This window comes from Lathyrus oleraceus, chromosome 4 (genome assembly GCF_024323335.1).
Source record: "Lathyrus oleraceus cultivar Zhongwan6 chromosome 4, CAAS_Psat_ZW6_1.0, whole genome shotgun sequence".
Taxonomy (NCBI): Eukaryota; Viridiplantae; Streptophyta; class Magnoliopsida; order Fabales; family Fabaceae; genus Lathyrus; species Lathyrus oleraceus.
This window is the reverse complement of record NC_066582.1, coordinates 425,172,651-425,244,739: the sequence shown is the minus strand read 5'-3', so window position 1 is coordinate 425,244,739 and position 72,089 is coordinate 425,172,651. Positions and strand designations below refer to the sequence as shown.

General features: G+C 37.3%; 1 non-coding gene across 1 annotated transcript; it reads right to left on the bottom strand.

Moving 5' to 3' along the window:
- Positions 1-51,761: 51,761 nt before the first annotated feature.
- LOC127077933 (small nucleolar RNA R71) lies at positions 51,762-51,868 on the bottom strand. The gene has a single exon (XR_007787692.1). It is a non-coding gene; the product is annotated as a small nucleolar RNA R71 (small nucleolar RNA).
- Between the last annotated feature and the right edge of the window lie 20,221 nt (positions 51,869-72,089).

Genomic DNA, 72,089 nt, shown 5'->3' with positions numbered 1-72,089 from the left:
ATTTAAACAATTAAAAATCAATTTTTAAAAATGAAATAAAATGCATTTTAAAAAGGGAAAACCCTCAAATCCCTTCAAATCACAAAATAAATGACCAAGGGATTTATCCTAGGTCAAAGGACCTTAGACAAAAAATTTGGGAATTTTTAGAACGTCAGAAGTATTCAAAAATATTTAAAAACAAGTCAAAAATTATTAAATCTAATCCAAAAAATGATTTTAATTTAACATATGGAAGAGAGAATTATTTAAAGAATTTTAGTGAAAGTCCCATATTTTTTGGATTAAAAATGAAATTATTATGAATTTAACAAAAATAAGCTATTTAAAATATAAGTACGAAAATAAAATAAAATAGGAAAAACAAGGGCCATCAGATCTCCCTCATCAATTGAGGTGGCGGATCTGATGGCCACGCGTGTGCAATCCATGGTGCAACCAAGTCAATGCATGACAAATGTGGTAATTGAAACCAAGAGTCAAGATTATAACGTGGAAAGGGATCAGATGGTCTGGGTTGATGCCAGCACACCACCAGAGCCCTAGCTCCGGTGATCTTCTCTAGTGGCATCCACCGGACTGGTCCAACAAAAACATTCACAAAAATGGAAGATCTATACACTATTTTGAAGAGAAAATCAAGGGGAACTTGAATCCGACCTCCATTTCTTCCAATTCTCACTATACAAAGAGATATGTGGAACTGAAAAATGAGGTGGATGAACTGAGTTGCTTCGATTTGACCTCAAAGCAACTCAATCTTGTTTCCTACATTGGTAGGATTCCAACCAACCAAAAATTAAGAGAAATGATTGAGAATTGAGGGAGAATCGAATAAGGAAAGTTTGTGAAAGTTCACCTTTTGTTTGCAGTGATAAAGCTTGATCTCAATTCCAATTCACTTGGCCTTGCTTCTACTAGCTTGCAGAAGATGATTTGGATGCAAAAAGGCTATGAATCCTTGGAGTTTCAATTCCAAAACAGAATGGGAATTAAAAAATAATTTCCAAAGAAACCTTCAAGGTATTCTATCAATGGAGGTTGGGAGAGTTTGTAGTTCAAAGCATGGGCCAAGGGTCCTCAATTCTGAGGTAAAGGACATGTATTTATAGCCTTGTGAATTCATTTCCGCACACTTTCAATTTTTTTTCAAAAATAGTAACTTGGTGTGCATGGTTGCATGAGCATGAATTAAGGCCCAAATGATGATTGAAATAAGTCGAAATTCGTGCACACTTGATGTTGAACTCTCTTCATAAAGCCATTCAAGTTGGTTGATAATTGAACACAAAAGTTTCCAAATAGCGCCATGCAATGCACCCATACGCAAGTCCCTAAAACTTAATATAAATGCCATGATATTGGATTCTTTGGAAATCTAATATGAAGGGGAACAACTTTGATGTTGAAGCTTTTTCCATTTGGAGCTTTGATCATGATGAATTTTGGCGTGGAAGTCAGAGGAATCAAACATAGTTGAAATTTTTCTAAGTTAAAAGTCAAATGACCACTTTTTCCACCTTGAATAACTTTTGCTATGAGCTTCAAATGACTTTGGTTCCTTCTTCAAAGTTGTACCTATTTCAATCCTATTATATTTGGTCAAAAATTTGACACCATTTTAATCTTTCATGATGGAGTTATCGATTTTAGAAGTTGAAGAAAATTTCTTGTTCAATGATGATGGCCCAAAATGACCTATAATGTTTCTTCTTGGTACATGCCTTTACAAGTGAAATATGAACTTTCTCCAAGAAAAATTTGGAGACAACATCTTGAAATTGATCATGAAACTTGGATAGTTTTCATATCGTAAAAATTAAGAAAGTTATGGTTCTTGGTATTTAACCTTCTATCTAGGGCACAGACAAAATGACCTAAAATCGTTCACCATAAAAAAGGACTTTCCAAGCAAAATTAGCTCTTGATGCCAACATGAAAGTTATTTTTAATGTTATAACGAGTAACTTGGATCTTAGAATCAGTTTCATATGACAACAATTGTAGGAGATAGGGTCTAGGGAACCCTAGATTAGGACAATTAACTTCTCTGGTCACCCTTCTTGTACCAACTTGAAAACTTGAAGTTCTTTTTCTCTTAGAGGCTAAAGGAGGATCATATATACTTAAGGGTAAGTTAAATGGAGTATCCCTTGATATATTTGACCAATTGGTTAAAGAAAACTTGTTAAGGAAGACACGCAAGATGATTAGAGTCATTATGAACATAGGGATCCATATATGATGATTAGAGTCATTATGAACCTTTGATGACTTGATCCCTTGCCCTGAGGGTCTTAAACCCTATATGTGAGCTTGATAAGGCACATGTGGGTGCACACACTACCTATAAAAGAAATAACACTAACCTAAACATATTTTTTGTATTTTGGTTAGTAAACAAAGGAAAATAAAGTATGATACAATCAAATATGCTTAGTAATCTCTCCCAATGCAAACCCAATGAATAAGGGGTGAGGAGGATACCAAGGTGTGATCCCAAAGCCATTGCAAATGATGAGATGATATGAGGGATCCTAGGGTCAAAATTGGGGTCTTACAGCTGCCCCTATTTAAGAAAATTCTAGTCGAGGATGTGAAGGTTAAAATCTTCGAATCAACTCGGTAGAATGGACTTAAATAACAACATCAAGAAAAAAATTTGGTCCCTAACAGACCTCATGATGCTTATGATATGAATGCAAAAATAATCTTTGTGGGGAATATATTGCCACAATGGAAAAGAATCTGGAGAGACTGAAAGTCCACAGGAGCATAATGCATTCCATAAGGAAAACTCACTAGGGAGATAAATACTCTGAGGATAAAAGCTAGGCGTAGGCCAGGCTACAAATTAAAAATTGCTGGAGATGGGAGGGGATTTCCATGAAAATAAATCAATGGAAAGACTCGATTGTGGGGGAAAGAAATCTGCATGTATCGGGATAACACCAACACAACAAAAGACATCCGTATGGGAAAAGAATAGATCAAAACAAAGCTAAAATACTCAAGCAAACAAAAGTAAATTGGATTCCACAAAGAAATATGAACACAAACTCAACTGGGGAAGAAAAACATCGACACGGGACTAAAAGAGATATATTATCTACCACCGGTTACTTGGGTAGGAAAATAATATACTCGGACAAAGGGACATCCATTACCGGTTAGGGTAAACACATCAAGGATGACTCATTGAGAAAAAGGAGGAATATTCATTACCGGTTGCTCGGTAAGAATAACCTATTGGGAAAAAGAAACAAATAGGATAAACTAAAAGGTTAAGAACTACCGGTTTACTGAGTAGAAGATCAAAGAGAGAGTATCCATCACCGGTTAAAGTAAACATGTCAAGGATAAACTAAAAGGGAAGAATATCCATCACCGGTTAAGATGAACATATCGAGGATAAACTATCGGGGAAAATATGATTTACAACTACCTCTTTATTGGGTAGAAGACCGCAAATAGGATTTATAACTACCTTTTTACTGGGTAGAAGAATGAAGAGAGAGTATCTGTCACCGGTTAAAGTGAACATATCAAGGATAAACTCAATAGGGGAGGATAGGATTTATATCTACCATTTACTGGGTAGAATACCGAAAAAAGGATTTACAACTACCTTTTTACTAGGGAGAAGACCAAACAGGAAGAATATTTGTCACCTGTTAAGATGAGCATATTGAGGATAAACTTGTTGGGGAAATGAACAAACGAATTCGCTGGAGAAATCAAAGAAGTAAATTACCTTTTACCGGTTAATAGGTAAATCATAGGTAAAGTACTCAGCCATCAAGAAAAATATTATCGATTACTGGCTAATAAACTATTAGAGACCAAAAGATCTATCTAGGTAAGAATTAGAAAGAAACAGTCAAACAAGACTCAACCCAATTAGGATACAACTCAAGAGGAGTGGTTCCATCCAGATAATGAACTGGGGAGGAAACAGAAACAATAATCATCCACAAGGAAATAACTCAGTGGGGAAGAAAAAGGATAAGTTTTTTCTGCTTAAGGGGTTGACTCTCTATATTGAAGGAGGACAAAACTTGCCAAATCTGCATGGGGAAATGATATCACTAGAGCAGGGGATCAGAAAAAAGGTCAAATGCGTAAAATGCGCAATGAAATATCTGATGCTATGTTTATGCATGTGTTTGCATGAGTATGTATATGATCATTCTGACAAAATGAGCACAAAGGATACAAACATGAAGATCTGAATCATCACAACTAGATACTCGACTAATCTCAACAAGATGGGAGCGTCCACTGGAGAACCTGCTAGGGATGAAAATAAATCAATGATGATATAAATCCTAATTGCAAAGTAAATTCAATTCCCTGGGATGGCGCACAACCACATGCTCAAGGAAGACCGGGGATATAATAATCAAAGCCTAACTCTAGTTGGGAAAAGGCATGAAGAACATACATTTGAGTGGAGAAACTGCTAGGGATGAAAATAAATCAACAAGGATATAAATCCTAACTGCAAAACAAATTCAGTTCCCTAGGATGGCGCACAACCACGTGCTCAAAGAAGATCGGGGATATAATAATCAAAGCTCAACTTTGGTTGGGAAAAGGCATGAAGGACATGCATCTGACCTAAAAACTGCGGAAGACTCAACTCTCAGAGGATATGAAGAATATATATATATATATATATATATATATATATATATATATATATATATATATATATATATATATATATATATATATATATATGCGTGTATGTGTGTAGCAATCACGGGATCAGAACAAATCCAACTCAAAACACAATCAAAACATATCCACCTCAAAACATAACTTTTAAAAGAGGAGGATATACTGCAAGGGGATAAGCCAAGATTGACAAAGATCTTTGTTAAAACTCAAACTCTCTGAGAAAGAATTCAGCTTGGCAACCTCACGAGGGACAAAAGTAGTGTTGAGAATATCAACCAATATGCTGAGGATACGAGAGATCTGCTGAGGATACACATCTTCAAACTGAGGGATATATACATATACTTCAAAACAACAAGTCAACACTATGGGGAATTTTAGGTCAAAACCATATTAAATGGGAGACAAACTCTACCGGGGATGACTATATTAATACTGCTCAGAATCAAAAACTGTCTGAATGAAGAAATCTTCTATCAAAAGATGGAACTCCGTTGGGTATCCACGTCACAACAAGAGGCAAACTCTGTGTGAGGAACCAGAAAACCTACTAGGGATTCAACAATCTACCAGGACAAATTAAAGGCCACACGAGGACGTAAATGAACAACCAATTTCTTAAAAGGGAAACAACAATCATCAGACTCTTCTTGGAGGTTTGAGAAATAAACCAATTCCAAGGTACCAAATATATCAATCGGATTTGCAGACTCACATAGGGGAGAAACTTTCATGGCTATGCAACAATCAAATAAAGGTGTTGGGGATATGAAAACCAAATAAAGGTTCCACGGAGATCTAGGGTTCATTCACACATACAAACTGAGGATGCCAAAAACATGAAAGTATCAACTGGGGAAGGATGAATTGGAAAGAGATCAACACATCAGCTCTACCGGGGATGACGAATTTCTTGGGGAGCAACTCATCAATAATACTGGGATGAATGATGAACTATTGGGGAGAATAAATCACCAACAACTTCTTGGGGAAGACAACTATACTTCACACATCAAGATTTTATTGTTCTTAGATTGATGTTGACATTCCTTTTTGAATTCGATGTTTTTAATGTAAATGCCTTATTATTTAAGAAAAAATGTTTGTTCATTGATCTATTTATTTCAAAATTATCATCATAAAATTCAATTTTAAAACAGAAACAATAACAAATGATTGGATAAAAGCTTAACTTTCTTTAATAGAATGGTAGTCTGCAAATGGTGGGACTCCATGGATCTTTACAAAGTTTGAAAATGGTAATTTACATGAAAAAAGGGGCTACATTGAATACACTGACCACTACTATCCCTACCAACTTTGAGATCCACTGTACTCTTGTCTTCGGTTGAGAATGATGAATCAGAACCAAATGACTGTTCAAAACTACTTCAAAGGTCAGGACCATCCGAATGCAGTTACTTCATATAATCCATTTTTCCTAGATTGCCCCAAGGTGGGGTACTTAATCTACCGGGATAATTTTTTGTTTTATGTCTCTAACTTTTGCCTGGATCTCCCTTTCAGGTTTTCAATCCACCGATACGTTCATTTTTGCCTAAGATGCCCTTTCGGGTTTTCAACATAGCGAGTCGTTCTTTTCTTTTTTAGGCGAAGTATTTCTTGACTATATCGACATTCATAGGACGCGTGAACCATTCATCATCCAGAGTTGTAAGAATCAATGCATCGCCTGAAAAGGCTCTCTTAACAACATATGAGCCTTCATAATTAGGAGTCCATTTTCCCCTAGCAACAGGTTTAAAAGATAATATCCTCTTCAGCACGAGGTCACCTTCCCTGAACACACAAGGCTTAACCTTCTTAACAAAAGCTTTCTTCATTTTCTGTTGATATAACTGACAATGACACATGGCAGTCAATCTCTTCTCTTCAATCAGATTGAGCTGGTCAATTCTGGTCTGACACCATTCAACTTCAGTCAACTTGGCTTCCATCAACACATGCAATTATGGGACCTCAAGCTCCACGGGGAGCACAAATTCCATGCCATAAATAAGAGAGAAATGGGTTTCCCCTATTCAAGTGCAGACGGATATATGGTACCCATAAAAGAAAATGTGAGCATCTCATGCCAATCCTTGTGTGTTACAACCATTCTTTGAATAATCTTCTTGATATTCTTGTTCGCTTCTTCGACAACCCCATTCATCTTGGGTCTATAGGGAGAAGAATTATGATGTGCAATCTTAAAGTATTTACAAAGAGCGTTCACCATATTGTTATTCAAGTTCGATCCATTATCAGTAATGATCTTACTTGGTGTAAGACCCCAATTTTGAACTTAAGATCCCTCATGCTATCTCATCATTTGCATTGGCTTTGGGACCACACCTTGACATCCTCCTTACCCCTCATTCATTGGGTTTGCATTGGGAGATATCACCAAGAACATTTGATTGTATCATACTTTATTTTTCTCTGTTTACTAACCAAAATACCAAAAATATGTCTATGCATAACTTCGTTTCTTTTGTAGGTAGTGTGTGTATCCACCAATACCTCATCAAGCTCACAATTAGGGTTAGAGACCCTCAGTGCAAGGATATCAATCAATAGATGATTCAAATTGGTTATAGACATCATATATGGATCTCCATTATCTTCATAATCATTTTGAACAAGAGATCATCAAGAGTTTGAAGCTTGTTTGCCTTGGAAACTCTAATTCATATGGGTATCTTGTGTGACTTCCTTAACAAGTTTCTTCGACATTTGATCAAATATTTCAAGGGATACTTCATTTTACATCATCTTATACATATATGATCCTCCATGAGTCCCAAAGATTAAGATAACTTCAATTTTGCAAGTTGGTTTAAAGAGGTTGACCAGAGAAAGTCAACTGGTCAAAACCAGGGTTCCTTAGACCCTATCTCCTACAATGTTTGTCATATGAAAATGATTCCAAGAGAAAAATTACTTCTTATATCATTCCAGACAACTTGCATGTTGACATCAAGAGTTATGTTTGCTTGGAAAGTCATTTTTTATGGTGAAAAATTGTAGGTCTTTTTGTTTGTGCCCTAGTTAAGAGGTCAACTTCCAAAGACCATAACTTGCTCAATATTTATGATATGAAGGCCATCAAAGTTTCATTATCAATTTCAAGATGTCTTATCAAACTTTTATTCTTTTATAAACTTTAAATTAAACTTGGAAGGGTATGTTCCAAGAGGAAACATTATAGGTCATTTTGGGCCATTACCATTGAACAAGCAATTTTTCTCAACTTCTAAAATGCATATCTCCCTCATGACAAATCCAAATGAGGTCAATTTTTTTACCAAATTGAATATTATTCAAAGATATATAACTTTTAATAAGAAACGATTTTCATTTGGAGCTCATAGAAAAAGTTATTCAAGGTGGAAGAAGTGGTCATTTGACTTGGTACTTAGAAAAAATTCAATTATGTTTGATTTCTCAAACTTCCACCTCAAAATTCATCATGATCCAAGCTTCAAATGGAAAAGTGTTAAACATAAAAGTTATTCCTCTTGATGCCACCTTTCTAAAAAGTCCAAGATCACTTCATTTGGGTAAGATTTGAGGGACTTGCACATGGTTCCTTTCATAGGTTTGTTTTAGCAAGATTTGAATTCATTTGTCCATTTCCTTTTGCATGCTTACATGTTAATGATTCAGGCTCAATTGTGCATGAATTGGAGCAAGATTACATCATGAATTGGGCCCAAATTATTGCCCATGCATCCATGCACCAAAGTTGCTAAAATTGACAAAGATTCAAAGTGTGTGAAAAGCAACTTGCTAAGCTATATATACATGACCATGGTGATCAGAATGGAGATCCCTGCTTGCTCAAGCTTTGAACCATTGCTTCCCTAACCTCCATTAAAGGATAAACTTGAATATTTCACTTGAAATCGAGTTTCAAATCTCCTTCTGTTTTGAGATTGAAACTCCAAGAATCCAAGCCCCTCTCTGATCCATTTCACTTCCTGCAAGCTTTTAGAGTCGAGCCAAGGCCAATTGGAAGCAAGATCAAGCTGAATTGAAGCTACCCGAAAGTGATTTTCCTCAAACTTCTCTTCTTAGATTCTCCCTCATTTCTCAACTATTTTTCTTGATTATTGGTTGTCTGAAGTCCTACCAATGTAGGCAACAATATTGAGTTGCTTTAAGGTCAAATCGAAGCAACTCAGATCATGAACCTCAAATTTCAAATCCATGTATCTTCAATATACATGGAATTGGATGAATTGGAGGTCAGATTCGAGCTCCTGAGCATTTTTCCTTTAAAATCACGTCCTTGGTTTTCATTTTTGTGTTGGTTTGTGGTGGACCAGTCTGATGAGGTCCACTGGAGAAGATGACCGGAGCTAGGGCTCCGGTGGTGCATTGGCACCTTTCAAACCATCTGATCCTTTCAAATTATTTTAATCTTGGCCCTTGGTTCTGATTACCACGTGTGTGATGCATTGACTCAGGTTCCCCATGGAATATGTGCACTTGGCCATCAGATATGCCACCTCAATTAATGAGGGAGATCTGATGGCCCTTATTTTTTTGTATTTTCTGAATTTCCATTTAATCCACTTATTTTATTTAATTAATAGAAATTTCATTTTTAATCCAAAAAATATGGGACTTTCACCAAATATCTTTAAATATTGTTCTCTTCGATATTCTGAACTAAAATTATTTTTTGGATTAATTTTGGTATTTTTCATGAATTAAATGTTTTTGTACATATTTTTAATTGTTTTAAAATATTTCTGACTTTCTAAAAATTGTGAATTTTTTTGTCTAAGGTCCTTTGACCTTGTTTGACCTATGAAAAATCCCTTGGCCATTTATTTGGTGTTTTGAAGGGATTTGAGATTTCGACCAAATTAAAATGCATTTTACTTCATTTTTAAATTGATTTTTTTATTGATTAAATGCTTGAAAGTTATTTTGAGCCATTTTTATGGTCTTCTGATGTTTGACTTTCTGTTTGGGCCTTGGTCATGGTTTATTTGACTTTGGTTTGGTCAAAACCATTGGATTTAGGGGATTCATGAAATGTACATTTCATTTCCCGAAATGAATGGATGGTATTGATCAGATGAAATTCCTATCATGATCAATTTGTGTTTCTATTCCCCCATCCCCCTTCATCTTTATCCCTATTCTTCCTCATTCCCTCATTTGACCAATGAAATCTCTAATGTCTAAATACTAATTGATTCATCAATGACCTTGTGTCAGATGAAGTAATATGAGTCTAACTGAGATAGGTCCCTCCCATTTTCTTTTAGTGTGTGGTATGTTTTAGGAGTTTGGTTCTTTGTAACAAATCTCTAACATCAATTAACACCTATATTTTTATTGCTCGGCCTCATATAGTTGTGACTTCTACATAGGTCTAATTACGATTTCTTAACATAGAGCTAAATTTGACCCTCAATACATAGAATTCTAGTAAGTGAGATTGTAAGTCTCCCATTCTTCCTGGCATTGTGTGGAAACTTGACGTTTTTTCCTTTCATGAGAGCTAGTGGCATACTTGTTGAATTATCCAAGTTGGAGCCCTTCTCATGGAAGATATCTTAGTTTAATGATTCATACTTGTGAATGTATCGTTGAGTGTTCTCCAAAGAATGACTTAATCAATTAAAACACAACACTAACATTTGACTAACCATTAACTAACTCTTATTCATTATGCTTTTACTTTCAAGTCATTTACTTTATGCAATTTAAATTTCAGTCATTTACTATTCATCTGCCATTTACATTTCATATAACTTGTTTATGTTTCAAGTCCTTTTCACTCTGCTCATTTGAGCCATATCTTGTGATTGTACATATTTGTTTGTGTGTTTTAATTTTGTTTATGGTCTTAGGACTCTAAAACACCTAATAACAACAAAAACCCTAAAAAACATTTGGTGGACTGTTGGGACTTGATCTGAGTTTCTGGACTTAGAATTAGGCAACATTCTCTATGCTAAAGGACTTGGCCAATGCCAACATCTTAGACTGAGTTATCTTTGACAATGACTTTCATTTGATGCAAGACCTTGGATCTCTTTGATTCATCTGATACTTTGTCTCTATGTTTAATTGTTATTTTGTTACTACCCGTGTCTGATGTTTTATTCTGAGTCGATCAAGGAATATTTCATCTGATACATTGGAAGATACTAAAAACTGCTAGCTATTGGAATGCTTGCTCGGATATGTTTATCTTTATTTGATGCCTTGATCTTCATGATGTATGGATATTGCTCATTACTTATTTCTTATTGCTTGATCAAAGTCCAAAGGAAAATGGGTTTCTATATGACATTCTTTTCTGCTGGATTGCATCCCATTGGTTAGATCTTTTCAACTTTTAACTTTTAAATTTTTGCTTAGGGTAGTCTCTTCATCTCCTCCCACTTCTTTAATTTCAATATCTTTCCCTCTTTTCAAAAACTTTCTTTGCTTGTGATTTCAAATTTTGGCCTTATGACATTGAATTTTTAAAACTTCTTTTCTTAAATCAAATTTGTAAATAAACTTAACCATGTTGACTTAAATTTCAAAAGACAAAAAGAACTAACAACCCCATTCAAAACTTTGGCCTTTTGTGTCCTCTTCTTAAATTTTTGTTAAAATCAATTCACCAACTTTCTTTGAAATTTTTACCACGAACTACGGGGTTTTGATCGCTCATTTTTATGTTGGTACGTAGGCATAAGACTGAAGGTCTTGTCAAACACAAAAATATAATAAATGAATTATTTTTTCATCCCCTCATTCTATATTTTATCAAACATCATTTATACCCAAAAACATGTACACACAAAAAAGGGCTCCCTAGGAGTACCTAGGACACTTCTTATCTTTGGGTTTTGTTTGTACTTTTCCTTTTTCCTTTGGAAACAATAAAAGCGCGATGGCGACTCTGGTTTTATTGACGTCAAGTTTATCCATAGCTTGATGGTCAAGAATTTACCGCTACACTTGGCACACCATACAGACATATAATTTGATTCTTGATAAACCTCACAACAACTTGCTTGGTCACATTTGCATACGATGCCGCTTCAACCCACTTTGTGAAGTAATCAATAGCCACTAAAATGAAACGATGTTCGTTCGATGCTTTGGGCTCAATCATGCCAATCATAACAATTCCCCACATGCAGAAAGGCCATGGATAGGAAATGACATTCAATAGTATCGGAGGAACATGAATCTTATCCGCATAAATTTGACACTTGTGGCATTTCTTCACAAACTTGCAACAGTCAGATTCAATTGTTAGCCAATAGTAACCTGCTCTCAATATCTTCTTTTCCATAGCATATCCATTGGAATGAGTACCAAAGGAACATTCATGGACTTCCTTCATCAATAGGTTTTCTTCGTGTCTATACACGTATCTGAGCAAAACCATATAAAAAATCCTCTTATAAATCACATAACTATTCAGGTAAATTTGCCAGTTAGTCATCTCAAAGTCTTCTTATCTTCCAGAGACGCACCAAGCAGGTAAATCTGACTTTGGAGGAAACATTCGAGATCATAATACCATGGCTTATCATCATTGACCTCTTCAACAACAAACACATGAGCTAGCCTATCAAGACGCGTCACAGTCATATTGGGAACTTCATTCCAAAACTTCACCATGATCATGGAAGCCAAAGTTGCAAGAGCATCTACCATCCGATTTTCATCTCGAGGAATAAGATGAAACTCAACCTTTGTGAATAAAGTTGATACCCTCCTTGCATAATCTCTATATCCTACCAAACCGGGTTGATTCATCTCTCATTCACCTTTGATTTGATTAACTACCAAAATTGAATCTCCATAGACATCAAGATATTTAATTCTGAGATCAATGGCTTCTTCGAGCCCCATAATACAAGCTTCATACTCAGCCATATTATTTGTACATTTGAAGGTCAATTTAGCTGTAAACGGAAAATGAGTTCCTTGAGGAGTAATAGTCATTGCCCCAATTCCATTACCATACGAATTAACAACTCCATCAAATACCATGCCCAAATGGGAACCAGGTTCTGGCCCTTCTTCAAGAAATGGTTCATCACAATAGTTCATCTTCAAATACACAATTTCTTCATCAGGGAAATCATACTGCACTGACTAATAATCTTCAATAGGTTGGTGAGCCAAATGGTCAGCCAAGACATTACCTTTAATATTCTTTTGAGCTCGGTATTCAATATCATACTTAGATAACAACATATGCCAACGGGAAATCCTCCAAGTTAAAGCAGGCTTCTCAAAAATGTACTTGATCGGATCCATCTTAGATATCAACCAAGTAGTATGATTTAACATATATTGGCGCAGATGCTTAGCAGCCCAAGCCAAAGCATAACATGTCTTCTCAAGCATAGAATACCGAGTCTCACAATCGGTGAACTTCTTACTAAGGTAGTAAATAGCATATTCTTTCTTACCAAATTCGTCTTGCTGACCAAGAACTCAACCCATACTCTCACCGAGCACAGTCAAATACATGATCAACGGTCTTCCTTCAACAGGCGGAGACAGAATCAGAGGCTCAAGCAAATATTCTTTGATACTGTTAAAAGCTTTCTGAAAATCATTGGTCCAATCACAAGACTGATATTTCTGAAGGAACTTGAATATAGGCGCACATGTGGCTGTCATATGTGATATAAATCTTGAGATATAGCTCAAGTGGCCAAGAAAACCTCTGACTTACTTATCAGTTTTACGCGTAGGCATCTCTTGTGTTGCTTTGACCTTGGCATGATCTACTTCAATATCCTTCTCGCTGACAATAAAGCCCAAGAACTTACCAGATCGAACACCAAAAGTACACTTATTGGGATTCAAGTGGAGTTTATATCTCCTCAAACGCTGGAATAACTTCAATAAATGCTCAACATGCTCGTCTTCAGTCCTGGATTTAGCAATCATATCATCAACGTAGACCTTAATTTCTTTATGCATCATATCATGGAAAAGAGTGGTCATGGCTCTGTGGTACGTTGCACACGCATTCTTTAAACTGAAAGGCATCACTCGATAACAGAAAATTCCCCAAGGCGTAACGTATGTAGTCTTCTCCATATCTTAGGGTCCCATCTTAATCTGATTATAACCGGGAAAATTCATCCATAAAAGAAAAGACTTTGAATTTAGTTGTATTGTCTACCAACATATCAATGTGTGGTAGAGGAAAATCATCTTCCAGACTGGCTTTATTCAAATCTCTATAATCAACACACATGCAGACTTTTCCATCTTTCTTAGGAACAAGCACAATATTGGCCACTAGTTGTGGATACTCGGAGGTAACATGCAAAACAACATCAATCTGCTTCTATACTTTCTCCTTAATCTTCACTGCCATATTAGGATGAGTCCTTCTCAACTTCTGCTAGACCTCCGGGCACTCTGGCTTCAAAGGCAATCTATGCTCCACAATATCAGTAAAATTCTGGTATCAGATATGAGATGTCGAAGGTAATGTCATGACACTAATATCTGAACAACAAGTGAAGTATAAACAGGATAAAAACAGAGAAACAATTTAAACAGCGACACAAGCAATTGTTAACCCAGTTCGATGCAAACACACCAACGTCTAGGGGCTACCAAGCCGGGAAGGAAATCCACTAAACAAAATTAGTTCAAAGACTCTCAGTAAACAACTTCAAGTTACAGTATTTTCACCTAATCTCTACCCGTGTGACTTCTATCTAAGAACTCTTAGATATGAGACCCTACTCACTCCTCTTCAATCACATCAGTGATACTAGAATAAATACTACAAAGAAAGAAGACACACTTCAAGGGCACATATTTGATCTTGCTTAAAAGCTTCAATCAAGTAATCAAATACACTCGTACTTCAAAGCTTAGAGTGGACAAATTATAACACAAAACTCAGTCCAATTCATACATCAACAAGATGAATGAATGGCTCACAATTCACAAGTTCACACAAGACTAAAACCCTAAAACTCTCTCACTTCATCATTCGTATCTTGTGTGTCTAAAACAGGTTTTATATGGCCTTTAAATAGAAGCTTTTTGAATGGGCCTGGGCAGCATGAAGCCCTAATTCTATTTTAATTGCGTATCTTCTAAGAAACAACAGCTAATCATTCCTTTTTGGAAAATATAACATTTTGGTTTTAAATAGAATTACTCCTTGAATAACGCATGGAATCTCCACATAAGCACACAAAGATTTGCATTAAAAGCGCAACAACAAAACACATAACATTCATACTGAATGTTTCGTATGTACATGTCTTAACATCGGCTCTGACATCTTGGCTAACTTCTACACAACCATATTTAAACAACCTGCAGGAAGCTGATATCACATGTCAAGACAACACGCGTGACATCTTGTGATAACACTAAGTTTTACCAAAATTGATGCCAACACATAGAACCAACAAACTCCCCCTTTGGCAAATTTTGGATAAAACATACATCAGATCATACGTTAACAAGAAATCAATCAAAGTATCAGTTCAACAACAGAAGTAAACATACACACATTACTAGCAAAAAATAGCAACTAGTAAACACACATGCGCTTGTGCTCAAAACACACCATCTCCCCCTTCAACTTCAGCTAGTCCACACCAAGCAACAATCTGCTTCACACGTATACACACCAAAAAGTTATTCTCCCCCTTTGTATGAGACAAACATGATCAATAGCTATATCATTAATAGCTATAGTTACTTCTCCCCCTTATTAGCCAAAAGAGACCAAAGAGACAAAATAAATGTCTATTTAGTCATTAACTGAAATATCAAAAGTTAAAGGGTTACAAAACCAAGTACATAACCAGCTATAAGCAAGCTGAGATACAAACCAGCAAAACAGCAAAACAGCAAAACAGCAAAACAGAATTGCCAAAATCAAGAAAATCCATCACAACAAAAAAAACCATCACATCAATAGGGACCAAAGTCAAAGCAACTAATCAGTAGAGCTTAAGCTTGCATCTTCATCAGCACCAGAAACAGAATAACCACTTGTCTCATCATTGTTTGCAGACCTTTCACTAGAGGTGTGAGCTTCAGCTTCCTTAGCATGTTTAATATTTTCACGTTCAGCCTGCTCCAAGCTTGCAATCAAGGCTTCCAACGATTGTTTCCTAGCTGTTGCTACCCTTATCCCTTCACCCAGCTCTTTGCAAGTCTCCTTAAGCTCAACAATTGTTCCAACTTTTGAGGCTGGCTTTTTCATGGAAGATGTCATAACAATATCCTCGACATGACTGCCTTCAAACAGTTTATAGTGCACAGACAAAGCAGGTTTTCTTCTACTAGGTAAGTCATTAGAGAATATAATACCAGGGTGTTGATTCAGGATAATCCCTCATATCATAGAGGGATAGGCAATAGGCAGCTTAACTGCATTAGTAGATGCATGCTTGATGATTTGTTCAAACATAAATCTAGCATAGTCAAAATTCACTTTGGTTCCAACAGCAAAAATAAACATTCCAAGGGTATTAGCAATGGTGCAAATATGGTTGGTAAAAACCCAATTTGCAGCTCCTATTTTATGCAATATAGCATACTTTACAGTCAACTTCCCAGCAGGAAGATGCTTTTTAATAGGCCAACCTTTCACCTGCCTAGCTGTAATCTCTCTACAGACCTCATTGTCTGTAGCTTCCAATTCACCTGTACCCTGAACTTTTCTTCCTAGAAAATTATTAATAACAGTGGGAGAGAATGTGACACACTTACCCCTTACAAACACCTTACAGAACTCCTTGATGTTCTTATCAGCAATATCCTCAGGAATGTTGACAATGAATTCCTTAACTAAACCCTCATAGCATTGAGAGAGCCCAGACACAATCTTTAACAACCCAACAGCCTTTATCAGGTCCATGACCTCCTTGACATCAACAACATCTTTTCCCAACTCCCTTTCCACAACCACCCTTCTTTGAATCACAAATTTCCAGTTGGCAGCTGCATCCTCAAGATGGAAAGAGATATTATCCAAAGGAACAACAGGAACTTTAACAGGAGACTTCCTAGCAGTGGTTTTCTTCACAGGAGAGATGTTAGGGACATCTTCCTCAACATCCTCTTCAGACTCAGAATCTTCTCTGACCTTCCTCTTCTTCACTTCAACCTTGCTCCATGATTTGGAGGGACCAATACCAGCAGTCTTCTTAGCTTTTCTAGCTGACATAAGTTCAGCCACAGATCTTCCTTTTCGAGTCTTCATGCGTTTAGCCACACTTGGGTTTAAGTGATGAAGTAAGCTATCCTCTTGATCATCAAACCTATCATCCACTAGGTCAATCACATCGTTTGTATCATCATGCTTCTCAGAGTGGGAAGCATTGATAATTTTAGATGCCACAACTTTTCCTTTTTCAGACACGGTTTTCCCTAGAGAGCACAACCCTTCAGCAACCATGTCTTTTTCAGAATAGGAGGAATCGTCATCCTTCTCACTATGTTGTTCAACCTCAGGAGAGGGGTACATTTTAGACAGGGGAGTAGAAACTCCCTTCACAGAATGTCATTCATTAAGGATTCTAGTGACTAGGTTTCTTATAACACGATCAGTGTGGTGTATATCTTCCTTAGAATTAGTGGCAGGAGTTGAGCCTGAAGGAATACTAGAGATGTTACCTTGATTGGGGCATGCAGAAGATGAGGCATCCATGGGTTGGTTCATATCAATGGCCTCGCAGGGAATAACAGAGAGAGGAACAACATCCAGAATCTCATCATCGGGAATGTCCATGGGAGGAGCACTGCCCTTTTGAGTAGACTTAGTATTTTTTGAAGCAGAAGTACATTGATGTTGTGACATCTTGGAGTTTTTCTGGAAAAAGTGCAGTTGCCCTAGTAGAGGTGTGTGAAGAAGGAGCAGGAAGATGGAAGAGTTGGAGTAAGTAGTGAGGCTATGGGGGTAGCGTGTGAAGACGTAATAGATGGTATTTCCAAAACTAGGTGATGATTTACCATAATGGGGGCATTTCATTTTAGCCACATAGACACTAATTTGATTACTTTTTCCACTCCATATTAATTGCTACAAGTCTTCATAAATACAAATCCCTAATTTTCCTCTCAAGTCTTCAAACTGATTTGCATCCAAGGCCTTTGTAAAAATATCAGCTAACTGCATCTCATTAGCAACATGCTCTAAGGCTACAATCTTATCCTCCACGAGTTCTCTAATAAAATGGTAACGGATATCAATATGTTTAGTCCTGCTGTGCTGAATAGGATTCTTTGAGATGTTTATAGAACTCAGGTTGTCACAGTACAATTTCATGACATCTTGCGTGACATTGTATTCAGTCAGTATTTGTTTTATCCACACCAGTTGAGAACAACTACTTCCAGATGCTATGTATTCAGCTTCAGAAGTAGACAGAGAAACACAATTTTTCTTCTTACTGAACCATGATATTAAATTCTTCCCCAAGAAGAAGTATCTTTCTGATGTGCTTTTCCTATTATCAGCACTTCCAACCCAATCAACATCACAATATCCAGACAACACAAATTCAGATCCATGAGTGTATAGCATCCCATAGTCACAAGTGCCATTGACATATTTCCGGATCCTTTTCACTTGATTTATATGGCTCACCTTTGGTTCAACTTGATATCTAGCACATACACCTCCAGCAAAAGCAATGTCAGGTCTGTTTGCTGTGAGATATATCAGACTCCCTATCATGCTTCTGTAGAGACTTTGATCCATACTGACACCATTTTCATCTTTAGACACTTTCAGATGAGTAGGAGCAGGTGTCCTCTTGTGGCTTTCATTCTCCATGCCAAACTTCTTAACAATATTCTTGACATATTTACTTTGAGATAGAAATATAGAATCTTCCATCAGCTTGACAGGTATGCCAAGAAAGTAGGTCAGATCTCCAACAAGGCTCATTTCAAATTCAGATTGTATTTGCTCAACAAAATGTTGAACCATCTTACTTGACATCCCACCAAACACAATATCATCCACATAGATCTGAGCAACCATGAGCTTTCTGAAGGAGAAGAGCGATCCAAATCGCAGCGGAATTTAAAATTTCTGCTTTAGTGATCCATACGAATGGGCATGATCAGTGATAGAATCGTTACCTCTTGTGGCGATTGTAACCTTTGATGCAGATCTACGGAGTGATCACGAACGTTGAACGATGACAATGCCCCTACTCAGTCCACACTAACGGATTCCTTCAATCTCAGAGAGAGAGAGAGAGAGAGAGAGAGAGAGAGAGAGAGAGAGAGAGAGAGAGAGAGAGAGAGAGAGAGAGAGAAACGAAATTGCAACTGCACAAATGCTTCTACACAAGGGTTCTATTTATAGAACTACTTGTGTGGGCTGCAAGCTAAAAAGCCCACTCAAGTGTATGTGGCCCATATCTTATAATATTCCAAAATCACTTAAGTGCGTGGTACCTTACCATATTTCGTATTCTACTTAAGTACACCGTACCTTACGATGTTCTACAATTCACTTAAGTGCGTCGTACATTACGGTCTTCCTTAGTTACTCTATCTCTCATCAATTCTTCCTTTTGTGTGTGACCCTGTAGGTTTTCACGGCATTGGCAATTATATTAAATCACATATTTAACATAATAAATAGTGAGCGGTATCTAGCAACACATCACTGCTACCTAAGACACGAAAATGTCATGTGATCTGACAAATCCTTTTGTGATAATACTTATGTGTACAATTACCCTTTTTCCCTTATGTCTATATTGAACACAAGGCGTAGACCGTATCATCCTTGTCCAGTTCAATATTGGGCCTATAGACATTTATCCTGTTACGCAGGATGGGAAAATTCCATCTAGGTCACTCACGTCCCTTAGCATGCTTCGTTGAGTACCCATCAACTGTCTTTATGGTCATCCAGTTACGGACAATGTTTGATTAGCAATAAGGCACTCGACTCTACATCTAGGGTCCATAGTGGTTTCAGGTCGAAGGGTGGTATACACCATTATCACCATGAGAATAACTTATGACACTTTGCATAGCATTCTATATAGTATTCTCATAGCGGGTCAATGCAGTATAAATATTACTCTTAATATTCATACCTATGTTTAAGACTTGATAACTCCTTATCTATGATCCATGAGATGTGATCATCAGTCTATATACATAATAGTCTTAATGCTTTAATGTTGTTCCCCTTCACAATAAAGCTCGACTATGGATACTTTAAGAATAGTGTCCTTATGTTTAATGTGGTCTCATGATCAAGTCACACTTGATACATTAAATGGACTATCTATTCTAGGGACTTTATTAGACAAACATAATAAAGAAAAAGCCTTTTATTATTAATAAATAATTCGATACAAGTACCAAAAGTATTGGCCTCTAGGGCTTACACCAACACTTTCCTCCTTCATCTTTGACGAATAAAATCTTATCAATGCCTTCCTTTCTGTATCCATTGTCAATGAGAAACACTGTAATCTCTCATACCAAGCTCTAGGTGCTTGTTTCAACCCATAAAGAGCTTTCCTCAACTTATACACATGCTTTGGAAGATTTGGGTTTGTGAATCCCTTTGGTTGTTCAACATATACTTCCTCATTCAAGTAGCCATTTAAGAAGGCACTTTTCACATCCATTTGGAACAGTTTAAACTTCAAAATACATGCCACTCCTAGCAACAATCTAATGGACTCTAAACGAGCTACAATGGCAAATGTTTCATCAAAGTCAACTCCTTCAACTTGAGTGTATCCTTGTGCTACTAATCTTGCTTTATTTTTAGTAACCATACCTTTTTCATCTGATTTATTCTTGTAAACCCACTTTGTTCCAATAACATTTATTCCTTCAGGTCTTGGAACCAATTCCCATACTTCATTTCTCTTGAATTGGCCTAACTCTTCCTGCATGGCATTGATCCAGAATTCATCAGTTAACGCTTCTTTAACATTATTAGGCTCAATCTTGGACACAAAACAGGCGTGTGAGATCACTTCCCTTGATCTAGTGGTGACCCCTTTATTTGGGTCTCCTATAATGAGATCTTTAGGATGATCCTTCTGAATTCTAATAGAGGATCCCTTATTAACTTTATCAGCTTCAGGTTCAGCTTGAGTGGACTCACTCTCACTACTTTTATCCAGGAGATCAGCTGGGGCATCATTCAGAAATGTTTCAACATCGTCTGTGACATCAGTCTCTTGATCATCAACAACAACATTGATAGACTCCATCATAACTTTTATTCTGGAATTAAATGCTCTAAAGGCTCTGCTGTTTGTTGAGTAGCCCAGAAATAATCCTTCATCACTCTTGGGGTCCGTTTTCCTCCTTTGTTCACGATCAACCAGGATATAACATTTACTACCAAACACATGGAAGTATTTGACAGTAGGTATTCTTCCCTTCCAGACTTCATATAAAGTGGTTGAGGTCCCTTTTATCAAGGTTACTCAGTTGTGAACATAATAGGCCGTGTTCATAGCTTCGGCCCAGAAGTGGTAAGGAAACTTTTTAGCATGAATCATAGCTCTAGCAGATTCTTGGAGAGTTCTATTTTTCCTTTCCACCACACCACTTTGCAGAGGGGTAATGGGAGAAGAGAACCCATGACCAATCCCTTCAGATGAACAGAATTCAGTAAATTTACTGTTCTCAAATTCTTTCCCATGATCACTTCTGATTCGGATAACATGACGCTCTCTTTCTCTTTGAAGTCTTTGGCAAATATCTTTGAACACATCAAATACATCATATTTTTCCCTTATAAAATTCACCCAGGTATATCTGGAGAAGTCGTCCACCATAACATAAGCATACCTTTTCCCACCAAGACTTTCCACCTGCATAGGTCCCATCAAGTCCATGTGGAGAAGTTCCAACACTTTAGATGTGGTGTCATGTTTGATCTTCTAATGTGACATCTTTGTCTGCTTTCCAACCTAACATTCACCACATACTCTTCCTTCTTCAATCTTTAATTTTGGGATTCCTCTAACAGCTTCAACATATATGATCCACTTCATTCCTTTAAGATGCAAATGACCCAGTTTTTGATGCTATAGTTTCACTTCTTCTTCTTTAGCTAGAGCACATATGGATGAATAGCTAGTTTCTTAAGGAATCCATATATAGCAGTTGTCCTTAGATCCGACTCCTCTCATGATCACCTCATTTTTTGCATTAGTAATCAGGCATTCAGTTTTTGTGAAGTTCACATTTAGACCTTGATCCCATATTTGACTGATGCTGATCAGGTTTGCAATCAATCCTTTAACAAGCAGCACATTATCAAGGTTAGGAACTCCAGGGCAGTTCAGCTTTCCAATCCCCTTGATTTCACCCTTTACTCCATCACCAAAAGTTACATAGCTGGTGACATGGTATTGAAGGTCAACCAACAGGTTTTTGTTTCCAGTCATGTGTCTGGAGCATCCACTGTCAAAGTACCAATCTTCTTTGGCTGAGACTCTGAAGGAAGTGTGAGCTATCAATTTAGTAGCACTAGCCCTAGGAACCCACTGTTTTTTGTTAGCAGGAATGTGTTGTTTGGGTCTAGGTTGATGAGTAGGACTAGGATAACCATACAGCCTAAAGCAGAATGGTTTTATGTGACCAAATTTCCCACATTAATTACATCTCCATCGCTGGTGTTTTCCTTTATGTTGTCTTTCCTTGTGATGTTGAGACACCTGATGTGACATCTTTGGTTTTCTACCAGTGGGACTACAATCAGGAGAGGATTCATTGAACCCAAGGCCAGTCATGTCTCGTGCCACCTTTCCAGCCTAGAGGATTTTGTCTAAGGTGTCAGATCCACTGTTTAACATTCTGACATACTTTGTCATCTCATCCAGTTTGGAATTCAGGAACACAACTTTAATCTTCAACTTAGAGATGGTTTCTAAGTGTTTTGTCCTCTCAGTCTCTAGCTGAGTTATCAGTTTCTTCTGATTCTCCACTTGTTGACACACTTCTTCACTTCTGAAACACAACTTCCTTTAACAAGTAGCTAATTCATCAAAGGTCAATTCATCATCACTGGAGTCTTCATCAAGATCCCATCTCCCAGTCAAGGCAGTCACAAGATTGGCTGATTCTCCTTTTGTTTCACTTTCAGAATTATCATCAAACCAAGTAGCAGCAAGACTCTTCTTCTGTTTCTTGAGATAGGTCTCACATTCAGCTCTAATGTGACCATACCCTTCACATTCATGGCACTGAATTCCTTTGCCCTGTCTGGATTTTTCTTCAGATTTTGTTCTTCTTCCAGCATCATTGGGCCTACTGATGTCAAATGAGTTGTTCTTGACATTAGACGTTGACCTCACATCCATCCTCTTTAGGATTTTGTTGAATTGTCTTCCAAGTAACGCTAAATCATTTTCCATATCTTCATCAATATCATGACTACTTTCTTCCTTTTTATCTTCAGTGTTTGACACAAAGGCTATGCTTTTGACTTTCTTTTCAGATCCATCACTCATTCCCAACTCAAATGTTTGGAGGGATCCAGTTAGCTCATCCACTCTCATCTTGCAGATATCTTGAGATTCTTCTATGGCTGTCACTTTCATGGCAAATCTCTTGGGAAGTGATCTGAGGATTTTCCTCACAAGCTTTTCATCTGACATCTTCTTACCCATGGCTCCTGAGGCATTAGCAATTTCAAGGATATTCATATGGAATTCATGAATACTTTCATCTTCTTTCATCCTCAAATTCTCAAACTTTGTAGTAAGCAGCTGCAATCTAGACATCTTCACTTTAGAGGTACCTTCATGAGTAATTTTGAGAATATTCTAAGCATCTTTAGCCACCTCACAATTGTTCACCAGTCTGAAGATGTTCTTATCAACCCCATTGAATATAGCATTCAATTATTTAGAGTTTCCAAGAGCTAGTTCATCCTCCTCCTTGGTCCATTCTTCCTCGGGCTTCTTATCAGTTGTAACTTCTTCATCCTTTATAGTGAAGGGATGTTCCCAGCCTGTTAGAACAGCCTTCCAAGCCTTATTATCCAACGATTTCAGGAAGGCTACCATCCGAGGTTTCTAGTAGTCATAGTTAGATCCATCCAGAATTGGTGGTCTGTGCACAGATCCTCCGTCTCTATCCATAGTACCAAAAAGTAACGTCCCGAGATCTCACCCAGATCCAGAGCAGGATGCCTGCTCTGATACCAATTGAAATTCTGGTATCATATATGAGATATAGAAGGTAATGTCACGACACTAATATTTGAACAACAAGTGAAGTATAAACAGGATAAAAACAGAGAAACAATTTAAACAGCGACACAAACAATTGTGAACGCAGTTCGGTGCAAACACACCTACGTCTGGGGGCTACCAAGCCAGGAAGGAAATCCACTAAACAGAATTAGTTCAAAGACTCTCAGTAAACAACTTCAAGTTACAGTCTTTTTACCTAATCTCTACCCGTGTGACTTCTATCTAAGAACTCTTAGATATGAGACCCTACTCACTCCCCCTCAATCACATCAGTGATACTAGAACAAATACTACAAAGAAAGAAGACACACTTCAAGGACACATACTTGATCTTGCTTAAAAGCTTCAATCAGGTAATCAAATACACTCGTACTTTAAAGCTTAGAGTGGACAAATTACAACACAAACCTCAGTCCAATTCATACATCAACAAGATGAATGAATGGCTCACAATTCACAAGTTCACACAAGACTAAAACCCTAAAACTCTCTCACTTCATCATTCGTATCTTGTGTGTCTAAAACAGGTTTTACATGGCCTTTAAATAGAAGCTTTTTGAATGGGCCTAGGCAGCATGAAACCCTAATTCTATTTTAATTGCTCATCTTCTAAGAAACAGTAGCTAATCATTCCTTTTTGGAAAATAGAACATTCTGGTTTTAAATAAAATTACTCCTTGAATAACGCATGCAATCTCCACATAAGAACACAAATATTTGCATGAAAAGCGCAACAACAAAACACATAACATTCAGACTGAATGTTCTGTATGCACATGTCTTAACATCGGGTCTGACATCTTGGATAACTCTTGCACAACCATATTTAAACTACCCGTAGGAAGCTGATATCACATGTCAAGACAACACGCGTGACATCTTGTGATAACACTAAGTTTTACCAAAATTGATGCCAACACATAGAACCAACAATCAGTGTCAAGACCTGGCATATCATGATATGACTAAGCAATCACATCAGAGTATTCTCGAAGAAGATCAACCAACCTCTTCTTAACCTCTGGACAAAGCTGCAACCCAATCTTGACTTCCTTCACCTCATCCTCGGAACCCAAGTTGACTAATTCAATTTGCTCTTAAAACGGATGAATGGCTCTTTCATCGTGCTCAAGCATACGAGATAACTCATCAGGCACTTCTTCATCATCATTCTCTTCCTCAGCTTCAAACACATGGAAATCAAAGTTTGGAGAGGGAGTAGGATCATTATGTACAATGGTTTTGAAAACCAACCTGCATAATGATTTGATATTTTGATTTTAGAGAAATGGAGTGCAAACAAATATTATGCAGATATGGGAACAAATTATTGCTTATTTATGTTTTTTGTGATTAACATTTTCCGAAAAAGAAAAAAGCAAAAACAAACATCATAGATGTGGATGAATAAAATTGTATTTTTATTGATGATAAATTTGAAAACAGGTACTTTGTATTTCACTTCTCCCTTAGGCATAGGAGAAGGATTTTTCTTAATTAATAAAATAAATTACTTTGAACGGTGCATAACAACAGGTACATCAAGAACAACCCAATTGTTGCAAGTCTGTCAGTGCGTCACAAAGTTGGCACAAGCTTCATCTTCATCATCGTCTTCAATAACTGCAGTTGAGTGTTGTTCATCCCCATGAATGAACCATCCACTGAGGAAAACTTCTTGCATAGCCTTGAAATTTCTGGAAAATGGCCCTTGTTGAAATGGCCCGTGTTGAAACTCATGGATCCATGGCCTTCCCAGTAAACAGCTGTAGGCCGAATCAATGTCCATTACTTGAAAAGTAATTTGAAATTCACTCAGACCAATCTTAATTGGAAGGTCAACCTTTCCATTGACAGTTTTTTGGGAACCGTTAAACGCTTTTACCACCATACCACTGTACCTCATATGGGCGCCTTGATAAGGCAGTCTCGTCAATGTTGACTTGGGCAACAGATTCAATAATGAACCAGTATCAACCAATACATTGAAATGTGGAGTGCCAAGTTGTGATTTCTACCTTCCTCGGGAAGTTCTTCATCAGAAAAGCTCAGATTATTACACGAAGTGATGTTAGTGACAATATGATCAAACTGATCCACTTTAACATTATGCTCTACGTAGGCTTGCTCCAACACTTTCTGCAAAGCCTCTCTATGCGCTTTAGAGTTCATCAATAAAGACGACACGAATTTATTTGAAGGCGTTTGGAGTAGCTGCTCCACAACGTTGAACTTTCTTTTCTTGATTAAACACAAAACCTCGTTATCATCATTAACCCACTGGATTCACCATACTGACATATTGGAACATTAACCGGATAAACTGCAGGAACATCTCCCTTCTTGCCCACCATAACATCTTCCATAACTTTTGGAGATATTGGGCCAAATACACGACCACTATGGGTCACCTTAACGACATCTGCAATTCTTACCACTGAATTTGCGGACGGAAGAGGAACCTTTTTCCCTTTCTCAACATAGTAGCATTGTATTTATAAGGAACAACTTTATCGGATGATTATGGTATGGGGCCCGCTAACCGCATCACCAACGATGATACCGATCTATTGTCATTCTTGCTGATGTCAAACTGAATAACTACCCGCTCAGGGGTATTAAATACTGGTACGATAACATTCACATCATTGCCCATATATCTGGACTACTGGCTCTGAATTATACTTTCATCTATCAATTTCTGGATGTCCCTCAGGGCAATCACACATCCTCGAGGGTTGACACTACAGATAACACAATCCTCATGGTCATGCTCATAATCACTTATTAAGCACAGAGTTTTATGGATCTCTACCAAAGACTGGCGAATATGACGAACATTAAAAACCCTGAAGTTCTCGGGACAACCATCTACCATGATCACAGAAGCATTGCTAAGAGCGGGCAACCAATTTTCTTTGACATTAGGTGCTCAATATTCAAAGGAAACCATACTGTAAGACCCCACTTTTGACCCTAAGATCCCTCATGATATCTCATCATATGCATTGGCTTTGAGATCACACCTTGGCATCCTCCTTACCCCTCACTCATTGGGTTTGCATTGAGAGAGATCACCAAGCACATTTGATTGTATCATACTTTGTTTTTCATTATTTACTAACCAAAATACCAAAAATATGTCAATGTATAGTTTGTTGTTTTTGTAGGTAGTGTGTACATCCACCAATGCCTCATCAAGCTCATATCTAGGGTTTGAGACCCTCAATGCAAGGATACTAATCAAAAGATGATTCACATTGATTCTAGACATCATATATGGGTCCCTATGATCTTCACATATCATTTTGATCAAGAATTCATCAAGAGTTTGAATCTTGTTTGCCTTGGAAACCCTAATTCATTTGGGTATCTTATGTGACTTCTTCAGCAAGTTTCTGCAATATTTGATCAAATATTTCAAGGTATACTTCATATTAAATCATCTTATGAATATATGATCCTCCATGAGTCCCAAAAATTAAGAGAATGTCAAGCTAGCAAGATGGTTCATGGTGGTTGACCAGAGAAAGTCAACTGGTCAAAACTGGGGTTCCCTATACCCTATCTCCTACAATGTTTGTCATATGGAAATGATTCCGAGTGAAACTTTACTCATAATGAAATTCCAAACAAATTTAATTTGAAGTTAAGAGCTAGTTTTGCTTGGAAAGTCATTTTTATGGTGAAATATTATAGGTCATTTTGTCTGAACCCTAGTCAAGAGGTCAACTTCCCAAGACCATAACTTGCTCAATTGTTATGATATGAAAGCCATTAAAATTCCATGATCAAATTCAAGATGTAATTTTAAAATTTAATGTTTGTAAGAATTTCAAATTCAACTTGAAAATGCATATGCCAAGAGGAAACATTATAGGTCATTTTGGGCCATTACCATTGAACAAGTGATTTTCCTCAACTTCTAAAATGCATAACTCCTTCATGCCAAATCCAATTGAGGTCAAATTTGTGACAAAATTGAATATCTTTGAAATAAATACAACTTTTATTAAGAAACTATTTCCATTTGAAGTCCATAGAAAAAGTTGTTCTAGGTGGAAGAAGTGAACATTTGGCTTGGTACTTAGAAAATTTTCCAATATGTTTGATTTTCCACCTCAAAATTCATCATGATCCAAGCTCCAAATGGAAACATGTTCAATATGAAAGTTGTTCCCCTTGATTTCAACTTTCCAAAAAATCCAAGATCATCTCATTTGGATCAAAATTGAAGGACTTGCGCATGGGTGTAATGCATGGCCCCATTTGGAAAGATTTGTGACCAATTTCAATTTCAACATTGCATGGTCCTTTGATTTCATTTCAGCATCATCTGGAATTGAGCTTGGACCCTTTGACATCATTGATTGGGCTTTGTACACGCTCATGCAAGCTTGCATAAGATTATTAATATTTTTGGATTTTTAATGGAAGTGTACAAAGAGAATTGAGTAAGCTTATAAATACAAGTGCCCTGAGCTCAAAAAGGCATCAACACCTTGCCCAAGCTTTGCCAAGATGACTCAGACCCCTCACTCCAAGAATTTCTTGAGGATTTCATTAAAATCGAGTTTGAATTTCACCTTTTGTTTTGAAGTTCAAACTCCAAGAATTCATTGCTCTTTTCATCTCAAATGATCACTGCAAGCAAGAGGAGGAAGAATCAAGCAAATCCAGATCAAGATCAAGCTGAATTGAAGCTACTCGAAGGTTAAATTTCAAAAACTTCATCTCTTCGATTCTCTCTCAATTCTTCACTAATCTTTGTGATTTTTGGTTGGCTGAAGTCCTCTCAATGTAGGCAACAAGATTGAGTTGCTTTGAGGGAAAATCGAAGCAACTCAGTTCATGATCCCCAAAATTCAAATCCTTGTATCTTTTTATATACTTGGAATTGGAGAAAATTGAGGTCAGATTCGTGATCCTAAGCATTTTCTCTTCAAAATAGTGTCCTTGTTTTCCATTTTTCATGATGTTTAGGTTGGACCAGTCCGGTGGTCATCACCAGAGAAGATGACCGGAGCTAGGGCTCCGGTGGTGTGTTGGCAACGTTCCAACCATCTGATCTTAGTTCAGCATTCTAATCTTGGCCCTTGGTTTTGATTACCACGCGTGTGGCGCTTTGACTCAAGTCCACCATGGATAGCGCGCACGTGGCCATCAGATCTTTCACCTCAATTAATGAGGGAGATATGACGGCCCTTGTTTTTTTTGTATTTTCTGATTTTTCATTTAATTACTTTATTTTGTTTAATTCATATTAATTTCATTTTTAATCCAAAAAATTTGGCACTTTCACCAAAAATCTTTAAATATTTTTCTCTTTCGGTTTCTGAATTAAAATTATTTTTTTGGATTAATTTTGATATTTTTCATGAATTAAATGTTTTTGTGCATATTTTTAATTGTTTAAAAATACTTATGACTTTTCAAAAATCATGATTTTTTTGTCTAAGGTCCTTTGACCTTGTTTGACCTAGCATAAATCTTTTGGCCGATTATGTGGTATTTTGAAGAGATTTTAGGTTTTGGCTAAATTAAATTGAATTTTAATGCATTTTTTAATTTGATTTTTAATTGACTAATTGTTTAAATTTTATGTTGAGCCATTTTTATGGTCTTGTGATGTTTGAATTTTTTTTTTGGGCCTTGTTCAAGGTTTATTTGACTTTTGTTGGATTAAAATCATTGGATTTAGGGGATTGATGAAATGTATATTTCATCTCCAAAAATGAATGAATGATTTTAATTTGATAAAATTCCTCCCATGACCAACTTGTGTTTCTCTCACTTCTCTTGCCTCTTCATCTTCATCCCTATTCTTTCCCATTCCTTTCATTGACCAATGAAGTCTCAATATCCTAAGGCTAATTGGTTCATCAATGACTTTGTATCAGATTAACCAATACAAATATGGATGAGCTTTTATTTTAGTGTGTTGTATGTTTTAGGAGTTTTGTTCACTATACCAAATATCTAACATGCATTAACACCTAAATTTTTATTGCCCGACCTCAGATATTTGTGACTTCTACATCAGTCCAATTACGATTGCTTGACATAGAGCTAAATTTTGACCCTAAAGGCATAACATTCTAGTAAGTGAGATTGTAAGTCTCCCATCTTTCATGGTATTGTGTGGAAAATTGTCCTTTTTTCCTTCCTATGGAAGATGTCTTGGTTCAAGGATTCATGCTTGTGAATAGATGGTTGAGTGTTCTCCAAAGAATGACTTAATCAATTGAAAAGCAAAAAACACCACTAACATTCAATTAATCTTAACAAACATTTAACTAACTCTTATTAATATTTCTTTGCTTTCAAGCCATTTACTTTATGCAATTTAATTTTTAGTCATTTATCATTCATTGCCATTTACATTTCTTTCAAATTGTTTATGTTTATGTCATTTTCACTTTTCTCTTTTGAGCCATATATTGTGATTGTATATATTTGTTTGTGCATTTTTGATCTTTTGTTTGTGGTCTTAGGACCTTAAAATACTAAATAAACAAAAAAAACCCCTAAAAAATGTTTGGTTGATTGTTGATCTTGATCTGAACTATTGGACTTAGGATTAGGCAATATTCGCTGTGCAAAAAGGACTTGGCCAATGCCAACATTTTATGATCAAGTTATTGTGAACTAAGCCTTCATCTGATGCATGTCTTGAGGATTTATTTGAACTTATCTGCTACATTGTCTTAATGCCAAATGTTACTTTGATCTTGTGTCTAATGCCTTATTTTGAGTTGATCAAGGAGTATTTCATCTGATACATGAGAAGACAAAGAAGACTGTTAGCTATGGGATTTGCTTGCTTGGATGTGGATATCTTTATTTGATGCCTTGATCTTCGTGATGTCTGATATTGCTATTTGCTTGTTGAGTATTACTGATCCAAAGTCCAAAGGAAAAATGGGTTTCTATATGACATTCTTGTCTATTGGATTGCATCCCATTGGTCAGATCTTTTCAACTCTTAACTTTTAATTTTATGCTTAGGATAGCCTCTTCATCTCCTCCCACTTCTTAAATTTCAAAATCTCTTCCCCTTTTTAAAAACTTTCTTTGCTTGTGATTTCAAACTTAGACCTTGTTTAAATGATTAGAAACTTTGGCCTTATGCCATTGAATTTTCAAACTCTTTCTTAAATCAAATCTGTACAAAATTCTAATCATATTTACTTAAAATTTCAAAAGACAAAAAGAATCAACACTCATTCAAATTTTTGGCTTATTTGTGCCCCCTTTTTAATTAAAATTTTGTTAAAAGCAACTCACCCATTTTGAAATTGATACCACAAACTATGAGGTTTTGATACCTCATTTTTATGTTCGTACGTAGGTGTAAGACCCCAATTTTGACCCTAAGATCCCTCATGCTACCTCATCATATGCATTAGCATTGAGATCACACCTTAGAATCCTCCTTACCCCTCATTCATTGGGTTTGCATTGGGAGAGATCACCAAGCATCATGTGATTGTATCATACTTTGTATTTTATCATTTTTACTAACCAAAACATCAAAAATATGTCTTTGTAGGTAGAGCATGTGCTCACCTTTGATCTATCAAGCTCACATCTAGGTTTTAAGACCCTCAATGTCAGGTGTTAAATCAAGAATTGGTTTAATATGGATCTAAGCATCATATATGAATCCCCATGATCTTTACATGTTATTTTGATCAAGAAATCATCAAGAGTTTGAAATTGGTTTACCTTGGAAACCCTAATTCATCTGGGTATTTTGTGTAACTTCTTCAACAAGCTTCTTCATCAATTGATCAAATATCTTAAGGGATACATCAAATTTCATCATATTATGCATATATTATCCTCCATTAGTACCAAAAGTCAATATAATGGCAAGATAGAAAGTTGGTTCATGGTGGTTGACTAGAGGAATTCATCTGATCAAAACTGGGGTTCCCTAGACCCTATCTCCTACAATTTTTGTAATATGAAAATGATTCCAAGAGAAACGTTATTCTAAATGACATTCCAAACAACTTTAATGTTGAGGTCTAGAGCTAGTTTTTCTTAGAAAGTCAATTTTTTATGGTGAAAGATTATAGGTCATTTTGTCTAAACCCTAATTTGGAGGTCAACTTCCCAAGGCCATAACTTGCTCAATTTTTATGAGAAGAAAGATTTACAAGTTGCACAACCAAATTCAAGATGTCTACTTCAATTTAGATGTTTGGAGGAAGACAAAATTCAACTTTTATATGCATGTGATATGAGGATACATTATAGGTTATTTTGGACCAATGCCATTGAACAAGTGATTTTCCTCAACTTCAAAAATGCATAACTCCATATTAAATCCAAATAAGGTCAAATTTGTGACCATTTTGAATTACTTTGAGAGAGCTACAACTTTGATGAATAAACATTTCTCAGTTTAAGCTCACATAAAAAGTTAGCCAAGGTGGAATAAGTGAACATATGCCTTGACACTTAGAATTTTTTTTGACATGTTTGATTTTCCCAACTTCCACCTCAAAATTCATCATGATGCAAGCTTCAAATGAAAAAGTGTTCAACATGAAAGTTGTTCCTCTTGATCTATCCTTTCCAAAAATCCAATTTCATCCCATTTGGACAAAGTATGAGTGACTTGCGCATGGCTTGGACTTGGATGACCATTTGGCATAATTGAACTTGCATTCTTCATGCACAATTGCATGACTTACCAATGTGACTTCAGCAATGTTAGCACTCTTTTTGGACCTGAAGACATTATTACATGGGCTTATCATACGCCCATGCATCCATGCAACATACATTGCTATTTTTGGAACTTATTTTCAAGTGTGCATTCAACAATCATATGGCTATAAATAGAGCCATCCATGATCAGAATCAAGGACCCCTGCGCGCCAACTTTGAATCCCTAGCTCCAAACCCTCTCATTAAAAGGATAACCTTGAGAATTTCCATTGGAAATTGAGTTTGAATCTCTAAGAGTCCTGTACCTTTTGCTGATTCATTTCCATCCCATCAATGTCCAGAGCAAGATCAAGAGTAATTGGAAGCAAGACCGTGTTCATACAGACCTGGTTGAAGGTATTTTCCAAAAAAAATCATCTATTCGATTCTCACTTAATTCTCCATAGTTCTTCTTGATCTTTGGTTGTCTGAAGTCCTACCAATGTAGGCAACAAGATTGAGTTGCTTTAAGGTCAAATCGAAGCAACTCAAATTAGGATCCTCAAAATTCAACTCCCTGTATCTTTCAAAATACTTGGAGTTAGGAAAAATTGACGCCAGATTCGAGCTCCTGGCATTTTTTACTTTAAATTCATGTCCTTCTTTTTAATTTTTGTGATGGTTGTGAGTGGACCAATCCGGTGAAGCTCATCGGAGAAGGAGACTGGAGCTTTGGCTCCGGTTGTGTGCTGACATTCATCTGAACCACATGATCCTTTTGAAATGTTTTAATCTCGTGCATTGGTTTTGAATATCATCCGTGCAACACTTTGACTCGTGTCCATCATAGAATGCGCGTTGAGGACCACTTAATCTGCCACCTCAATTAATGAGGGAGATCAAGTGGTCCACGTTTTTTACTATTTTCTGATTTTCATTTTTATTGGTTTATTTTCATTAATTCATATTAATTTTAATATTGATCCCAAAAATACGAGAGTTTCACCAAATTTTTTAAAATAAATTCCTCTTTTATTTTCTAAATCAAAATTATTTTTTGGATCATTATTAATATTTTTCATGATTTGATTATTTTTGTGAATATTTTTAATTATTTAAAAATAGTTCTAACTTTCCAAAATTAATGAAATTTTTTCTCTAAGGTCCTTTGACCTTGTTTTACCTATGATAAATCTCATGGCCATTTATTTGGTGTTTTGATGAGGTTTTAGGATTTTTACCAACCATAATTTAATTTAATGCATTATTTAATTGATTTTAATTGTTTAAATGCAAAATAAATTGTGTTGAACTTTTGATATTGACTTGTTGAGTTTGACTTGTATTGTTGGGCCTTGGTCAAGGTTGATTTGACTTTGTTGAGTTAAAATCATTGGATTTAGGGGATTGATGAAATGGAGATTTCACATCCCAAAAAAAATGTGATTTTAATTTGATAAAAGTCCTCCTTTGACCAATTTGTGTTGATTCTATTTCCCATCCCTCTTCATCTCAATCCCATTCTCTTCTCATTCATTTCATGGACCTATGATGTCTCTATATCTTAAGGCTAGTTAATTACAAAGTCAACATAAGTGTGGATGAGATTAGGTCCACCCCTTTTGCATATTCTTTTAAGTGTGGTATGTTTTAGGAGTATGGTTCATAATACCATATCTGTAACATGCATTAACACTAAAATTTCTATTGCCCAACCTCAAATAGTTGTGACTTTTACATAAGTCCAATTACAATTGCTTAACATAGCGCTAAATTATTGACACAAAAGGCATAACATTCTAGTAAGTGAGATTGTAAATCTCCCCTCTTTCATGGTATTATGTGGAAACTTGGCCTTTTTTCCTTCCTTTGGAAGATGTCTTGGTTCAAGGATCCATGCTTGTGAATAGTGGGTTGAGTGTTCTCCAAAGAATGACTTAAACAAAAGCAAAAGCAATACTAACTTCTAATAAACTAACAACTAACATTTAATTTCAAGCCATTTACTTTTATTCACTTTAATTTTAAGTCTTTATTCATTTGCCATTATTCAGACGATTTAACTTGTTTACCTTAATGCCATTTTCACTTTGATCATTGAAGCCTTATCTTGTGATTATATTGTGATTGTGTATACTTGCTTGTGTTTGTGGTCTTTTGACCTTAATGTACATAATAACAAAAAAAACCCTAAAAGACATTTGTGTGGATTGTTGGATTGATCTGTGACATTGGACTTAGAATTAGGAAACACTCCCTATGCAAAAGGTCTTGGCCAATGCCAACTTTCAGGAAACCAAGTGCTTGTGAATTGAAACTTTATTTGCAGCAAGTATTGAAGATCCATTTGAGTTCATCTACTACATGATCTTGTTGAAGCTATTATTTTGAACCTGTGCCTAGTGCCTATCTTTGAGTTCATCTGATATATGGGAGTTTGTGAAGAAGATAATGGAATTTCTAAGCTTGGATGTGGCTATGCTTATTTGATGCCTTGCTCTTCATCTTGCTATTTGTGTATTGATATTTCTTGATTCTAAAGTCCAAGGGAAATTTGAGTTTCTATATGACATTCTTGTCTATTGGATTACAGCCCATCGGTCAACCCTTTTCAACTCTTAACTTTTAACTTTTACTTAGGATTAGTCTCTTTATCTCTTCCCCACTTCTTTAATTTCAAATCTCTCCCTCTTTTTTAAAATATTATTTGTTTGTGATTTCTAAACTTAGACCATATTGCAAATTATAAACTTTGGCCTTATGCCATTGCATTTTTAAACTCTTTTCCTAATCAAACTTGTAAACGAACCTAACTATACTTGACTTAAGATTTAAAAATACAAAAAGAACTAACACTCATTCAAACCTTTTTAGGCCGTTTGTGCCTTTGTTAAAACTTAATTTTTTGTTAAAAGCAATGCATCCACTTTGAAATTATTACCACGAACTACGAGGTTTTGATCCCTCATTTTTATGTTGGTACGTAGGCACAAGCCCGAAGGTCTTGTCAAACACTAAAATATAATTAATGAATTCTTTTCTCATCCGTCCACTCTATTTATTGCAAACATCATTTTATACCAAAACACATGTACACACAAGAAAGGGATCCCTAGGAGTACCTAGGACGCTTTGGGTGCTAACACCTTCCCTCTGTGTAACCAACCCCCTTACCTGTAATCTCTGGCATTCTATTAGTTATGATTTGAAAACTTCTTATCTTTTTGGGCTTTGTTCGTACTTTTCCCTTTTCCCTTTGAAACAATAAAAGCGCGGTGGCGACTCTGGTTTAATTGACGTTAAGTTTATCCATAGCTTGATGGTCATGAATTTACCGCTATAGTAGGCACAAGTCTGAAGGACTTGTCAAACACAAAAATATAATCAATGAATTCTTTTCTCATCCACACATTCTATTTTTCTCAAATATCTTTTATACCAAACACATATGCACACATAATAAGGGCTCCCTAGGAGTACCTAGGACACTTTGGGTGCTAACACATTTCCTTTGTGTAATTAACCCCCTTACATGTAATCTCTGGCATTTTATTAGTTTTGATTTAAAAACTTCTTATCTTTGGGTTTTGTTCGTACTTTTCCCTTTTCCTTTGGAAACAATAAAAGCCCGGTGGTGACTTTGGTTTTATTGATGTTAAGCTTATCCATAGCGTGATGGTCATGAATTTACCGCTACACATACCTCTTTCGATTAGTTTATGGACCTAAATCTTCAAAGCATATTAGTTTTCAATATCATGGTCGGGAGCTCCTTGATGAAAGGCACAATGAATATCCGGCTTGAACCATTATGGCAAAGGTTCAGGAGTGCGTGGAGGATTTCTTGGTTGAATCAGATTCTTGACAACCAAAGAAGGATATAATTATGCATTAGTCATTGGAATAGGGTCAAAAGTGACCTTCTTCCTCTCGAAATTCTGATGATTGTTGTTATAGTTATTATGGGTACGTTGTTGTTGTTGATGTTACTGTATGGGTACTAATTGATTTGCTGAATTGTTGGTAAAAATAGAAATAATTGATGATACCTGATGATGTTGTTGGAGAGATTGGGAATTCTTTTTCACGCAAAGCCTTCTCTGCCTCCCCACAGACACTGCATTGGTTTCCCCTTCCTTCCTTTTGGAGAAACTACCATAATATTTCTTGCTCGAAGATGTTTCATCTTTATACAACTGGCCCTCTCGTACACCCTCTTCTAATCGCATCCCCATGTTCACCATTTCGGTGAAATCATTAGAAGCACTGGAAATCATGCGTTTATAATAAAACGAACTTAGAGTCTTCAAAATCATCTTGGTCATCTCTTTCTCCTCCAAGGGTGGGCTAATTAGAGCAACAAGCTCTCTTCATTATTGAGCGTACTCCTTGAATGTATCTTTATCTTTCTGAGACATCGATCACAATTGATCCTGATCGGGAGCCATATCAACATTATACTTGTATTGCTTGACGAAAGCCTCGCCCAAGTCATTAAAGGTACGAACACTAGTACTGTCTAATCTCATATACCATCGAATTGCAACACCAGTTAAATTGTCTTGGAAGTAGTGGATGAGTAATTAATCGTTGTCTGTCTGAGCAGACATCTTACAAACGTACATTACAAGATGACTCGGAGGGAAAGTATTTCCCATATACTTCTCAAAGTCTGGGACCTTGAATTTGATAGGGATCTTGACATAGGGTACCAAATACAACTCAACACCACTTTTACCAAACAGGTCTTTCCCCCTTAGGGTCTTCAATTCCTTTATCGGCTCAAGAAATTGGTCTTTCATATCGTCCATCTTATGATAAACATCGGGGGCATCAGACGGCTCAGAGTGATAGATGGTTTCCTCAACACGGGGCAAAGTATGCACGACATGACGAGGAATAAACATGACCGAGCTAGATGCCGATAAAGAAGCAAACGTTGGAGCATATCCTTCAGGAACAAAGTTCGGTGGCATTCCCCACGGGAATCTGATGGGCATGGCTGGCATAGACTGGCTAGCAGCAACTACAAGCACTGACATTGAGGCAATTTCAGAGATAACAATCCTTTGAGGATGCGGAGTTGCAGGAGGAGGAGATGCTTGATTCTGAGCAACAATCATAGACTCCATCAAAGAAGTGAGTCTAGAAATCTTATCCTTGAGCTCTCTGTTCTCTTGTTCTAGTTGCTCCATTCTTCCCAGGTGATTAGCTCGAGTATTGTAGTGATGAGTCAACTTATCTGATACAGAGAGGAAGAACAATAAGATATTTGGCTGAAGAAACCTATTATGCAAATGATGCATGAAATGCAATGTTTTTTATTTTTATTTCAAGGAACATACAAGGTCTTATTTGCAAATATTCATCAATTAACAATTTGACCATAAAAATCTCTTTTTATTCATAAAATTTTGGAAGGATTACACTGAGTACTATTTCAGAAACCAAAAATACAAATACAAGAGAAAAGGAAAATTTCATCCTAAGGATCCCTAGCAATAGAATCAACTGAACTGGCCAAGGGCGTGTACTTCCTTCGGATGCGTCTGATCTCTTACTCAAAAGTTGTCTACATCTGAGCTTTCTCGAGAACGAGCCGATCAACAATCTTCTACCAAGAACCGGAAGGCTGAGGCATACTAGGGGGAAATAAATCCTCTGGCTTTCTCTGTCTCCTCATTGCACGTTCTTCAAGAACCTCACTGATTGTATCCTTGTCTTTCGAATCAAGTTGCAACTCTACGTGCTCTCGGTTCAAAGCATGGAACCGCTCTTCCCATAGATCCCTTTCTTGCTTCATCTAGGAAAATGCGTCTTCCAACTCCTCTACATCTTGGTTAGGAAGAGTTGATGGCTCAACCACAACTATAGACACAGGTCTTTCACAGGCGTACATCATCTTAAGCTCCAAAGTTCTCTTCTTCACCCAAATAAAGTAAGCTTCAAAATCTACATAGTTGTATGGACCAAGCGCGGCTCTTCCCTTCCTATGGACATTGTGCCAAGCATGTACCATCCCACTCTTCAAATTTTGGGGATCTTTACCCTCTTAATAGAATAGGCTTTCTAACTGAACGTTATTAGGTTTATCTATCAAGGGGAACCCAAGCTGACAACGGGCCAAAGCAGGGTTGTAGTTGATTCCTCCTTGTGTACCAATGAGAGGTACATTAGAGAACTCTCCACAAATGTCAATAATCTCCACTCCATCAAATGAAGAATCATACCAAACAATATAATCATTTGTGAGAGACATAAGTCTCTCAGACCACCATAGACATTGTTTGTTCTCCAAGAAGACTACTGACTGAGGCAAGTGTGAAATAAACCACTTGTACAGAAGAGTAATGCAACACACAATGGTTCCATCACCCTTAAAATTCCTTAAATGCAAAGAGAAATATGTGCCACCCAGCAAAGTCAGAACAAGGTTCCCCATAAAGAATATTCTAATGGCGTTAACATCAGCAAAACTATCAATGTTAAGGAACAATGCCAAACCATATATGAGCAAGACGAGGATGGCATCAAAAGCGTACATGCTACCAACTTGAGCAAAAGCAGTAGCTCTACAAATAAGAAACTCATAAGTCATCCCCATAATCCCTCCTTTCTTCATCATATTAGCATCAATCTCAGATTTCTTCAAATGAAGAGCCTCGATTATGACTTGAGATCTCGGAATCTCCTCTAATCCACTAAAAGGAACCTTGCTGGATCTGGGTATACCCAAGAGATGGGCATACTCTTCCAACATGCTCATGAGCTGGTAATCAGGAAAAGTGAAGCACCAATAAATAGGATCATAGATTTGGAGCAAGACACTCAAGATTCCTTCCATAACTTTGGTAGACAACACGAACAAAAGCTTCCCATGACATTGCTTAATGTCTAAGGGATCAACTACAAAGGATGACAACTTCCTTAACTTTTTCAAATCGGGAGATTTGAAACTATACTTTTTAGTGTTCCTTCTTCCATAATCCATGGTCTGAAAATATTTGTAGATATGACCTTAGTTCCTTGAAAATTTATTACTGTGATGAATGTTATGATGTGCATGAATGAATGCAACAATCACACACATGACAAACACAAACAAAGGCCACGGGATGGATCAAGTCATCATCAAGATCAATCATCCATTTTAGTGGATTTAGGTTCTTTCCCTTATCAACACCCAAGATCCACTGTTTGATGAGGCCGATCGGGTCAACCGAGAATCAAAGGGTTTGTTGTGAGTCACCAGCATGAAGTCAGGTTAAGAACCATCCCAAAGGAGTGCACTAAGGATTAAAACCTGTAGATCATATTCTAAAAAGGCCCTAGAGTCGTGATCATATCTATCAGATACTATATGTTTAGATAACTGACTCATCAACCCATAGTATTCTCGAGAGAGACTCGTTTAAGTGTAGTATCATGTAACAACTGTTATCAAGTCTACACTTGAACAGTCTCTTCACTACATCCTAAATAGGGCAAGTTGAGTTAAATGTTCAACGGTTCTCATCTTCTCGGACTCCCAGGTCGGAAAAAGTAATGTCTATCCACGACTTACTCGTGTGACATCAGTAACTCCAAGGGGTATCCACTGAGTAGATGAGTTTAAGCCAATTTGTTAAGGACTACTCCACACGAGTCGAACATGACTATACCATCCACCATTCTTAATTGAACTCAAGATCGGGTTAGAACATATCTCACCATTCAGAGATCACCAAGCACAACAGACAAAGTATGACATATATATACAAACAAACATCAAATATCAACAAAATAGTGCATACAAAAAGTAGGCTAAACCCATCGAGGACTGCTCCCCAGTAGATTCGCCACTTTCTTTTTGTAGCAGTGTATTTGTGTCCATTGAGCTATGGATAAACTCAATGTTAATAAAACCAGAGTCCTCACCGCGCTTTTATTGTTTCCAAAGGAAAAGGGAAAAGTACGAAAAAACCCCAAAGATAAGAAGTTTTCAAATTAAAACTAAAAAAATGTCAAAGATTACAGGTAAGGGGGTTGGTTACATAGAGGGAAGGTATTATCCTCCAAAGTGTCTTAGGGGCCCTTTTTGTGTGCAAGTGTTTTAGTTGAAAAGATGTTTGTTAAAAATATAAATTGGGGGGATGAGAAAAGAATTTATTTATTATATTTTTGTGTTTGACAAGACCTTTGGTCTTACGCCTACGTACCAACATAAAAATAAGGGATAAAAACCCTGTAGTTCATGGTAAAAATTTCAAAGAGTTGGTGGATTGATTTTTAACAAAAGTTTAAAGACATTTTGTTATCAATGGGAGACTACTCAACCAAACATCCATCGATAATGGGTGTTTTACAACACTTAAGAGGGAGGGCTCCAACTTAGATTTAATAAAAAAGTATTCCACTAACCCCTAATAAATGGAAAGACTTATAATCAATATCATGGAATGGGAGAATTATATCTCAACTGAAGATAACTCAAATCTAAACACTCTCTTTTGCAAAAGTTTTAAAAGAAAAGGGTACAAAGTGGCCAGAGAATTAAATGAGGTTGTTAGTTTTTTTTGTTTTCTGAAATTACAGTCAATATAATTAAGTTCATTTACAAGTTTGTTTAAGAAAATATTTTGAACATCAATGGTATAAGGCCAAAGTTTTTACTTGTTACAACAAATCTAAGTTGGAAACACAAACAAAGAATGTTTTGAAATGAGGGAGAGATTTTAAAATTTAAGAAGAAAAGGAAGAGATTAAGAACTACTGATTGGGAAAATAGCAAGTGTACTATTTTGCATTTTATAGTAATAGTGGGGAAATTCCCCGAATGTCGATCTCAAGGACTGCAAGTCAATATCGAGTTTAAATTCTCATTCAATTAAACAAAAAGTATAAATTTGGTTTTTAGGTGTAAAAATATAAGAATAAAGGTAAAAGCAAATAAGGATGAAAATAAAGGTTTATAGGGAAAAAGGAACAATGTCAGGGAAAGTATATGATTTATCCCTGTAACAACTCTAAGTCACTATTTCATCAACAAATATCAATTACTACCAGTTCTTAAGGGTATTTTCTCCCAAGTCCTTGGTGAGAAAACCTTTAATCAATCTACCCTTATTTCTATGTCCATAGCCAATTAGGGTGAAGTTAAGCTTTATAATATCAAGAATACTCTGGTTCATACATGGTATCCCTAGTCCTAGGTGATATCTACTATAGAGTAACCTTATGAAAACCTTATCAATGGTGGTCCAGCCTAATTGATAACCACAAATCAATCTTGATTGGTCAGAAAGAGAAAGTAATAAACACATCAAAAGGTTACCGTAAAACCAATATTGTAAATGCAAATGTAAACTCAAATTCGTTACAATTATAAATTAGGGACACCCCCTAGCATTGGGGGGTTTAGCTACTCATATTGTTTAAAACAATTGCAAGATAAAAATTACACATTACAAGTAATTGGATGACTTTGATCTTCAATCGCTCCCGCTCATGAAAACCTTTAGCTCTCTGAATGCCTTGCTCCCTGTAATACTTGATTGCTTCAGAATTCTATATTTTGTCGTATTCCAAGATGATTTTTCCTTAGACAGAAGGTCCTCTTTTATAGTAAAAATTCCAAGTAGCAGTTGGACATGTCCAAAAATATCTCTAAAAAAGCCCGATGAACAAAAGCCCGAGAAAACTGAAATTTTGGGCTTGGGATGACACGACCCATGTCAGCCCACTGTCCTGGATGACACGCCCCTAACATGGGTGACACAGTTGGGTATGGTGCCTGACACGACCCATGTCAACTGACACGGGTGGCCGTGTCAGGCCACTATCTTCTACAACACGTCCTCCTTTGCCCGACAGGACCTGTGTCAGGTGACACGGGTGGCCGTGTCAAGCCTCCTGTATCGGGGCTTTTTGCTCCTTTGCTTGCCAGAATCTCGCATTGTCTCGTTCTGAGTTCCCTGGTTCTTCTACCTGGACCTATCGGACAAAAACATAGCTATCCCACGTATAAAATCACGAAAATTGAATTAAAATATAACAATAACTGGAAATGCTTAAATATAATACCGGAAGTAAAATTGACTCGAAAAGTAATAAAAATGCTTGCACAATGTTTCAAAAGCCTCGGTTTCTTGTTGGATCAGTAGCAAAAACTTAATGCAAATGGTGACTGATCACAACCCCAAACTTAGCTCATTGCTTCTCCGCAAGTAATGTTTCAAACAACACTGTCACTCCCCCGAATTCTTTATGTTTCCCAACACTGCTGAGATTATTCGCTAACGTCTTCCCTTTTCCTTCCATAAGTCCTGCTTTTTCCTTGTAAGTTTTCAATCACACTTCCACTTCAAAGCATCATTTCACCTATCAGCTTATATCACATTCTCACCCATTCTCTCAGGGTTAAGTGTTTTCACTCATAATTCAGAGTATGCAATATCAACTCGCAAGTTTGAATAATCTCTCTTTTCATATCACATACACACAACACACACACACTTTTGAGGTCTTTTGGGTTGTAACTTGGCTTGGGTTAGGGCGTGGATATTCAAATAAAACGGGAAACAAGTGGTTTTTTGGTTCATAGTCGATGTTACCTACTGTGTTTGTTTCTTTTTTTTTGCTCATTTTGCTCATTTTTCTATTTCTTCACCGAGTGCCCTTTTTCGTGCTTCTTTTGAATCTTCGAGTTATTATTTTTTTCTTTTTTTCATTTCTCTCGATGATTTCCTATTTTTCTTTTTTTCTTTCTTTCGTTTGTTCACTTTCATGGACTTTGGGAGCTCTTGGGGTTTTTACCCCAACCTTAGCTTTTCAACATATTTTATATTTATTAACATGACTCTAAACAGGGTAAGGAAGTGTTTTGGCCAAGGGGTACATTTACGGGGTTTAAACAAACAAATGGATACAGGCTCAAATGAGGTTAACAAGGGATATAATTATTTAGGATGGCTAGAAAGGCTCAGGGTTAATTTCAAACAACGTGCCTCAGTGTGTGTATCATGCAATGACAGTCCCAGAGAATCTACGCAAATTTAGAGTGATAAAGACAAACCTGAATATCGCTCATGATGATCACATGTGTTTGGATTTTTATGACTCACCTTGTTTGGTTAAGCTTTGACAGTATCCACAATACTCTTTAGCATGGTGCGACCTCTTCCTCACTTCGGAATGTACATGACACTTATGTTGGTTAAGCTGTATACGTTGCGTCCGATTTTACTTCCAGCAGTGTCAACTTCATGGGGAGATCCTTCACAACAAGCAATGGTAAATGGCATGATCCTATCATCCACTCCATATCGTGATCGTTACTATTTCCAACATATCAACACAGACTTGAAACACTCGCAGCATAATGTACCTTCAATTAGAAAAACCAAATCTAGAATGCACAAAAGTAAAATAATATAATACTGAGATAAAATAAAAAAATACTGAAAATAAAATACCAATAAAAGACATAAAATCTCCCCCACACTTGAACTCAACATTTGCCTCAATGTTTGCGAACAAGAGCGGAGGAGGACACTCACAGTACCCTACTGAGGAGGTGGTTGTGGGAAATGCAGCATCAACTATCGCATCATGCTGCTCATCTCATCCAACATTTCCCCCTGACGGGCTTACTCAATGCCTTGCCGTTGTTGTTCCGTCCTCAAGTCACCCATTTCGTTTTGTACCCAAGTCCATTGGTCAGTGGACCAGGTTGATGAACCTGCCTCCTGCTGGGTAGGTTCCTTATGTGGTGGTACAAACTGCTCCTGAGGTGCTTGCGGTTCTTCTTCTTCTGCCTCCGTGCCCTCCACCTGGTCATCTATAAACTGATCACCTGCAGTAAAATGGTCAGTGTCGTGGCCTTCCTCCGCGTTAGGGTCAGTGCTCACATACAACTAGTTGGCACAATCAGTAATAACAACTCTGTCAGGATCCGCCAAAGCTATAATAAACCTCTTATGGATAAGCACAAAATAGTAAGTAGGGGCAACAACAATCATACCTTGTGAAATTAGAGCCTACATGTCAATTTTTGTCTTACATGCAATTGGTGTGTCTTCGAGTAAAATAACTTGATACCTGAAATGCTCAGTAATTTGGGTGATCATTCCACACACGGAGATGCCTCAGGAGTTGGCTCGGCCAACTCTGCCCAGATAATCCGCTATAAAGGCAACTGCATTGATGGCTTTGTTTTATGCCATCGAGTACATAAAAAATAGCTCTCTATGAGTAGCTACCCCGGTGTTATCGCCTCTTCCAAATAGGGTGTAGGCCAAACCCTTCTGAGCATACCAGAAACATGGATTCTGGATGCCGGAGGCCTTAGCACCTTTGGAGGTGTAATCCGTCCTCCCGGTGATGGCAATCCAGAAATCCTTAGGTGAGAATCCATTTGGGACCGCTCCTGGTCCATACAGAGGGAGTCGGAGTATCCCTCCTAATTCCTCAACAGACAGTTCATGATAATTATTAAACAACCGGAAACGCAAAGTGCCGAAATAATACCTGGTCATGTCTATCCACCGCTTTTCGAGCTGAAATTCCAACGTGCTGAGGAATTCAAGCGTGATGCGCTCGTATGTCGACGCTTCCAGGCTCATGAACTCCAACATTCCTAAAACGTGAAACATCCGGCATACTTCCATTTTGAGCCCCAATGCGTTCAGAGTATGCTCACAAATGTACCTCGTCGGCGTGAGTTTTCACTTTCGATGAATTTGATACCTCTTTTATTGTTCCAGATTGTCAAACACAATGTTGTATGGATTTGGATTACGGCTTGGGCGCTTCCGTGACTTCGCGAGCTGCTGCTTTCCGGTGAGAATTCTCCTCGGGGGCATTTTGGACCTGAAAAAAGAGAAATTATTTGAACTATGGAGTTAGGAAATTCCAAAACTAAGGTTAGAACGGGGACGACGAGTGGAGTAATATTTGTGAAGGGTGTTTTTGCGATAGGAGCATGGAAGTGTTGGTAACGGAAGGTTTTAGGTAATGGGGTTTGTGAGGTTTAATGGAGTTTGGAAGGTTTGGAGAGAAAGAGAGTAAGAATTATGAGAGAGAATGATGAGATGGCAATAAAAATCTGATAATGATTGTGTTTAATGGTGGATTAAATGTGTGGGACCCACTCACAAATTAGGATTTTTAAAAAAAATTCAAAATTTCTGCCTGCCTGACACAGTCGTGTCAGCTGACACGGGTGGCCGTGTCAGGCTAATGTCCCTCACCACAGTTTGGTTATTACCTTCAGTGCTTCTGACACGGGTCGTGTCAGCTGGCACGGCCGCCAGTGTCAGGCTACTGTTGATAATAAAAATTGCCTTTCACTTTCAGTGTTCCTGACACGGCCCGTGTCAGCTGACACGGGTGGCCGTGTCAGGCCACACTTTTTCCATTTTTTGGTCTGATTTTGCACCCTCCTAACACGGCCCGTGTCAGCTGAAACGGGTGGCCATGTCAGCTGACATGGGTGGCCATGTTAGGCTGCCCTTTTGGCCGTTTTTGGCTTTTTCTCCTGTTCAACCTCCGGTACCTCTGCCTACATTGAATATCCTTTTTCATGACTTAGACATATGTTGACGTGATGTTCCGTCCTTGTAGAGCTCCTGTGTAAACCTACAAACATACATAACTGATTAAATTTAAAATGAGTGGGTTGCCTCCCACGAAGCGCTTCATTTAACATCACATGGCTCGACGGTTCTTTGCCTGTTTAGGTGAGACGAATTTTGTCTCTTAGACCACCCTCCTGGTCTTGTAGGTACGATTTGACTCTCTGCCCATTCCCCTTGAACGTGTCTCCGCTTGCGGGATTTCTTAGTTCAACGACTCCATGCGGAAATACTTTTTGTATCACAAAGGTTCCCAACCATCTTGACCTTAGTTTCCCTGGGAATAACTTTAACCTTGAATTAAATAATAAGACCAGTTGTCCTTCCTGAAGTTTTTTCTTCTGAATGCGCCTGTCATGCCAAGTTTTGGTTTGCTCTTTGTATATCTCAGAATGTATTGCTTTCCAAAGGACAGTGGGAAGGGTCCCATAAAATCTATTCCCCACACATCGAATAGTTCTACCTCTAACTTGGAATTCTGAGGCATCTGATTTCTCTTGGATATGTTTCCTGTCCTTTGACATTTGTCGCACTCTTTTACCACTTCTTGTACATCATTGAACAGTGTAGGTCAGTACAATCTAGACTGGAGGACTCTTGTTGCGGTTCTATCTCCGCTAAAATGTCCTCCATATTCTGAGTTGTGACAGGCTTTTAGGATGTCCCTTTGCTCTTCCTCTAGAACACATCTCCTGACCAGGCCATCTAATCCCTTTTTGTAAAGGAATGGATCGTCCAACACATAAAACCTGCAATCATGCAAAAACTTTTTTCTTCTGTTAGAGTCAAAGTCATCAGGTATTAGTCCACCTACCACAAAGTTTACGTAATTGGCGAACCATGGGATATGTGTAACTGCTAGGATACGCTCGTCGGTGAACTCATCTCTGATGGGGTGTGTTTCTTCTATTTCTTGAATCGGAGTCATCCGAGACAAGTGATCAACAACAGTGTTTTCACTACCTTTTTGTCTCTGATTTCTAGGTCGAATTCTTGTAGTAGTAGGATCCATCGCAACAACCTTGGCTTTGATTCCTGTTTGGCAAAAAGATATTTCAAAGCAGCATGGTCAGTATACACAATTACCTTTGATCCCAACAGATAAGATATGAACTTATCAAATGCGTACACCATCGCCAAGAGTTCTTTTTCAGTGGTTGCATAGTTCATATGAGCAGGGTTCAATACGTGGCTTGCATAATAGATCACATGCAAGAGCTTCTCCTTGCGTTGCCCTAGTACTGCCCCTATTGCGTTATCACTAGCATCGCACATTATCTCAAAAGAAAGAGACCAATTGGGGGTAATAACTATGGGGGCTGACACAAGTTCCTTCTTCAAGGTCTCGAAGGCTTACGTGCACTCCTTGTCAAATAAGAACGGTGTATCCTTCACCAGTAGACTAGTTAGTGGTTTGCGATCTTGTAGAAATCTCTTATGAACCTGCGGTATAACCCCGCATGTACTAAGAAGTTTAAAATGCCTTTTTCATTTACCGAAGGTGGTAAATTTGCTATTACCTCCACTTTTGCTATGTCCACTTTGATACCTTGGTTGGAGATCTTGTGTCCCGAGACTATTCCTTCATGTACCATGAAGTGACACTTTTCCCAATTCAGGATCAAATTTGTTTGCTGGCATCTTTCTAACACAAGTGACAAGTTAGTCAAACAATTATCAAATGAAGAACCGAATACTGAAAAGTCATCCATAAATACTTCCATATGTTTTTCGAGCATGTCAATAAAGATTGATGTCATACACCTTTGAAAAGTGGCCGGTGCGTTGCACAACCCAAATGGAATTCTTCTATAAGCAAAAATACCATAGGCGCATGTGAATGTAGTCTTCTCTTGATCTTCAAGGGCAACAACAATCTGGTGGTACCCCGAGTAACCATCTTGGAAACAATAGTAATCGTGTATGGCTAACCTTTCCAGCATTTGATCAATGAATGGTAATGGGAAGTGATCCTTCCGTGTTGCCACGTTTAGTCTTCTGTAATCTATGCACACTCTCCAACCTGTAATAGTTCGGGTTGGAATCAACTCATTCTTCTCATTTTTTATCACCGTAGTGCCCCCTTTTTTTGGTACCACATGGACTGGACTGACCCAAGAACTATCAGAAATAGGATAAATTAGGCCCGCATCCAAGAGTTTTACAACTTCTTTACGTACCACTTCTTTCATGGTTGGGTTAAGTCTTCATTGTAGTTGCACCACCGGTTTGTGATCATCTTCCATTAAGATCTTGTGCATGCAAACGGTCGGGCTTATACCTTTCAAGTCCTCAATTGCCATCCAATTGCACCTTTGTATTTTTTTAGCACTTGAATGAGTTCTGCTTCTTGGACACTTTGTAGACTGGCATTGATAATAGTTGGACATTTTTTCTCAGTGTCCAGAAATACATACTTCAGATTTGTTGGTAATTGCTTCAGATTTACCCTTGTTTTTGGTTCTTCAGTGACATCTGATGGTGGTGGTCTTAAATCTTCCCACCGGTGTGGTCTAGATCTAATCCAATCAGGTTATTCTTCAATCATAGCGAGCACCTCAGACTCTCCTTCATCTTCATCACTTTCAAAAATTGATAGACTTAAGACCCGTTCTAGTGGTGACTGGGGTCTATGCCTTTCATTTTCTTGAGAAATTACTTGATCTGTTATCTCTATATTGTTGCTTGTGCCAATATCATATTTGTATTGCATTGTGTTCCTCACATCTAGTTTTAACTCTTCATCATAGACCTTGAGGGTCATAGTTCCTTCCTCGATGTCTATCATACATCGTCCAGTTTCTAAGAAAGGTTTGCCCAATATGAGAGGAATCTCCTCATCTTCAGGCATTTCCAGAATGACGAAGTCAACTGGGAAAACAAACTTGTCAATTTTTACAAGAACATTTTCCACAATCCCATAGGGTCACCTCACAGAGCAATCCCCAAACTGAAGTGTCATTCGAGTATCTTGAACAATGTCGATGCCTAACTTTTTATAGATGGACAGTGGCATCAAGCTTACACTCGCTCCTAAGTCAATCAGAGCCTTCTTGAATTTTCTATCACCAATAGTGCATGGAATAGTAACCGATCCCCTGTCTTTCTTTTTCACTGGAATTTTCATGCCTTGGAGAATGGCATTGCATGTTTCAGTTAGGATGATCGGGTCTCTGATAACATGAAACTATATCACATTTTTAGACTTGATTTAATTAAATTATATCGTTATTTGAGTCAATTTATTTTATATTATTCGATATTACTCGGTATTTTCTTATTATTTATTTCAGGTATCATTATTTAAAGCACGTGTGAAAAAGAAAGAAGAGGGGTGCAAAAAAGAGGATTTTCTAGGAAAAGCAGCAAGCTGAAGCACCAAAGCCCAGCCCACGTTTGGAACAAAGGAAATGGCTGTCACGACCGCCACACTCACGTGCCGAGCGTCACGTCCCAAAACCTAGTGTTACGACCGTAACACATAGTGTGACGGACGTCACGCATTTCATACTATGTTCTAGGCTTGACGTGCGTAACAGAGTGGACGGTTTCCCCTAAATTTCCTCCTGCACTCGTTGATGCTTTGAACCACACTGAAGACCAATTCAAGGAAACGGTTATTTGGAGAGGTGAATATAAATAGACCTCACAAAAGCCAATTGAAGACCTCTCTTCTCCGTACAATATTTTCCAGCACTCTAAATTTTCAAGCATTTTATTTTATTTTCTTTTCTAGTTTAATTTCCGAAGCATACAATTTATTTTCTCACGATAGTTTCTACACCGGAAATTATTGTGTAATTTTTACTGGATCTAACCTTACGTCAGATCGTAGTATTTTATTTCCTTGCTTTTACTTTCCTATCTGATCGAGAATTATGAAGAACAAATCCAACCGACTTGTGGTGGAGTGTTTGAGCACCGAAGCGTAGGAGATAAAATCCAGAATTCTAGTATTTTTCCAGGTTCATTAATTAATTGATTTATAGTTTTAATTTACATATGCTTTGTTCTGCTGTTTATATATATTGTTTGTTTGATATGGCCGTATTTATGCATGATTATAGTTTATGCATGTTTAGCATGTCCGGCTAATTAATTTAGATATCGGTATGTAAAGTAAGCGGAATAAAGGAATCAAAATTGAGCTGGTTTAAATTTATTTCAAAATATAGTAACTCTTTTTCTGGTCTCAATTTACAAATTTAATACCAAGGTTTTTGTACGAGTGTAAAAGACATACAGAAGTTAAAATCAATAGAACGACGGTTTGAGCTTTTAACTGGATAGTGTAAATTGAACATTAACTTTAAATCAGGGCGAAAGCAATTTTTAAGGTTAATTGAATTCTAATTATTTTCAAAAATTATTTTTAAAAGTTAAATGTGAGGACGAGAGTTAAGCATTTAAGTTTAATCATATAGTCTAAGTCAACAGAGCGAGAGTTTGAGACGAGGGCGTTTAAACGGTTAGTATTTTCTCAAAAAGAGTTTCCATAGATTCTATTATTTTCAAAAGTGATTTTAGATTTAACGAGATAGTGAGAGCGTACGTTAAAATATAAAGTCATAGTCTAATTCAACAAAGCGAGAGTTTGAGGAAAAGACTTTTAATTAATAGTGTCTACTGAAAAGACTTATTTTAAAATTAAGAAAAAGACCAACGAAGATTTGATTCCCTAATTACGACGAACTACATACTGATATCCATATTATTTGATATTTTATCTAGATCCAAATTTAGTTTTACTTTTCCCCTAATCATTAAAGTATCATCCGCCTTAGCTTTACGCAGTAACCCTAGAAAAACGGTAGATCGATTCATTAAGTCCCTGTGGGATCGATATCTTTTAAAACTACGCGATTAGGCTGTGCACTTGCAGTCAGTACCACCGTTAGACTCATAAAGTCGCGATCAAGTTTTTGGCGTCGTTGCCCGGGACTTTTATTTAGTCGATATCGTAACTCTTCTGTTACGCTGTAGAGACTAAGGCAATTTTTTCCCCTTCTTTTTCGTTGATTTGTATGCCACACACTCGCTCACAAGGCGAGCTGTACTATTTACGAATCAACGACGTTGAACGATATCTCCGATTATTGCGACGAATTCGGGAGTATCGTGTTAGACACAATCTTCCTCCAATCGAAATTCCTGATCTCAAAAATCTCCTTCCTTCGGCAATACCAGCGATGGCCGAACCAGCTCGTGCTCTTCGAGATTACGCTGCTCCATCGCAGGATGAGCCGCATTCGAGTATTGCTCCACCCACAATCGAAGCAAACAACTTCGAACTTAAACCTTCACTGTTGCAGGCAGTGCAACAGAATCAATTTTCTGGAAATCCTACCGAGGATCCAAACCTTCATTTATCCGTATTTGTCCAACACGCTGACACTGTTAAAGCTAATGGTGTCACTTCAGAGGCAATTCGACTTCGTCTCTTTCCTTTCTCGTTAAGAATAAAGCTAGAAGATGGCTTCAGTCTCTTCCTTCCAACTCAGTCACCACATGGAATGAATTGAAGAAAGTCTTTCTTGCCCGATATTTTCCTCCAAGCAAAACAGCTATGTTGAGAGCCCAGATAAATGGATTTAAGCAAAAAGATAACGAGTCTCTTTTCGAAGCATGGGAAAGATACAAGGACATGATGAGACTCTGCCCACACCATGGTTTAGAGGACTGGTTAGTATTTCACACCTTCTACAATGGTCTCTTATACAACACAAGGTTAACAATAGAATTCAAGGTCACACTCCTACAGATTGTCAACTCCTAACAGGAATTCAAACAGAGCAGGTGAACTATGCTCAAGGAAATCCTTACTCGCATACCTATTACTCAAACTGGAAGAACCCTCCTAATTTTTCATATAAAAGTAACAACGCTTTATACGCACCAAGTCAAGCTCCCAGTCAAGATCCAACTGTACCACCTGGATATCAAAAGCCGACCCCATCTACACCTAACAATAACGTTCCTAGGAAATCCAACTTGGAAATCATGATGGAGAACTTCATAGCTTCTCAACATCAAACCAATAAAGAGTTCTTAAACCAGAATGTACACACTAGCGAACAGATTAAATAACTAGCAAGTAAAGTAGATGCCCTGGCTACCCATAACAAAATGCTGGAAACACAAATCTCGCAAGTAGCTCAACAACAAGCGCCTACTGCTGCCCCAACTGGTACATTTCCTGGACAACCCCAACCTAATCTGAAAGGCCACGCTCATGCAATTATATTATGAAGTGGTACAGAGGTAGAAGGACCATCTGACCCAAGGATTGAGAACCAAAACTCTAAAAAGTCAACTGAGGAAGAAGGTAAACCTAAGGAAAAGAAAGAGTGTAATAAGGAAACCGTAGAGAAAAAAGAACCTTATGTACCTCCACCGCCTTACAAACCACCTATCCCTTATCCTCAAAGGCTATTTAAAACCAAAGACGCGGGCCAATTTAAAAAATTTGTTGACCTACTGAAACATTTAAACGTCACAATTCCTTTTACAGAAGCTATTACACAGATGACCTCATATGCTAAGTTCTTAAAAGAAATTTTATCTAATAAAAGGAAACTTGAAGATAGCGAAACCGTTAAACTCACTGCTGAGTGTAGCGCAATAATCCAAAATATGCCTCCTAAACTTAAAGATCCTGGTAGTTTTTCTATACCCTGTCATATAGGAAAATTTGTCATAGACAAAGCTTTATGCGATTTAGGAGCCGGTATCAGTGTTATGCCCTTGTCCATATGCAAGAAACCTGAAATGGGAGAATTAAGACAAACTAAAATGTCTGTGCAATTAGCAGATCGTTCCGTTAGATATCCCGTAGGAATTCTTGAAAACGTTCCCGTGCGCATAGGTCAATTCTACATCCCCACCGATTTTATAATTATGGACATAAGAGAAGATGAAGTTACCCCCATTATATTGGGAAGACCCTTCTTAGCAACCGCCGGTGCTATCATAGATGTAAAACGAGGACGACTCACTTTCGAAGTAGGAGAAGAGAAAATTGAGTTTATTCTTTCCAAATTTTTGAAAGCACCTGCAATAGAAGACACATGTTACTTCATGGATATCATCGATGAATGCATAAAAGAAACAAAGTTCGAAAATGACGATTTGTCTGACTATCATATAGAAGACAAACTGAACCAATGTTTAGCAATAACATCAGATCCTACGCAATGCCTTAAAAACCAACCCTCGATCTGAAAACACTTCCCAAAAATCTGAGATATGAATTCCTAGACCTAGAACTTGAACGACCAGTAATAGTCAATGCAGACCTAGGAAAACTCGAAACCGAAAAACTCCTACATATCGTAAGAAAATATCCAACCGCATTAGGATACAACATCACTGATCTTAAAGGGATAAGTGCGTCTATTTGGATGCACCGCATCATGCTAGAAGAAGACTGTAAAACTTCTAGGGAACATCAGAGGAGATTAAACCCGACATGAGTGAGGTAGTGAAGAAGGAAGTAACGAAGTTATTAGAGGCAAGTATCATATATCCTATATCCGATAGCAAATGGGTTAGTCCTGTACACATAGTACCAAAGAAAGGAGGTATAACAGTGATCGAAAATGAAAAAGGAGAAACTATAACCAAACGAGTTGAATCGGGATGGAGAATGTGCATTGACTACAGAAAGCTAAACAAAGCAACTCGAAAAGATCATTTTCCTTTACCATTCATAGACCAGATGTTAGAACAACTAGCCAAGCATTCTCATTTCTGCTATCTGGACGGTTACTCAGGTTTCTTTCAAATACCGATTCATCCTGATGACCAAGAAAAGACAACGTTCACATGTCCTTTTGGTACCTTCGCTTATCGACGAATGTCGTTTGGCTTGTGCAATGCTCCTGCAACCTTCCAAAGGTGCATGATGGCAATATTCTCCGATTTTCTCGAAAACATCATGGAAGTCTTTATGGATGACTTTTCCGTATGCGGACAAAGTTTCGAAGAATGTCTTGAAAACCTAGAAAGAGTTCTAGAACGATGTGTAAAAGTGAACCTAGTACTTAATTGAGAAAAATGTCACTTTATGGTACAAGAAGGAATTGTTTTAGGACACATCATATCAAATAGAGGAATTGAAGTAGACAAAGCCAAAATAGAAGTAATCGAAAACCTTCAGCCTCCGAAAACTGTGAGGGAAATACGAAGCTTCTTAGGACATGCCAGTTTTTACCGAAGATTCATTAAAGATTTCTCTAAAATAACTAAACCTTTAACCGGATTATTAATGAAAGACGCTGAATTCATCTTCGACAATAAATGTTTAGAAGCATTTCAAACACTTAAACAAGCATTGATCTCCGCGCCCATAATGCAGACCCCGGATTGGAATGAACCTTTCGAAATAATGTGTGACGCAAGTGACTACGCCGTAGGCGCTGTTTTAGGACAACGAAAGGATAAAAAACTTCACGTCATATATTATGCGAGTAGAACTCTAGATGAAGCGCAAATGAATTACGCCACGACCGAGAAAGAACATTTAGCAGTAGTATTTGCACTAGATAAATTTCGTTCCTACTTGGTTGGAGCTAAAATAATCGTTTACACTGATCACACCGCCATTAAGTACCTCTTAACAAAAAAGAACGCTAAACCTAGACTCCTAAGGTGGATCTTGTTGCTACAAGAATTTGATTTGGAAATCAAAGATAAAAAAGGAACTGAAAACGTAGTAGCATATCACCTCTATAGACTTGAAAACCTGGAACCGGAAAGAACATCGATCAACAATGATTTCTCATACGATAAACTTATAGCTAATTTGGAAGAAAATAGAGCTGACGGGCAGGTAGATACCACCTTGGCTGTATGCGTTACACCATGGTACGCTGATTTTGTCAATTATTTAGCCGTCGGAGTGGTTCCACTTGATCTATCCTACCAACAAAAGAAACGATTCTTCCATGACATAAAACATTATTACTGGGACGACCCTTTACTTTTCAAAAGAGGCCCCGATGGTATTTTCCGTTACTGTATACCTGAAGAAGAGGTAGAAAGTATAATCCAACATTGTCATTCCGCTCCTTATGGCGGACATGCAAGTACATCCAAAACCTGCTCTAAAATCCTACAAGCCGGTCTTTATTGGCCAAACATATGGAAGGATGTACATATCGCTGTCAAGAAATGCGATACGTGTCAACGCACGGGAAACATATCTAGACGTGACGAAATGCCACAAAAAGGAATTTTGGAAGTAGAAATTTTCATGTGTGGGGAATAGATTTCATGGGACCTTTTCCACCTTCTTTTGGTAACAAGTACATACTCGTAGCAGTTGACTACGTATCAAAATGGATTGAGGCTATAGCTTCTCCAACAAACGACACACGAGTAGTAATTAAACTCTTTAAGAATATAATCTTTCCAAGATTTGGTGTCCCAAGAATAGTCATCAGTGACGGTGGATCTCATTTCATATCTAAGATACTCGAAAAATTATTGTTTAAGTATGGTGTAAAACATCGAGTAGCAACACCTTACCATCCTCAAACTAGTGGACAAGTGGAAGTGTCTAACAGAGAAATTAAACAGATATTGGAAAAAACAGTCGCTACATCGAGGAAAGACTGGTCATCAAAATTACCCGAAGCTTTATGGGCATATCGAATCGCTTACAAAACTCCCATAGGAACAACCCCATTTAAGCTTATTTATGGTAAATCTTGCAACCTCCCAGTGGAGTTAGAACATAAGGCCTATTGCGCTATTAAAAATTTAAATTTAAACTATAAGGCCGCCGGTGAAAAGCGAATTCTAGATATAAACGAATTAGAGGAACTTAGACAAGACGCATACGAAAATGCCAGAATCTACAAGGAAAGAACGAAAAAATGGCATGATAAACGTATATCAAGGAAAACTTTCAAACAAGGCGATGTAGTCCTATTGTTTAACTCTAGACTTAAGTTATTCCCAGGAAAACTACGCTCTAGGTGGTCTGGCCCTTTCCAAATCACTAATGTCTTTACTAGTGGGGCTGTAGAAATTAAAGGAAAATCTATTGAATCATTTATCGTAAACGGACAGCGTCTAAAGCATTATCATTATGCTGAGAACAATGAAGACTCGCAAGTCCTGCACTTAGACGTATTGTCTCCAAAATTAATAGATTAACATTTAATAGTTTTATGTCGAGCTTGCGACATTAAACAAAGCGCTTCGTGGGAGACAACCCACAAATTTTTATTTTTCTTTGATTATTCTTTTGATTTTATTCAGTTTTCATTCTTCATTTTCTTTATATTATTGAATTTTTCTTCTTCTCTTCTTTCGGCATCTGGCCAAATCCTGACTAAAATTCTTCTTTATGACTAAAATTCTTCTTTATCCCCATTCAACTCACCTCTTTACCCCATTCCACTCACCTTCATCCCCATTAATTTTTTCTCACCCACTCCTCGTCCCAATTTCAAAATTCTTCCTATAAATACCTTCTTTACATTTCTTCCTACACCATATCATTCCATTCTATACATAAAAAATATATATATATTTCATCCTCTTCTCCTTCTTTCTACCTACCAATCAAAATGGCGGAGAACCAACATCAAGAAGTGCAATTCGGAAATATTATTTTCCGATCTGAAGATAGTAACTATCAACGGGAGCAATTCGTTCGGTTCCAGCAACGCAGTGTCATATCTACCAGGTACCCAGATTTCAATTGCTTACAAGAATTAGGATTACTTCAAGGTGTGCAATGGTTGCTTAGGCTTTTCGATTTAACTTTTCTGTGCATACAAAATCACCCAACATACCCATCACTCACCTTGGAGTTTTTAAGCTCCTATTCATACACCACTCCAACCGGTGAGGACGAGTACTTAACCGGTGTCGCAAAATTCCGCATGTTCAATACTGAGTACGCACTATCTCAAGAACAATTGAGTGCCATGCTACATTTTCCTAAAGGAGACGACGTCCACCCAAGAATCCCTCCAAACTCAGAATGGAAAACGAACGCATTCGACCTTTTTGGAAAAATATTCGGTGTGGAAACCACCAATTGGGATGCATTACTTGCTTCGCACATACACAACCCCACTATCCGGTATTTTATCCGTATTTTGCAAAACACCATCTTTGGAAGAGCCAACAACAACAAAGTCAACGCGAAAGAATTATTCTTCCTACACTGCATATTTTCAGCAGATACAAGGGTAAATGCCGCCTCTTTCTTACTTCACCATATCCGTACCCTTTGTGCTCGAGGCAGTCAACCTTTTGTGATTGGAGGATTAATAACCACCATCGCACTCGGTTTAAATCTAGGGGACCGACATCAGAATTTGCAATCTTTGCCACCCCTGTTTATGGATATCAGCTATTGTCGCTCCTGCCGCTTAATCAAAAATAGGGTAGGCGGGAAGTATTATCTTATGGTGAATAACCAAGAAATCCCAAGCGTCGTTATGCCCAACATTGCTCTCACCGATGTTACTAACCCCAACAGATTCATCTACGATCTGAATGCTCCCGAACATACCATGCCAACACAAGCAAACCCGCCCCAAACGAGTTTGATGAAATGGAGCAAGGTGATCAAGGTCCTGAACAACATTCGGTCCCACATAATCCTTCCGATAATGTGCCTGGTCCATCCTCCCGATGTCGTCGAAGAAGAAGGCCTGCAACAAATGATGACATCATGGATGCTATTGAACATCAAGCCCAACGGCTTGATGCCATGCATGCACAGAATAACAAAGTAATGCAACTGATGCGCCAGATGCAACAACAACAACAAGAGAGGAATGCAATAACCGACCAGAGGTTCACTGACTTGCTTAACCGGTTTGATGACTTGGCAGTACGTGAACGATCACCGGGCCCGAGAACACGAGGACGCAAGTAGAATTGAGTTTGGGTTCCATTTTTTTTCCTTTTCTTTCATTTTTTTTGAAACATTGCGGACAATGTTTTATTTAAGTGTAGGGGGGAAAACTTTGTTCCAGTTATGTTATTTCCCTTTCAATATTTCCCTTTCCAGTATGTTATTTCCCTTTGATTAATAAAAAAATGTATTTTAAGTCAAGTCCCTAGTGTGAAAATTTTTATTATCTATTCTCCTCAATTTTCTTGAGCCATAACAAAATTCAACACACTCAATAAGTATAAAGGTTGCCTATTTTATAAAACTTGAGTGAAATTAAGACAAAATTATTACCGCCCCAACACTCTAAAAACCTCAGCATGTTAGATCAGGCTAAGCACCATCTTAATAGCAAACTACGTGGAGAGCCGATGAATACAAGTGAATGATTCCCAAAACAACATATTAAAAATCAGGAAATGCACTAATTAAGTTAGGTGATTCTTACCCGATCATTTAATCTAAAGGTTGCGGACCCTACAAAAACATAGTATGAACGATCCATTGTGAGTTGGTTCAGCGGTTTCTAGTGCTGAACTTGGTAGGGCGGACTACGGCCCGATCCCCCACAATTTGCAATAGACTAAATAAAGAAGTTATCCAACTTATGTACCAGAACTTCTAACTAAAAGGGGATCATAATCGCTAACCGGTTACTCCACTATGTGCGCAAAAAGATGAAGGGCTTAATGTGATTTCGCTCGAATGAAAACGGGTGAAATAAGAGTAAAAGAACTAGGTTGAGCTATAATAGCATGACTCGAACTGGTTTGCATAAGGTGGGGTTATCTAGTGTTGTTACGGTAGTTTATGATGTTAAGATTAAACTCAGGTTATTTCTAAACGAGATTTACTTGCAACCTATTACGAATTGATATGTGTTTGGAAATTTCATCTTGCTTGAGGACAAGCAAAAGTCTAAGTGTGGGGGAGTTTGATAACATGAAACTATATCACATTTTTAGACTTGATTTAATTAAATTATATCGTTATTTGAGTCAATTTATTTTATATTATTCGATATTACTCGGTATTTTCTTATTATTTATTTCAGGTATCATTATTTAAAGCACGTGTGAAAAAGAAAGAAGACGGGTGAAAAAAAGAGGATTTTCTAGGAAAAGCAGCAAGCTGAAGCACCAAAGCCCAGCCCACGTTTGGAATAAAGGAAATGGCTGTCACGACCGCCACACTCACGTGCCGAGCGTCACGTCCCAAAACCTAGTGTTACGACCGTAACACATAGTGTGACGGACGTCACGCATTTCATCCTATGTTCTAGGCTTGACGTGCGTAACAGAGTGGACGGTTTCCCCTAAATTTCGTCCTGCACTCGTTGACGCTTTGAACCACACTGAAGACCAATTCAAGGAAACAGTTATTTGGAGAGGTGAATATAAATAGACCTCACAAAAGCCAATTGAAGACCTCTCTTCTCCGTACAATATTTTCCAGCAATATTTTCCAGCACTCTAAATTTTCAAGCATTTTATTTTCTTTTCTTTTCTAGTTTAATTTCCGAAGCATACAATTTATTTTCTCACGATAGTTTCTACACCGGAAATTATTGTGTAATTTTTACTGGATCTAACCTTACGTCAGATCGTAGTATTTTATTTCCTTGTTTTTACTTTCCTATCTGATCGAGAATTGTGAAGAACAAATCCAACCGACTTGTGGTGGAGTGTTTGAGCACCGAAGCGTAGAAGATAAAATCCAGAATTCTAGTATTTTTCCAGGTTCATTAATTAATTGATTTATAGTTTTAATTTACATATGCTTTGTTCCGCTGTTTATATATATTGTTTGTTTGATATGGCCGTATTTATGCATGATTATTGTTTATGCATGTTTAGCATGTCTGGCTAATTAATTTAGATATCGGTATGTAAAGTAAGCGGAATAAAGGAATCAAAATTGAGTTGGTTTAAATTTATTTCAAAATATAGTCACTCTTTTTCTGGTCTCAATTTACAAAGTTAATACCAAGGTTTTTGTACGAGAGTAAAAGACATACAGAAGTTAAAATCAATAGAACGACGGTTTGAGCTTTTAACTGAACAGTGTAAATTGAACATTAACTTTAAATCAGGGCGAAAGCAATTTTTAAGGTTAATTGAATTCTAATTATTTTCAAAAATTATTTTTAAAAGTTAAATGTGAGGACGAGAGTTAAGCATTTAAGTTTAATCATATAGTCTAAGTCAACAGAGCGAGAGTTTGAGACGAGGGCGTTTAAACGGTTAATATTTTCTCAAAAAGAGTTTCCATAGATTCTATTATTTTCAAAAGTGATTTTAGATTTAACGAGATAGTGAGAGTGTACGTTAAAATATAAAGTCATAGTCTAATTCAACAAAGCGAGAGTTTGAGGAAAAGACTTTTAATTAATAGTGTCTACTGAAAAGACTTATTTTAAAATTAAGAAAAAGAACAACGAAGATTTGATTCCCTAATTACGACGAATTATATACTGATATTCATATTATTTGATATTTTATCTAGATCCAAATTTAGTTTTAATTTTCCCCTAATCATTAAAGTATCATCCGCCTTAGCTTTACGCAGTAACCCTAGAAAAACGGTAGATCGATTCATTAAGTCCCTGTGGGATCGATATCTTTTAAAACTACGCGATTAGACTGTGCACTTGCAGTTAGTACCATCGTTAGACTCATAAAGTCACGATCAGTCTCTATCAGTGGAACGCTTCTTGGAGATGATGTCTTTCATGGACTTGGCATATATTGGCATTTGTTCTAATGCCTCAGAAAAAGGGATGTTTATTTCCAGTTTTTTGAACATTTCCAGGAACCTCTCAAAACGTTTCTCATGTTGATCTTTCTTTTTCTGTCTTGGAGGGTAAGGGAGTTTGATGACTGGTTTTGAAACCTTCTCTTTCTCCTTGAAAGGTGGTAGTATCACTTCTTCATCTTGGTCCTTGGTTTCCTTGATTTCTAAATCCACTTCTAACAATCCATCTTTTTCAACACTATTTTCCTCTGTTGACTTTCCACTTCGGGTTATGATAGCGTTAACAGTGTTATGTTCCCACAGATTTGTTACCATACCACTAGGTAGGGTGCCCGGGGCTTGAGAATTTGAAGCTAACTGTTGTGCTATGTGACCCATTTGGACTTCGAGATTTTTAATGGAGGCCGTGGTATTTTTCTGATTAGTCCTGGTTTCTTCTTGAAACTGTATGTTGTTGGCTGCTAATATTTCAATAGCAATTTCCCATTCAGCCTTTTTAGGTGCCTGTTGTTGTTGATGTTGCTGATATTGAGTATGATATTGCCCTGTACCTTGTTGCGGAACATTCCCTCTCTGATCTTTCCAGGAGAAATTTGGATGATTCTTCCAACCTGGGTTGTAAGTGTTAGAGTAGGGATTATTATGCTTCATGAATTTGATCTCTTGAATTTGTTGTGGAGTAGTAAAGCAATAGACCGTGTGATGAGGTCCACTACAGATTTCACAAGTGCTAGCCTGAGCTGGCTGGACCTGCGCTATCTGTTGAGTACCTATATTCATAGCCTTCAACTTCTTGTCTACTTCGGCAGCAACTTTATCTTCCAGATGAATTTTATTTGTCTCTAATTTTAGATCAACCACACCTTCTGGGTGACTAGTACACCTGTCGTATAATTCGAGATGCTCATTGGCAGCTATCGCTTCAATAATCATCTTAATACTAGTGGCTGTTGAGAAATTTGTTGAGCCACTGGCTACTGTATCAATCAACTGCTTTGCTTTTATTTTCAGCCCATTAACGAACATATGCATTTGTTTTGTCTGATCTATATTGTGAGTTGGACACGATACTAAGACCCTTTTGAATCTTTTGTAGGTGTCTCCCAATGATTCACCATCCTTCTGTTTGAAATTAAGAATTTCATACCTTTTTCTCAGGAATACTGATGCTGGAAAGTACTCATTTAAGAATGCAGTTTCCATCTCTTCCCATGATGTGATACTGCCGAAAGGAAGAGAATATAACCACTCTTCCACATCTTCAGCTAAAGTGAACGAGAACATTCTTAAATTTTTTGCTTCATCAGTATGATCATCAATTTTCAGCGTAGTGCTCATGGTCAAAAATCTTTGTGAGTGTTTGTTGGCATCTTCGTTAACCTTTCCGGTGAAAGGTTTTCTTTCCAATTGATTGATTGTGCTAGGATGTAGTTGAAAATTCGTCACATTCACCGGTTGGTTAACAATGGTTAATCGACCACCCGATGCGTTTTCACCTCCAGAGTCACCCAACAGTCTTTCTGGAGGTGGAGGAGGTGGAATTGGAGGAACTTCAGCCATTGGTTCTTTGACTTCTGAGTGATCAGAGGTATTTTCTTCTTTGAATCCACTCTTTGATTTCTGCATCTTCGGTGAAGGGTTCTCTCGATCTCTGCGTCAAAAAGAAATTCAGTTGAGGGTTCTCCTCGCATACAAATTAGTAAATTATAAATGACAGAAAAATAATTTTATTACAGAGCAACAAAATTTTAATTGAAATTAAAATTAAACTCTATATTTTGGGAGTCCCCGACAACGGCGCCAAAAACCTGATTGGGAAAATAACAAGTGTACTATTTTGCCTTTTATAGTAATAATGGGGAAATTCCCCGAATGTCGATCTCAAGGACTACAAGTCAATATCGAGTTTAAATTCTCATTCAATTAAACAACAAGTATAAATTTGGTTTTTAGGTGTAAAAATATAAGAATAAAGGTAAAAGCAAATAAGGATGAAAATAAAGGTTTACAGGGAAAAAGGAACAATACCAGGGAAGGTGTATGATTTATCCCTGTAACAACTCTGAGTCACTATTGCATCAACAAATATCAATTACTACCAGTTCTTAAGGGTATTTTCTCCCAAGTCCTTCGTGAGAAAACCTTTAATCAATCTACTCTAATTTCTATGTCCATAGCCAATTAAGGTGAAGTTAAGCTTTATAATATCAAGAATACTCTAGTTCATACAGGGTATCCCTAGTCCTAGGTGAAATCTACTATAGAGTAACCTTATGAAAACCTTATCAATGGCGGTCCATCCTAATTGATAACCACAAATCAATCTCGATTGGTCTGAAAGAGAAAGCAATAAACACCTCAAAAGGTTACCGTAAAAACAATATTATAAATGCAAATGTAAACTCAAATTCATTACAATTCTAAATCAGGGACACCCCCTAGCATTGGTGTGTTTAGTTACTCATATTGTTTAAAACAATTGCAAGATAAAAATTACACATTACAAGTAATTGGATGACTTTGATCTTCAATCGCTCCCGCTCATGAAAACCTTCAGCTCTCTGAATGCCTTGCTCTCTGTAATACTTGATTGCTTCATAATACTGTATTTTTCCGTATTCCAAGATGATTTTTCCTTAGGCAGAAGGTCCTCTTTTATAGTGAAAATTCCAAGCAGCAGTTGGTCATGTCCAAAAATATCTCTATAAAATCCCGATGAACAAAAGCCCGAGAAACTTGATATTTTGGGCTTGGGTTGACACGGCCCGTGTCAGCTAACACAGGTGGTCGTGTCATCCCACTGTCCTAGCTGACACGCCCCTGGCATGGGTGACACGATTGGGTATGGCGCCTGACACAGCCCGTGTCAGCTGACATGGGTACCCGTGTCAGGTCACTGTCTTCTACAACACGCCCTCCTTTTCCTGACATGGCCCGTGTCAGGTGACACAGGTGGTCGTGTTAGACCTCCTGTACCGGGGTTTTCTGCTCCTTTGCTTGCCGGAATCTTGCATTATCTCGTTTTGAGTTTCCTGGTTCTTCTACCTGGACCTGTCGGACAAAAACACAGCTATCCCACGCATAAAATCACGAAAATCGAATTAAAATATAACAATGACTGGAAATGCTTAAATATAATACCGAAAGTAAAATTGACTCGAAAAGTATCAAAAATGCTTGCATAGTGTTTCAAAAGCCTCAGTTTCTTGTCGGACCAGTAGCGAAAACTTAATGCAAATGGTGACTGATCAACTATCCTAGATACAAAGTTAAAAGTTTAGAATTGAAAAGATCTGACCAATGGGATGCAATCCACAAGACAAGAATGTCAGATAGAAACCCATTTCCTTTGGCCTATTAAGCAAGCAAGAAACATAAGCATCCAAGCAATAAGTATGAAGATCAAAGGCATCAAATAAAGATAGCCAGAATCCAAGCAAGCATTCCAAAAGTAAGCATTCTTTAGTGTCTTCAAATACATCAGATGAAATATTCCATGTGGCAAACTCATAGAAACAATCATCAGATAAAAATAGTAAGATTAAGATAATAGCTTAAGCACAGAGATAAAATAATAGATAAACCAATGAGGCTCTCAAGGCTTGTATCAGATATAAATGGCATTGGCCAAGATAAATCGGTCTCAAATAATGGCATTGACCAAGTCCTTTAAAGCATAGGGATGTTGCCTACTATAAGTCCATCAACATGTTTTTTAGGGTATTTGTTGTTATTAGGTATTTTACGATCCTAAGAGCACAAACAGAACAAAAATAACAAGCATACAATATATATAATCACAAAGATATGGATGAAGTGAGCAAAAGTAAAAGTGACTGAAACATAAACATCTTGCATGAAATGTAAATGGCAACGAATGATAAAGGTACTAGAATTTAAATTGCATTAAGTAAATGAAATTAAAAATAAAACAGTGATAAAGAAATGTTAGTGAAATGTTAGTGGAGAATTCAATTGTTGAAGTCATTCTTTAGAGAATACTAAACCATCCATTCAAAAACATGAAGACATGAACCAAGACATCATTTATGAGAAGGGCTCCAACTTGGATAAATCAACAAGTATGCCACTAGCTCTCACAAATGGAAAAAAAGTTAAGTCTTCACACAATGTCATGAGGAATGGGAGACTTACAATCTCACTTACAAGAATGTTATGCCTTTTGGGAAAGATTTAGCTCTATGTTAAGCAATTGTAATTGGACTTATGTAGAAGTCACAACTATTTGAGGTCGGACAATAAAAATATTGGTGTTAATGCATGCTAGAGACATGGTACAAATAACCAAGCTCATAAAGCATACCACACACAAAATAAAATGGGACGTGCAGTGGTAAATTCATGACCTTCAAGTTATGGATGAACTTAACGTCAATAAAACCAGAGTCACCACCGCACTTTTATTGTTTCCAAGGGAAAAGGGAAAAGTATGAACTAAACCCAAAGATAATAAGCTTTAAAAAAAACTAATAAAATGCCAGAGATTACAAGTAAGGGGGTTGGTTACATAGAGGGAATGTGTTAGCACCCATAGTGTCATAGGTATTCCTATGGAGCCCTTTTTTATGTGTGCATGTGTTTTTGGTATAAAAGATGTTTGATGAAATAGAGTGTGGTGATGAGGAAATAATTCATTGATTATATTTTTGTGTTTGACAAGACCTTCAGTCTTGTGCCTATGTACCAACATAAAAATGAGGGATCAAAACCTTGTAGTTTGTGGTAAAAAATTCAAATGAGTTGATGAATTGATTTTAACAAAAGTTTAATAAGAAAAGGGCACAATGTAAGACCCCAATTTTGATACTAATATCCCTCATGCTATTATCATCATATGCATTAGCATTGGGATCACACCTTGACATCCTTCTTACCCCTCATTCATTGGGTTTTCATTGGGAGAGATCACCAAGCATATTTGATTGTATCACACTTCATTTATCTTTATTTTACTAACCCAAATACCAAAAATATGTCATTTTATAGTTAAACTCTTTTGTAGGTAGTGCACATGCTCACCTATGCTCTATCAAGCTCATATTTAGGGTTTAAGACCCTCATTGTAAGGAGCTCAATCAAGAAGTGGTTTACTCCTCAAGGCACGCATTTTCCATTTACAGTTAGGTTGACTTTCAAGTGTACAAACAATATGGATGAGTATGAAGCATGCATTATGGGGCTTGAAGAGGCCATTGATCTTAGAATCAAATATCTTGACGTGTATGGAGATTAAGCTTTGGTTGTGAATCAGATCAAAGGTGAATGGGAGACGAATCAACCCGGTTTGATACCATATAAAGATTATGCAAGGAGGATTTCAACTTTCTTTACAAAGGTTGAGTTCTATCATATCCCTCGAAATGAAAACCGGATGGTAGATGCTCTTGCAACATTGGCTTCAATGATTATGGTGAAGTATTGGAAGGAAGTTCCCAATCTTACTGTGATATGTCTTGATAGGCCAGCTCATGTGTTTGTTATGGAAGAAGTAAGAGATGAGAAGCCGTGGTATTTTGATATTAAGAGTTTTCTCCAAAGTTAGATTAACCCGTCTGGGCATCTTTGAAAGATAAGAAGGCTTTGAGAAGATTAGCTGGAAACTTTTACCTGAATGGTGATGTATTGTACAAGAGAAACTTCGATATGGTTCTTCTCAGATGCGTGGATAGACATGAAACAGATTTATTGATGACTGAAGTCAATGAAGGTTCCTTTGGTACTCATTCCAATGGAAATTCTATGGCAAAGAAGATGTTGCGAGCAGGTTACTATTGGCTGACAATGGAATCTCACTGTTGCAAGTTTGTGAAGAAATGCCACGAGTGTCAAATTTATGCAGATACGATTCATGTTCCACCGACACTATTGAATGTCATTTCCTCTCCATGGCCCTTCTCCATGTAGCAAATTGACATGATTGGCATGATTGAGCCTAGAGCTTCGAACGAACATCGTTTCATTCTCGTGGCTATCGACTACATCACAAAGTGGGTTGAAGAGGCATCATATGTGAATGTAACCAAGCAAGTTGTTGTGAGGTTTATCAAGAAACAAATTATATGCTGTTATGGTGTACCGAGTAAGACCATTACTGACAATGGATCAAACTTGAACAATAATATGGTGGAAGCTCTTTACAAAGACTTCAAGATTGCACATCATAATTCTTCTCCCTGCAGACCTATGATTAATGGGGTTATTAAAGCTGCAAATAAGAATATCAAGAAGATCATCCAGAAGATGGTTGTAACATATAAAGATTGGCATGAGATGCTCCCATTTGCTTTGCATGGGTATCGTACATCCGTCTGCACTTCAATGAGGGAAACCCCTTTCTCACTTGTGTATGGCATGAAAGTTGTGCTCCCAGTAGAAGTTGAGATCCCATCATTACGTGTGCTGATGGAAGCCAAGTTGACTAAGGCTGAATCGTGTCAAACTAGGTATGACCAACTGAATTTGATTGAAGAGAAGAGGTTAACTACCATGTGCCATGGTCAGTTGTATCAACAGAGAATGAAGAATGCTTTTGACAGGAAGGTCAGGCCTCGTGTGTTCAGAGAAGGTGACCTTGCGCTCAAGAAGATTCTATCTTTTAAACCGGATTCTATGGGCAAATGGACTCCTAATTATGAAGGCCTATATGTTGTTAAGAGAGCCTTTTCAGGCGGTGCTTTAATTCTTACAAATATGGATGGTGAAGAGTTCACTCGTCTTGTGAACGCTGATTCAGTCAAGAAATACTTCGCATAAAAAAAAGAACAGCTCGCTAAGTTGAAAATCTGAAAGGGCGGCTTAGGAAAATATGAGGGTCTCGGTGGATTGAAACCCTAAAGGGCAATCTAGGCAAAAATTAGAGACATAAAACAGAAAGAATTATCCCGATAAATTGACTACCCCGCCATGGGGCAATTTAGGTAAAAATTAGGGATTATGGCAAGTAACTGCATCCTATTGAGCTTCGGTCTTGAAGACGTTCTTTAGCACAATGTTTGGTTCTGATTCATCTTTCATCCAAAGCTAAGAGCATAGTGGATATTGAAGGCGGTAGAAGGATTAGTGATCATTGTATTCAATGTATCCCTTTTCCATGTAAATTATCATTTTTCAACTTTTGTAAAGATCTATGGAGTCTCGTCATTTACAGACTATCATTCTATTAAATAAAGTTGAGCTTTTTATCCATTGGTTTCCACTCTTATTTATTCAGCCAATTAGACTTAAATTTTTATTGTGATCTTTTTGAAGTTAAAGTTTTAAAGTAAAAAACATGTTTTCTTAAATAATAAAAGGAGTAACTTTTAAAAAAGTAATTAAAGGAATATCAACAATAGTTTGAAAAGCGGTAAGCCCTAAATGCAAAGCATTGTTGGTTTTTTCCCAAGCAGTTGGTATGATCCTTATTTCATCCTCAACAGCATTTCAGCAGCCAAGTTTAGTTGGTTTCCCCAGCTAGGTTTATATTTTCCTCCCGTGAGTTGTATTCACGTTCTAGCGGCAGTTCGCACAGTTCGGAAGATTTTTGCTTCCCCGCATGTCGCCATCAGAGTTGTCCCTAACCTCTGTTAGCCATGATTCTGAGCAGTGTTATAGTTATCCCCTGCAGGGTTATCTCCCATTTCATATGGTGTTGACCTAAAATTCCCCGCAGAGTTGATGTTGCAGTTTCCTCAGAAGATCCTCTCCTCTCTCTCCCCAGCTTGGGTTGACCCTTTGAGTTGGATGATTCTTGTGCATTCCTTTGCACCTTGTTCTCTCCAGCAGTTGTTTCCTTCCTTTGTGGATTGGCAGAGAATTGTATCAATGATTCAGACCAGTGATATTTGTATCTGTTGTGATCGTTTTGCCAACATAATCATCATATATACATATACATATACATATACATATACATATACATATACATTCATTTCATTATTGCATTACATATACATTTTGTGATTCATTATTTTTTTGATCCTCTACTACGGTGTTAAACTTTTTCCCCCCATGTAGATTTGGTTTGTGTGTCCTCTTTCAATTGTGGATTGCCAACCCCCTAAGTAGAAAGAATTTAGCCTTTCTCATTCCCCACTGAGTTACTTCCCCGTGGATGACTGATATTTTAGTTTATTCCCCAGTTGATTATCTGGATGGAACCACTCCCCTTGAGTTATATCCTCAATGGGTTGAGTCTTTGATTGACCGTTTCTTTCTAGATCTTACCTAGATAAATGCTTTTGGTCCCCTTGAGAGTCTATTACCCAATAATTGGTAATATTCTTCTCAATTTTTGCATCTTTTTTACTTTTTGCCCAATACCCGGCAAAAGTAACCCTTTTCTCCCTAGCGGATTCGTTTTTCACGTTTCCCCAGGAAGTTTGCCCTTGATATGTTCATCCTAACCGATGACGGATATTTTCTTCCCCTACTTTGAGTTTATCCTTAATATGTTCATCTTAACTGATGACAGATATTCTCATTTTGGTATTCTACCCAGTAAAAGGTAGTTGTAGTCCCTGTGTTGTTCCCTAGAGAGTTAATCTTTGATATGTTCATCCTAACCGATGACGGGTTTCCTTCTCTTTACGGTTTTCTTCCCAGTAACCGGTAGTTGTAAATCCTGCTTTCCCTTTGCAGAGTTTATCCTTCATATGTTCATCCTAACTGATGACAAATATCCTCTTTTTGGTGTTCTATCCAATATCCGATAGATGTAATTCCTACTTTTTCAAGCAGTTTATCCTTGATATGTTCATCTTAACCGATCACGGATATCCTTCCTAATGTCCCCAAGTGAGTTTATCCTTGATATGTTCATCCTAACCGATGGCGGATATTCTTCCCCTTTGAGTCTATCCTTGATATGTTCACTTTAATCAGTGACGAATATTCTCTTTCTTTGTGGTCTTCTGCCCAATAACCGACAACTGTAAATGCTATTTGGCTTTTTCTCCATCATTTCATTCTTACCTAGTAACTGGTAATGAATGCATCTCCCGTTTGCCCTTATCAAGTCATCCTTGATATATTTACCATAACTGGTAACGGATGCCCTCCCTATCAGAATTTGTTATTACCCTTACCCAGTAATCGGTAATGGATAATAAACTTATGTTCCTCTTGTGTTGAAGATCATTTCTTCCCCGATTGAGTTTGAGTGCGTATTTCCTCAGGGAATCTCCTTTTCCTTCTTATGTCGAGAATTTCAGCTTCGTTCTGATCTACCCATTTCCCCGACAGGTGTTTCTTGTTCTTTCCCCGACTGAGTCCTTCCATTGATTTATTTTCATGGAATCCATCGAGTCCCCTAACAATTTTAAGTTGTAGCCTGGAATACACACAACCTTTTTTATCCCCAGAGTCTTTGTCTCCCTAGTGAGTTTTCCTTATGGAATGCATTATACTCCTGCTGACTTTTAGTCTCTCCGAATTCTTTTCCTTTGTGGCAACATTTTCCCCACAAATATTATTTTAACATCCATATCATATGCATCATGAGGTCTCTTAGGGACCAAAATTTGTTTCTATATGTTGTTATTTAAGTCCATTCTACTGAGTTGATGCAAAGATTTTAACCTTCATCCCCTCATCTAGAACGTTCTTAAATAGGAGCAACTAAAAGACCCCAATTTTGACCCTAAGATCCTTTATGCTATTCTCATGATATGCATTAGCATTGGGATCACACCTTGGCATCCTCCTTACCCCTCATTCATTAGGTTTGAATTGGGAGAGATCACCAAGCACATTTGACTGTATCATACTTCATTTATCTTTATTTTACTAACCCAAATACCAAAAATATGCATGCTCACCTATGCTTTATCAAGCTTACATTTAGGGTTTAAGACCCTCATTGCAAGGATCTCAATCAAGAAGTGGTTTACTATGGCTCTAAGTATCATATATGAACCCGCATGATCTTCACATGTTACTTTTATTAGGAAATCATCAAGAGTTTGGAGTTGGTTTGCCTTTGAAACCCTAATTCATCTAGGTATCTTGTGTAACTTCTTCAACAAGTTTCTTTACCAATTGATCAAATATTTCAAGGGATACTTCAAATTTCATCATATTATGCATATATGATCCTCCATGAGTCCCAAACGTCAAGAGAATGTCAAGCTAGCATGTTGGTTCATGGTGGTTGACTAGAGGAATTCAACTGGTCAAAACTGGGGTTCCCTAGACCCTATCTTCTACAATTTTTGTCAGATTAAAATGCTCCCAAGATCAAAGTTACTCTAAATGACATTCCAAACAACTTTTATTTTGAGGTCAAGACCTAGTTTTGCCTGGAAAATTATTTTTTATGGTGAAAGATTATAGGTCATTTTGTGTATAGCCTAACTTGGAGGTCAACTTCCCAAGACCATAACTTGCTCAATTTTTATGATATGAAATCTATTCAAGTTACATGATCAAATTCAATATTCATAATTCAACCTTTATGTTTGTAGGAAGAGCAAAATCAACTTTTAAATGCATGTGATTTGAGGAGACATTATAGGTCATTTTGGGCCAATACCATTGAACAAGTGATGTTCCTCGACTTCTAAAATGCATACCTCCTTCATGCTAAATCTAATTGAGGTCAAATTTGTGAGAAAATTTTAGGACTTTGAGAGAGCTACAACTTTGATCAAGGAACATTTCTCATTTGAAGCCCATAGAAAAAGTTACTCAAGATGGAAGAAGTGAACATATGGCTTGATACTTAGAATGTTTTTTGATATGTTTGATTTTCCAAACTTCCTCCTCAAAATTCATCATGATCCAAGCTTCAAATGGAAAAGTGTCTAACATGAACGTTATTCCTCTTGATCTAACCTTTCCAAAAAGTCCAAATTCATACCATTTGGACAAAGTATGAGTGACTTGCACATGGCTTAAAGTTGAATGACCATTTAGCATATTTGAACTTCCATTTTCCACACACGAATGCATGGCTTGTTAAATGACTTCAACAATGCTTGCACATGATTTTGGACCTGATTGCATAATTACATGGGCCTATCACACGCCCATGCATCCATGCAAGGAATTTTGCTATTTTTGAAAGTTTGAAAGAAGTGTGCAAATATTAAAGGCTTTGGCTATAAATAGAAGTGTCTATGATCACAATTAAGGACCTTTGCGCGCCAACTTTAAAGCTACAACCCTAAACATCCATATCCAAAGGATAACGTTGAGGATTTTCATTAAAAATCGATTTTG